The sequence below is a fragment of the Phoca vitulina genome, unplaced genomic scaffold, assembly GCF_004348235.1.
Source record: "Phoca vitulina isolate PV1807 unplaced genomic scaffold, GSC_HSeal_1.0 scaffold2, whole genome shotgun sequence".
Lineage (NCBI taxonomy): Eukaryota > Metazoa > Chordata > Mammalia > Carnivora > Phocidae > Phoca > Phoca vitulina.
In genome coordinates this window covers 83,017,767-83,089,532 of record NW_022589705.1, presented here as the reverse complement: position 1 = coordinate 83,089,532, position 71,766 = coordinate 83,017,767, and the positions used below count along the sequence as shown (strand labels likewise).

The following is a 71,766-nucleotide window of genomic DNA, read 5'->3' as shown; positions in this document are numbered from 1 at the left end:
CGAAAATCTTCAAAGTGAAAAGACCAGTAAGAGCCGGTGCGCCTCCCTTTGAGGAAAGCCTGGCTGTACGGCTGTGTGTTTTGCGCTTCAGACGAGCGCTGCTCGAGTCCTGCCCGTAGAGGTGGGAGCCCGGTAGGCACACAGCCTGCCAGGGCCTGTGTGATGAGCAGACCCGGGGATCCAGTGGGGCGTCCACCCAGAGCAGCCAAAAAGTGAACCCAGCGTGAAGATTTAAGTCCTGGTCAAGAACTTGGGTCCAGGCAAGGTTGAAAGGAATAGCCAACAGCACGGTGGAGTCAGAAGCTAGGTGGGGATCAGGAGCTCAGGAATACAGCAAGAAGCCCATGGAGGTGCAATGAGTCCAGACAGAGGCTGCTGCAGGGCGGGTGAGGGTGGCAAGCCCGTGCTCCAGGAGCGGGCTGCAGGCCTGAAGGCTCTGACGGCTTAACTCGAAGCCTTGCTTTTCCATCTTAAGAAAGACTGGAGAGCAGCACTTGGGTGGCTCCGTGGCTTAAGCGTAGGACTCTTGATTTCGGCTCAGGTCCTGATCTCAGGGTCGTGGAATCAAGCCCCGAATCAGGCTCTGCGCTCAGCGCGGAGTCCACTTGGGATTATCTCTCTCTCTCTCTCTCCCTTTACCCCTCTCGCATCCCGCTCACTAGCTTTCTCTCTCTAAAATAAATGAATAAATCTTAAAAAAAAAAAATACTGGCAAAGGGGGTTGTGTAAAAACTGGCAAATAAGGTCTGCAGTTTAGTTCTTAGTATGTTTCATTGGGAGGAGGCTGGGTGCAGGGTCCATGTGAACTCTGTACTATTTTTGTGAGTCTAATACTATCTCAAAATAAAAAGAAAAAAAAAAAAGATGGAGATAAAAGGGGTATAGGAGGAGAAAGAGAAGATAATCTGTCCCCCCAAATGACTTTTATTCCACTCTTCTAACATGTACCCTGCTGGTCATCAGGCTCCTGACCACTTTGGTTTCCTGCAGGGAAGAGAGCTTATTAGCCAAATCATAGACAGACTGGCAAGAAGGTGATTTGAAAGCAGCTCACCCGTATTTGCTATTTTCTGCCTTTCCAGGTGCAGTGTTTTACCTGGACTTCATTGGGGAGGACGCACTGCACATCTGCATGTTTGCACTGGGGTGAGTCCCTGCTTTCCGGCCCTGCTACTGCTCCTGCCTCTCAGGCAGTCTTCTAGAGCCCAGGGGGCAGCCAGAATTCAGAGCTTTGTCCCCCAGAGATGAATGAGCATTTTACTCCCCAAAGGGCTTTATCTCCTTCCCCCTTCTTCTCTTTTGGGCTTTAATCTCCTTGTCATTTCTAAAATATCCCACTTTGACACATGAAAAGACTCTCAGGCTCACCCCAGATCACAGAAATGCATTTTGAAGCCACATGAGGTTGCCATCATTTTGCAAAAACTCACAGGATTGGTAGTATCCATGTTGGCAAGAGGATGAGGAGACCAGCTCCCGCCACACCGAAAGGATCTGTGATGCCAGAGGACAGTTTAGCAATGTCAGTAAAAATTATAAATGAGCAATGTTTGATGCAGCCTTCCAAATGGGACACAAAGACACATGTATGAGGCTGTTTATTAATTTAAAAATTAATTGTAGGGGTGCCTGGGTGGCTCAGTCGTTAAGCGTCTGCCTTTTCGGCTCAGGTCGTGATCCCAGGGTCCTGGGATTAAGTCTCGCACCGGGCTCAAGTAAATAATTGGAAGTAGCATAAACGCCCAGCAGTAGAATATCGGTTAAAGAAATTATGGTATATCCATATAATAAAGTACCGTGCTGCCATTTTGAAAAATTGAGGCCAGTCTGTAGAGACTGGCATAGAACCATGTCTAGGATACATTAAATGGAAAAAGTTACATTTTTAAAATGTATAGTCTACCCTATGATCTAGCAGTTCCACATCTAGATATATACCCAAAAGAAATGAGTACATATATTGACAAAATGACTTGTACCTGAATATTTGTAGTAGCTTTATTCATCATATGCTCAAATTGGTTACAACCCAAATGTCTTTTGACAGGAGAGTGAAAAACAAATGATGTAGTATATTCAGACAATGGATTCAATATAATAATTAAAAATAATGAACTACTAATACATACAATAAAGTGAATGAACCTTAAAAATATTTACAAGTGAGGGCGCCTGGGTGGCTCAGTCGTTAAGCGTCTGCCTTCGGCTCAGGTCATGATCCCAGGGTCCTGGGATCGAGTCCCATATCGGGTTCCCTGCTCAGCTGGGAGTCTGCTTCTCCCTCTCCCACTCCCCCTGCTTGTGTTCCTGCTCTCGCTATGTCTCTCTCTGTCAAAAAAATAAATAAAAAAAAAAATCTTTAAAAAAAAAAAAAAATTTACAAGTGAAAGAAACCAGACAGAGTACACACTGTATGATTTAACTTATAAGAAGTTCAAGAACAGGATGCAGTGCCTGGGTGGCTCAGTTGGTTAAGCGTCCGACTCTTAGTTTTGGCTGAGGTGATCTCAGGGTCCTGGGATCGAGCCCCACGTCGGGCTCCGTGCTCAGCATGGAGTCTGCTTAAGATTCTCTCCCTCTCCCTCTGCCCCTCCTCTCTCTCTCTCTCAGATAAATAGATAGATCTTTTTTTTTTTTTTTTTTAAAGATTTTATTTATTTGACAGAGAGAGACACAGCGAGAGAGGGAACACAAGCAGGGGGAGCGGGAGAGGGATAAGCAGGCTTCCCGCTGAGCAGAGAGCCCGATGTGGGGCTCGATCCCAGGACCCTGGGATCACGACCTGAGCCGAAGGCAGACGCTTAACGACTGAGCCACCCAGGCGCCCAAATAGATAGATCTTTAAAAAATAAAATAAAATAAAAAAGAAGTCAAGAACAGGCAAATCAAGTATTGGATGATAGTGGTCAGTGGTTTCCTCCCAGTTAGCATGGATTGGGAGGGGCACAAGGAAACTTTCTGGGGTGGAGGGATGGAAATGTCTTCTCTGCTGACCTGTGTGGTGATCACAAGAGTGTACACACAGGTAAAATTCTTCAAGCACCACATTTAGGGTTTGTGCATTTTACTGCATGTGAATTACACCTCGGTTTTTAGAAAGCGTGCTTATTTAAGCTCTAGGGAAAAGAAAAGAAAAGAAAGACTCTAGAAGAATATACCCCTACCTGGAGGAGTGGGACTAAAGGGAGTTTAGGAATTTTCTAACTTTTTCTTTCTCTCCTCCTGTATTGATTGAATTTAGGCCATAAAGAACTTTTATTAAAAAATATATTTATATATTTTTAAAGATTTTATTTATTTATTTGAGAGAGAAAGAATGAGACAGAGAGAACATGAGAGGGAGGAGGGTTAGAGGGAGAAGCAGACTCCCCGCTGAGCGATGAGCCCGATGCGGGACTCAATCACAGGACTCCAGGATCATGACCTGAGCTGAAGGCAGTCGCTTAACCAACTGAGCCACCCAGGTGCCCAAAAAATATATATTTTTTAAGGTGAAGTTCTAAGGTGAAGTTCTAAGATACAGGCTAAATGGAAGTAAAGAGCCGTGGGAGTTTTGCCCAGGAGAGTCTAATTTATTCTGATTAATGCAGTGCCGCATGGAAACCGTGTGAGGCTGTTCCTTATCTCTTTTCTGCTCCCTGCCCATCTCAGGCCCGGCAGCCTCCCGGCACTGCTCAGCAGCAAGCCCCCCTCTGCAGCCTGCAACCCTCTTTTTCTCTTTTTCCCATTACCCGGGTTGGAAAGTGAGCCCTCCTGCCCTCACTCTGGCCTTTTTTCTCTCCCTCCCTTATCCCTGTTCCTCAGGTGCCTCATTGCATTCTTGGGCGTCTTCTTAATCACACGTAACCGGAAGAAGGCCATTCCATTTGAGCCCTATATTTCTATGGATGCCATGCCAGGTAACGTTAAAACCCCATGTGTCCCCCTGGCCAGCCCATCCGTATAGAATGACTGCTACTTCCTGTTCAAAAAGAGACACCTAGCTGCTGGGTTTGGTACAAGGAAGGTGTGCTGTGCCGTTATGGTGTGACCGTCTCTCTCTCTCTCTCCCTCCCTCTCTTTTTTTTTTTTAAATTTCGCTGTGCCAAATAGGAGGCGGTGATTGAGGCACCTCCGTTGGTTTTGAGCCCATCTTGCCAGTCCCCATGTCTATTTTGGGATCTCTTAAAGACCGTCCTGATTCACACTGGACATAATTATGATCTATACGTCAGGCTTCATGCCTGCAAAAGGAAAAAAATCCATGCATCGAGTTGGAATGGAATGACCGGAGAGGGGAAGGAAAATAGGATGGATGAAATTCAGAGACTATCGCCTCACTTCTTAGATGCCACAAGAGAGTGGATTGTTCTGGAAAGCCTAATTTCCCAAGGAGCTGGGGGTTCACACTGAGAAGCACAGGCTCAAATGCCTTTAGTCCGTGATGGTAACAAAGGTGTGAATCCGCAGAGCATTGCACAGAAGGGAGCGGGGGGAGTTCGTGGAGAACCAGAGAGTGCCTGCCCAGCCTAAAGGGACCCAGATTAGGAAAGTTAATCCAGGTTTGCTGACCTAAATTCTATAGGCTGCCAGTGACCACTAGCTTCCACTCTTTAAGGCAAAATTAATTTTTATTTTAGATCTAAAGATGGAACTCTCTCTAGAACATAATCCCCACCCTTCATTAGGACACCCTAATGAGCAAACTATAACCCCACTGACGGCATACAGTACTGCTTATTGACGTCCTCTGGGATGCGGGTGTGCTCTCAGAGCCAACTGAGGTGCCCCTACTTTAAATGGCCCCAAGGTTTCTGTGTCTACTTTTATATTATTTCCTCATCCCTTGCTATCAAGCTGTCGTCTGTCATTCATGCTCTTACCAGCCCACCTGTGTATAGCAATTCCGGGTCAAACGTCTCATTTGACCCAACTCGTTTGAACTGTGTATAAAATTAGAATAAACAAGCTCTGAGTCGGGGCCTTAAGCTTTCTCCTAGGAGTTAAGTGCATGAGCTTTAGTGCATGGACTTTTAAAACATCTAATCTGGCTGCTCAGATGCCTTTTTTGCTTACTTCCTTGTTTCTCGGCTGTGTCCCGGATAGATGAGGGCGCTGGATAGCTGAATTCCAGATAGGTGAGGTGTCAACTCTGTGTGTGCAAGTATGTATATGTATCTGTGTGTTTGTGTGTTTACAAACTGTGTATGTGTATATATCTGCATAAGTATTTGTATATGCATACATACAGATGTACGTGCCAGTGGAAAATAGAAGGTAACCTAAGGTAACCTTCGATACCTACATTCTGTGGTCTGTTTGTGGATGTGGCTCTCGGCTTCGTCTTTGTACCTTGTGACCGGTGGGAAGTCAGATCTTGACAAAAGGAGACCCCGCCCAACTGCTGTGGCACGTCAGGACACTTGGGAGTAGACGTGTTCTGTACAATGAAAAGCGTGGGCTTGGAGTTCAGGTGGCCTGGATTCAAATCCCAGCTCTACCACCCACCCGCAGCGTGACCTTGGGCATGTCCTTGGACCTCCCAAGGCCTCTGACCCTCACCTGTAAATTGGGATTCCTTCTTGTGGGATAATATGTTAAAGGCCCCTTGCACAGTGTTTGGGACTTGGTAGATGCCTGGTTAAATTTGGTTTCACGTCCCTTTTGCTTTAAAAAAAAAAATCTTCGAAAATTTCAAACACTTGTTTGACCTGACGCCAGGTAGAACATGAAAAATAAAACTGCTTAAAAAGAAGGGGGCGCTTGGCTGGCTCAGTCGGAAGAACATGGGACTCTTGATCTCGGGGTCATGAGTTCAAGCCCCACATTAGGTGTAGAGATTACTTAAATAGATTTTTTTTTTTAAACTTTAGAAATCAATTAATTAACTAATTAAAATTAAAAAATAAAACTGCTTCAATAGAGTGTCTTTCCTAGCTACTTGGTTTCCCTGGTCAGCACTAGAACCTTGCTTTTGGTCCATCTAGATTGATAGCTTCACAACAGACCGGTAGCTACAGTTCAAGAGGCATTCAATTTCCAAAAAATGCACTGCATGTCACAATATAGAGAGGGTTTAAATAATTCTAGCACCTGAAAGACTTCTAAAAAATGAAAAACGAAAAAGCCCTGAGAGCTGGGAGCTGGCCTGGCACTCACATCTGGACCTCGGTGCTCCCTGGCTGAAAAGAAACAGCTCCCTGGCACATCAGCCTCAGACAGGGGCACTCCGACCATGATAGATCTCCTCAACTGTAAGTAGAAACCCAGCAGCAACACGTGCCCAGAAGCAACAGGCAGAATCACACCTCCCCTCTCTGCGGATCCGCGATGTTCAGCGTTAAAGGTCAGAACTCTCCCTCTGAGTGTCACGATGCATGTGCCACCACCACATGTCCATGACACGAAGGTCACCCTCTTCTCTCAAGGGGATAATGATCCTGATTTAATTCAGCAGGAAAGTATTGGCATCTACCACGTTCAAAGCACAGTGCTGGTTCTGCTCCCCGTGGGGCCCAAACACACGTTCCCACCTCATTCTTCGCCAACCCATGCTTCTCCCGACAGTGGCTGGTCTGTGTGCACATTTCCTGAGGATTCATCCCTTGTCGCTTGGCAACCATAATATTGCTAGCATATATTTATGGGTGTTCTTTTTTTCAATCGAAAGCATTCAGGAGACGGGCAGGGCACGTGATTAGCGCCCGAGCGCTGTAATTAGGCTGTGGTGGGGTAGAGGAAGATGCAGTCTCCTTTGGCCCCCTTGCCCCATAATGATTTGGAGAAAATGGATTTCATTTCAGGTATGCAAAACATGCATGACAAAGGAATGACGGTTCAGCCTGACCTCAAAGCTTCTTTTTCCTATGGGGCCCTGGAAAACAACGACAACGTTTCTGAGATCTACACTCCTGCCACACTGCCAGTCATGCAAGAGGAACACAGCTCCGGGGGTGCCTCTGGGGTTCCCTACCGAGTCCTGGAACACACCAAGAAGGAATGAGCCCACCTTGAAGGAGACTCTCCTTCCCTCCATTTATAACTCTCAAGCCGGGCCGACAGTGGTTCAACCCTGAATTCTAAAGTTTGCCTTTCAAGTCTTATTTTTCTAAACAGAGAACTCTCTAGAAGGGGATCTCGAAGAGCCTTTGTCTCTGGCAAAGAATCCATTATCTTGGTCTCGGAGATTTCAGATGACCGGGGTTGGGGGGATAGAAGCAGTATTCTCTGGGCGGGGGGGGGGGGGGGGGGGCGGCTGCGGAGTTCAGACTCTGCCTGGTTCTGCCCAGCCAGCTTGGGAAAGCCGTCCTCATCCCTGACGATGACAACTGAGCTTCCTCCGGCAGTGACCAACGGTTGCCACATTCCTCGGAGCTGAAGCAAGGCAGAGATTCTGCTCTCACTTTCCACATCCAGTGAAAGGCTAGAGACCTCTGAATCTAATCTTCCCTTGCCTGATCCTCCCCATCTCACTCCTATTTCCAGTAACATCTCAGTTGTCATCACAAGGCATAGTAGGCCAGCCCCGGGAACACCCTAGCATTCACCTGTGGGAAAGGCACTTCTGCCTTCCAGTTGTCTGTGTCCTTCCAGTGAATACATGTCTGGTGTGTTTATATTAGATCTCCTCTGAAAACTAATTTGGTTTGGTTCTGTGAACTATGTAATGGCTTTTCTCCCCACCCCCACCCCCCCCCCGAAGGAACTGAGAAGTTAAGAGTAAGAGGGAAATAAGGACAGGAGCAGGGGTAATGATACGTTAGCCCATAAAGGAAGAAAAATCCCTTTTCATCTTACAAAAGGTGATTGCACCACTTTTAAAAGGATAGGCAGAAAATCGGGCTGTTTCATGTGTGTGTTCCTGCACACCAGTGCCCTCTAGGAAGCTTGGGGGTGCTTACTGCAGAGACAGCCTCCATCATTCTCCCTCCGTCAAACCAAACTTAAATTATTGGCTCATTTCCTTGGAGTTGACCTCGACTCTTCGGGTCGTCATTCCCATGTGCATATGTCTGGGAAAGTGGGCATTCTTGGCAAGAGGTTGCTGCTTTGTTCAGGCTACATACGTGACTGTCCTCCCCCAAGACTGATTATAGACTTCTGAGAATGGCAAGTAAGGGTTTGCAAACTTGAGCATAAGGATCCCCTAGGGAGTGTGTTAAAAATGCAGATTCCTACACCCCAAGCACAGATCCTCTGTGGGAATGACAGGGAGGAGCAAGAGTCCGCATTCTTGACTGGCAGCAAGGTCATTCGGATGCAGGCAATCCAAGGATCACACACCTTGAAAGCCTAATAACTGGGCTGCGAAAACCTCCAGGGGCCGACACACCCCTGCTGGAAAGTTGCAATTACCCTAACTTGTTTCCTGTCTAGGGTTCATGTAGCGGGTCAAATAATTCCCATAGGATCCGTGGCATTTATCCATCCCGTGATTCCTGCTTAGAACTACGCTTAATGTTTCCCTAGGCACTCTTTATCTAATAGGCGAGATAACAGTGTTAATAGACCAGTGTTGATAGATCATTAACCTTTATGGATTGTGCTTAATACCGATTTACTACCTTGACTTCGAAAACTGGCATCTGTTCTTGTGATAACCACTTCGGTATTGTGTCTTACGTGCCTAAGAAGGCAGCAGACAATGACCTTTTTTCTTCAGGATACATTCAACAATATTTGTGACACATTCGCTGTGTGTTAGTAAGCATTTGGATGGGGGCGCCTGGGTGGCTCAGTTGGTTAAGAGTCTGCCTTCGGCGCAGTCCCATGTCAGGCTCCCTGCTCAGGGGGGAGTCTGCTTCTCCCTCTCCTTCTGCCGCTCCCCACCCCCAACTTGTGTGCGTGCTCTCTCAAATGATGGGTAAAATCTTTTTAAAAAATAAATATAATGGGCGCCTGGGTGGCTCAGTTGGTTAAGCGACTGCCTTCGGCTCAGGTCATGGTCCTGGAGTCCCTGGATCGAGTCCCGCATTGGGCTCCCTGCTCGGCGGGGAGTCTGCTTCTCCCTCTGACCCTAACCCCTCTCATGTGCTCTCTCTCATTCTCTCTCTCTCAGATCAATAAAAAATAAATATAAATAAGCATTTGGCCGGTGAAGGCTACAAAGAGCAGCAGTGGTCTCTGCCCTGCAGACCCGCAGAGGAAGACACGTACCCGGGAAACCACAGCAGGTGGGCCATGAGAGGTGCATAGAGCAACCATGGGCCACGGAAAAAGGACGGTTAGGGGAGCCCTGCTAAAGCTCAGGCCCTAACCCAGAACAGGGTATTCAGAATTGAAGATGATTTTGGGGCACCTGGCTGGCTCAGTCGGTAGGGCATGGGACTCTTAACCTCAGGGTCATGAGTTCAAGCCCCATATGTGGTGTAGATTTTACTTAAAATAAAAATGTTTTTTAATTAAAAAATAAAAAGAATTGGAGATGATTTGGACTTCACCCATCAATGGGGGCAAATCTGATTTGAGCAAAGCATAGAAAGTAGGGTGACCACACACACCCCCAGTCAGAGGGGCTAGCATTTGCAAAGGCACGGAGATAGGGAGTAGGTGTTGGCAAAGAAAGGAGAGGTAGAGAGGGTGATGAGAAATGAGCCTGGAAAGATAAGCAGTGAACGCCGAATCACCAAATCACAGAGGCCTTGAATGCCTGCTGGAGGAGCTCAAGGTGTGTCTTAGAGAGCGTGGGAGCCATTGATGATTCCTAAGGAAGAGAATGGCAGGATCAACACTGATTGGAAAGGGGGCTTTATGCAGAGTATAGAGAATCTGAAGGGATAATAAAAGTCACTTTTCAAGGTCAGGCTGTAGGCCCACCAGAACAAAACACAAAAGGGGAATTAAAATCTGGTTTTGCTGCTATTCAGATTTTCCAAGTCATTTTTCTAAGGTGGGCGGGGATGAGGTATGAGGGCAGAGTGGATAAATGGAAGATGAACAAGGAAGCCGTTTCAATGTGTCAGACCCAGGTGATCATTTTGGGGTTTTATGGGCTCCCAACCTCACTCTGCACCTTCCCTTTTTTGGTCATGCACCTTTTAGTCTCAAGCCAGGCAAGGATGAGACGAGTGGATAAAAGTGCATTATAGTTTCAGGTCAGCTGGCTGTCGTGGTTTCAGTGCCACCAGCCCCTGCCTCTGGGCCCTGGGCCGCCTCTGCCTTCAGGTTGGGGGCGATGGCATTGTGCTATGAAGCTGAGCCACAGGAAGTATGAGCAGAGAGCACTGGACAGTTTCCTGAGTAGAAGCCAGGGGTAGGCACCTGGGTACTCTGGAAGAACAGCTGATGTGGAGCCTTGGGCTCCAGAGTTCTGAATCTGTCTTGGGCTATCTTCTCCCACCCTTTGTCCCCAAGTGTAAATGGACTGTTTGCTGGTGGCACTTGCTATTAGGACTGGGGGGGGGGGGGGGGGGCAATCAACTTTCTACTCTTTTTTTCTCTTGTTTCTGACATCCCCCAAGCCCTCTTGAATGCTCCAAGCCACATTAAGTAGCATGCCTCTCTGTCCTTCTTAGCAGCCAGTACCTAAAGCAAGGTCACCAAACTTGGGTTTAAACTTCCCGTTGTTCCCTGGTCTTCCTCTCCCCACTCCAGTCTGTCCCCCTTTCCTAAAGACTGGGACTCTGGGTTCTCTAATCAGACATTAGAACCAGTGAACCAGGCTCAGTTGGTTAAGCGACTGCCTTCGGCTCAGGTCATGATCCTGGAGTCCCAGGATCGAGTCCCGCATCGGGCTCCCTGCTCGGCAGGGAGTCTGCTTCTCCCTCGGACCCTCCTCCCTCTCATGCTCTCTGTCTCTCATTCTCTCTCTCAAATAAATAAATAAAATCTTAAAAAAAAAAAAAAAAAAAAGAACCAGTGAACCAGTTCAAAGACTGGTGCCTGTGGGCTTTGATGAGAGCTCAGCCCCTCCCCCAGACCCCTCCCCTTGAAGCTGCCGGTCTGATGAGGCCATTGCATTAAGCTTCAGGTCACATGGGGTTTTTGCGGTGTGGAATTGATTGCTGGGTAGGGAAGGGAGGACCGATGTTTCCACCGATTTTTTGGTGGAAACCAGCCAGCTTGATGGTACTGTGTGTATAGAAGACATCCATCAGGGTAGTGTTAGAGACCCTCCACCCCACACTCTCGTGAATTCCAAATCTGGTCCAACAGTGGTTGTTAGGCAAAAAAATGGACTGCGTGTTTCTCTGAGAAGCTGCATAAATGAACTCGCCTTAGAATATACTCTATGTGGATGCTTATATTTTGTTAACTCCATGACTGATATAGCATGTCTTATTTTCAAAAAATGTGTGTGTTAGGTGCAAATAATATTATGAAGTGGTATTTAATTAAAAAAAAAATCCATGTGATACCTGTTTAGTTCGAGTCTTATGTTTGGCTAATACTTTCTAAAGTTGTCTGGAATAGTGCTCTCCAATAGAACTTTGAGCAGTGCTGGACCAAGAGACCAGTGTAATGAGAGAAGATTCTCGTCGCGGGGGAAGAACATTGCCGGCTGCCTTCTCCTGTTGACGCTGAAATGTGAATCCTCAACAGAGAATTAAGATTAATTCTCTTAATCTTGAGAATTAAGTGCACGAATAGAAACATTCATGCACTTAATTCTCAAGATTACTTTATAAGTTAAAAAAAGGACAAAAACAAGAAAACCACAAAGCCCATCTTTAACTCTCCAAAAGCCGGTTTGTCATGAAAACAACAGGACCAGAAATCTATCTTAGCAGCTGTCCCTCACACTCTGTGTGATCTGTGTAAGCATCCCAGAATGATTCCGGCAACTAGGTAGCTGTCTTATCCTTTTACCAAAATGTCACCTTCTATCGAAATGTTCAAGTCACTGATACTTCCCTTCACATGAATGACACTAAGTGTCTGCATGTGTTTATACACATTTGTGTTTCCTTTTCTGTGAACTGTCCACAGTCTTGGCCCACATTCTATGGCTCTGTGAGTCTCTGACTTGAACATGCAATTTGTATTTTGCATTAACCCCTTCTTTGTGATGTGAACTGCAAATATTCCCCAAACTTTGTTACTTACTTTTTGATTTGCTTATAGTATTTTTTTTTTGCTATGAGAAAATCTTTTTATGTATTTTATTTTATATATAATCCAATTATTTCTATAAAATATGTTCTTTTAGGGGCACCTGAGTGGTGCAGTCGGTTAAGCGTCTGACTCTTGGTTTCAGCTCAGGTTGTGATCTCAGTTTTGTGGGCTCGAGCCCCACGTAGGGCTCTGTGCTCAGCGGGGAGTCTGCTTGGGATTATCTCCCTCCTTCTGTCCCATCCCTCCCACTCCTCTCTCTAAAAAAACCTTTAAAAAATTTTTTTTAAATGTTCCTTTATATATAAGTATTTTATAAACATAATTGAATTGAGATGCCATTTCTGTAATATTTTAAATTTCTGTATTGTTCTGGACTCTCCACTCTGTTCCACTGAACCGTCTGCCTATCCATTCACCACTAATATACTGTTTAAATTATTGACGGTTTTAACTGAGGCTATGCCTCAATATCTAGGGGGGCAAGCCTCCACTTGTTGTTCTTATTCAGACTTCTTATTTTGTCAAATAAGGACATTGAAAAGAAAAAATACCCTACTGTACTATTATTTCATTAAAACAGGACGTTGACACCAAAATGGTTAAGAAGGGCAAAATCTCACAATAAAGGATAATCCTTTAAGTTGAATAATTTAGGTTTATGAAAAATGTAGGAGAGTGTCATTATTTGCCTCATTTTGCCACAGGCCCATAAGATGACACCGGCATTGGGGAACCAGACTTGGTTTGATTGTGACTCAAATGTGGGATTACACATGTCAGGAAAGGGGGGTGCACAGAGGGGTTCGCTGGCCAGTTAGCTGCAGGCGCGGGACTAGAACCCAGGTCTTCGGATCTCCAGCCTCTCCCTCTTCCACTGCACCACTAAGCCTACGCTCTACGTCCATTTACTGAGCTTGTCCTCTAACCACATCGTTTCGGTCCCCTCCCACAACAGCTCTGCAAGGAAGCTGCTCAGTCCTTGTTTGACAAACACCGAAACCGAGGCTCAAAGAAGTTCAGCAATTTGCTCAGGGCCACTTGGTGTGTATGGGGCAGAGCCTGGATTCAAACCCAGATATAACGGACTCCAGGGTTTCTCTGGATATTTTAAATCCAGTCCTTGATATATCAATAGACAATAATTCTTTTACTTCTCAATCTTTATTCATTGTTTAGCACAGAATGTAACTGTCTCTAAGTCTGGGGTAGCATAAGAGCATCGGCTTGTCCATCTTCCCGGTTGCCTGGGATACGCCATCTTTCTTTCCCTTGGTGCACTTAGTACCTAATTTCTTTTTTTTTTTTAAAGATTTTTTTTTAATCTATTTATTCATGAGAGACAGAGAGAGAGAGAAGCAGAGGGAGAAGCAGGCTCCCAAGGAGCAGGGAGCCCGAAGCGGGACTCGATCCCAGGACCCTGGGATCATGACCCGAGCTGAAGGCAGACGCTTAACCATCTGAGCCACCCAGGCGCCCATAATTTTTTTTTTTTTAAAGATTTTATTTATTTATTTGACAGAGACAGAGATAGCGAGAGCAGGAACACAAGCAGTGGGAGTGGGAGAGGGAGAGGCAGGCTTCCCCCTGAGGAGGGAGCCCGATGTGGGACTCGATCCCAGTACCCTGGGATCATGACCTGAGCCGAAGGCAGACGCTTAACGACTGAGCCACCCAGGCGCCCCGGCGCCCATAATTTCTTAGGAAGCTATTGAATCAATCAGGGTCCAGTCAGGAGACAGAAACCACACCCATTACTGGAACAGAGAATTTAATAGAAAGAATTGGTAACTAACTAACTGAAAGGTATGGAGAGGATAATAAGGCGTCATAGAGGCAGCAAACGTAAGAAGCAGCTCCCATCCCAGGGCTGAGGGAAGATGAGGAAGACGTTGGAATTATTAAAACTTAGACGTTCTGTCTAAAGGAGGGGCCCGGTGAAGCCGAACCTCAGAGGTGCTGAAACCAAGGCTGGCTGTGTACTCTGGGTTGGAGGAGAGGTCCGATGGAATTGGAACCCGACCCACGAGGCCATAGACAGCCCCAGCTCGCTTCCTCAGAGATAAAAAAAAAAAATCACCCCTCACATTCAGGGGATAGTAGGCCTTGGTTTGGGTAAACAGACCCACACAACTGCAAAGGAAGACCACACCAGCTCTCTATAGTAAGCAACACAGTTCTTTATTCCTAACTGGGGGCTGTCTACCAAGAATCACAAGGCATTTGAGGAAATCTATCATCATGAAAGAAAGACAAATGAGTGAGATGAAACAGAAAACGCAGGATAATGTAGACAACGAGGGCCATGGTCCACAAGGGTTGTCTGAATTATCATCTCGATTTTTATGTATACTTGAAATTTTCATAATAAAAAGTGGGAAAAAATTTTTGGAAAAGTGTTTTTGAGCACTGATTATGTGCTAGGTATCTACATACAGCAATGAACAAAAGAGAGACTCCATGCAAAGGAGTCCGAGCATGAGGCACACAGTAAAGGTGTGAGGATGTTAGAATGCAGGGAGCCATGAGGAAATCCCACAGGGTCAGGACTAAGGAGGAGGTGAGAGAACCAGGGAAGGTGGTGGAAGCATGGAAGGTGGCCCCAGAGCCTGGGCCTAGCGTGACCCGGTGCCCAGGGTGGGCCATGAGGAAAGAAAAGAGTTCAAGAGAAGGCAGAGAGGCCAAGGACTTTTCAATCCAAACTAGGATAGCTGCAGAGCCAGCTCCCCAACTTCCGGGACCCGGCACAAAGTGAAAATGCAGGGACCCCTTGCTCAAAGAGCAGGAAAATTACCATCAAAGGGACAATTTTTTACCATTCATTTTTCATTTCATGCAATACCCATGTTAAATGCAAAGAGAAGAGCACTTCCCTCGTATGGGAATCACTGATATTATACAATTTGTATTTCATAGCTTATACATGAAGATGTAATTTGTTCTTATCAGGGCAGCGGAAACCCTGCACAAAACGAACTCAACTGTTGGTATTTTCATTTGTTGATAGGCACACATCCTATGCCTTTGTGAGTGGGATTAGCGCCCTTACAAGGAGAGGCCGGAGAGCCGGCTCGCTCTCTCCCCACCATGTGAGGGTACAGAAGACAGCCATCACCAGAAAGAGGGCCCTCATCAGGACCCGACCACGCTGGCGCCATGATCACAGGCTTCCAGCCTCCAGAACTGAGAAATCAATGTCTGTTGTTGATAAGCCACCCGGTTTATGGTATTTTATTATAGCAACCAGAACCGATTAAGACAGCAAGTCATTAACTATTTTCTCTCAGCTCCAAACCTGCCCTTCGAGGGGATGGCATTGGGATGCTGGGGCTGGAACTCGGCAAGCCACCCTTCCGCCGGGCCAGCTGCTCCCTGGTCACTTGTGAGGGGGACGGTGAGGCTGCAGGAGGAAGGGGCTCACTCCTTCCTGTCTACTTCCTGTCCCCGTGCACATCTCCCAGCGACACTCCCTCGCCTCGGAGAGCAGCAGTGGAGTGTAGTTTTGAGTTCTTTCCAACCCTGGCACAACCAGCTTCGTGGCCCCCACTCCTCAGAGACGTCAGCATGCACTCCCCAAGGTCGGGGGCCCCTCCTCTTGCTTTTTCTCAACAGCTTTATTGACATAATTCACACACCATGCAACGCGCTCTTTAAAGTATATAACTCAATGGTTTTTAGTATATCCACAAATACGTGTAATTGTCACCACAGTCCCTTTGAGAACATTTTCATCTCCTTGAAAAGAAACAAACAGGCGTCGGCGAGGATGTGGAGAAGTGGGAACCCTCGTGCACTGGCCGGGGGAACGTAAAATGGCGCAGCCCCTGTGGCAAAGAGTGAGGTGAGTTCTCACAAAACTAAAACTAGATTACCGTATGATCCAGAAAGGCCACTTCTGGGCATGTACACAAAAGAACTGAAAGCAGGGACTCATCTGTGAACACACCCATGTTCAGAGCAGCCTTCTTCACGAGAGCCTAAAGATGGAAGCAGCTCAAGCTGCCCATCAGCGGATGAATGGATAGACAAGATGTGGCGTACGCATGGGCAGATTATTCAGCCTTAAAAGGAAGGACATACTGACACGTGCTAGCACATGGCCAAACCTTGAGGACAGTATGCTGAGTGAATAAGCCAGACACAAGAGGACAAATCCTGTGTGATTCCGCTAATACGAGGAGCCGCTAATCCACCTTCTATCCTTATAGACTTGCCCCTTCCGGACTTTCACATGAACGGAACCATACAATGTATGGACTTACATGACCGCCTTCTTCCACTCAGCATAATGTTTCCATGGTTCATTCAAGTTGTGGCATGTATCAGTACTTCATTCCTTTTTATGGCTGAATATCCTCTTACCCTGTAAGTTTTAATAAGTACAACCTCTTCCCTTGGTTCCTTTCGTCCTGGGAATGGTAGCTGCTTCCCTGCAGTTGCTAACACCACGATCCCTTTGAGTTCCTTTTACCTGTTAGGTGACTAGTTAATAACCTTCTATCTAGATAATAATTCTTTCTATTTTTTAAGATTTTATTTACTTATTTGAGAGAGAGAAAGAGCACAAGCAGGGGGAGGGGTAGAGGGAGAAGCAGACTCCCTGCTGAGCAGGGAGCCTGACTAGGGGCTCGATCCCAGGATCCTGGGATCATGACCTGAGCCGAAGGCAGACGCTTAACTGACTGAGCCACCCTGGCGCCCCAGCAATTCTTTATATTAAATTCTTTTTGTTCAAATCACTGTTGTGATTTCTGTTCCCTGATCAAACCCTGACTGATAGTCAAGAAAAATTAAAATAATTCGAATCCCCCGTTCGTTTATACGAACATATTTTTAATGTTCCATTTTTTTCTTTCCTCCATGTGCACCCCAGCCATACTTCTTTCCTAATTATGGTCATCTAGCTCTTAGTGGAGCTTTTAGTCTCCACAACCCATCTGCAGCTCAAATTAATCAGGAAATATCTCCACTTAGCAAATTCAAGGGTCGAAACATTTAAAGGGCGGCTCCTTCCAGTGTGGCATGGCACAGTGGTTCTTGAGCTGATCTGCAGTTAATTCAGCAGCCGCTGGGTCCGTAGGCGGATGGAGCTGAGTCTTTGTCATTCAGAGCAACACAGCAAGAGCAAATCTTAACGAAGCATCCAGGCTTCAGAACACACTGAAAGACTTGTTCCCATACCCAGTACTCAAAATTATTCACACGTCATTTTTTTTTAAACGACACATTTCTCTTTATAAAAAATGTAATAGTTATCGATTGTCTCCATTTCTATTAAGATTTGATCGTTTCCCAGGAGCTTTCAATAAACAGTTCGTTTGAGCCTCCAAACCATTTTAAGAGGGAGGTACACTGTTACTTATATGTAGCTGAAGAGGAAAGCGTGTGAGATTTGCTCGAGGTTCAACAACTAGTCAGGAGCACAAGCCGATGTGACTGCAGTTGTCCAGAGACTTTTCAGTAAAATGCCTGCAGTCCTGAGAATGGCACTCTTGGATCCTGCTGCAGTTTGAGGGGTGTGGGAAGGGGGAGACAGGAAGGAGGCGGTATAAATTGGTAAAACTTTTCTGAAAAGTATTTGAAAATATCCATACCCTGACATTCCCTTCCAGATAATAAAACTACAATGATCAAAACAGTTTCTATTAATAGCTGGATCCATGAAACAGAAGAAATAACCAGAAATATATATGTACTGTGCTTTTATATATACTAAGTTGTATATATACAAGCAGTGGATTAAATGGATTCTTTAATCATTAACGTTGGAATCATTGAAAAAAGAATTTAAGGGGCGGCTGGCTGGTTCAGTAAGTAGAGCATGTGACCCTTGATATCGGGGTTGTGAGTTCAAGCCCCATGCTGGGTGTAGAGATTACTTAAAGATTAAAAAGAATCTATTAAAAAAAGAATTTAAGTTAGAGTCTTACCTCATATTTTTATACATTTCACTTGAACTAAAATGGTAAATACAAAAAATAGAAATCATCCCCCAAAATGAAGGTCACTATTAGTTAGATGTCAGTAAGAGGGAAAGCAAGGAAAGAAATTGTGAGGGTAAAAGATAGATACATTTGGGGCACCTGGGTGGCTCCGTCGGTTAAATGTCTGCCTTCAGCTCAGGTCATGATCCCGGGGTCCTGGGATCGAGCCCCACATCAGGCTCCCTGCTCAGCATGGAGTGTGCTTCTTCCTCTCCCTCTGCTGCTCCCCCTGCTTGTGTTCTCTCTCTCTGTCAAATAAATAAGACTTAAAAAAAAAAGATAGATACATTTACCTTCAAACAAAAATTTTAAAATGTCTGTATATCGAGAGGAAGAAGAAGGAGGAGGAGAAGAAGGAGAAGGAGAGGAGAAGAAAGAAAAAATTCAAAAGGAAAAACACAAACTAAGAAAAATGCCAACAGGGGCACCCGGGTGGCACATGCAGTTAAGCATCCAACTTTTGGTTTCGGCTCAGGTCATGATCTCAGGGTCGTCAGATCGAGTCCTGCGTCAGGCTCTGGGATCAGCTCAGAGTCAGCTTGAGACTCTCCCTCTGCCCCTCCTCCTAACCTCTCTCTCTCTCTCAAATAAATAAATCTTAAAAAAAAAAAAAAAAAAAAAGGAAAATGTCAACAAGTATGATCATCACAGGGTTACTATCTTCAGTACATAAGATGTTCTTACAATTGATCATTCAATGTTGAAAGCTCGTAATTACACATGAAAAAACGTTCATCCTCTCCAGGAATCAAGATGTTGTGGGGTTGTTTCTGTTGACCAAATAGGAAAGGCCTTTAAAAGTAAATACAAAACCTAATATTATTAAGGATGTGGTAAAATGTACACTGAGGATGTGGGAGTATATGATTTGTACAACTTTCTGAAATGCATTTTGTCAATTTCCAAGAAGAGTTTTATAAATGTTCTTTGTAAAGAACATTCCACTATATTTTGCTACCTGCTTTTTTTCACTGCTATATTCCCAGTGCCCTGAACAGTGCCTAGTAACCTCTTCTGGGAATCTATGCTAAGGAAATCATCATAAATGTAACAATATATTTATATATATTTGTTGGAGGCACCTGGGTGGCTCAGTTGGTCCAGCAGCTGACTCTTGATTTCAGCTCAGGTCATGATCTCAGGGTCCTGGGATCAAGCTCCCCATCAGCCTCTGTGCTCAGAAGGGAGTCTGCTTATGATTCTCTCTCTCCCTCTCCCTCTGCCCGCCCCCCCAACACATAGGCACACACTCATGCTCTCCTTCTCTCAAATAAATAAATAAATCGTTTTTAAAAAGGTACTTGTTGTTGGGTGCCTGGGTGGCTCAGATGGTTAAGCGTCTGCCTTCGGCTCAGGTCATGATCCCAGGGTCCTGGGATCGAGTCCCGCATCGGGCTCCCTGCTCCTTGGGAGCCTGCTTCTCCCTCTGCCTCTCTCTGTCTCTGTCTCTCATGAATAAATAAATAAAATCTTAACAAAAAAAAAAGGTACTTGTTAATTATAGAAGAGAAAATTCTAAAGAAATCTTGATTCCAACAATGAACGATTAGATGAATAATGGAATACACACAATGCAATATCATGTAGCCATCAAAAAAACATACTTCAAAATAGTATTTTAAAACACAAAGGAACACTTGCAATATAATTGAAGTAAAATAAATGGGAGATCCAAATTGAATGATTCCAATTATATACCTAATCTTACTAAAAAGATTGGAAGGAGGGGGCGCCTGGGTGGTTCAGGTGATTAAGCGACTGCCTTCGGCTCAGGTCATGATCCTGGAGTCCCGGGATCTGGTCTGCATCGGGCTCCCTGCTCAGTGGGGAGTCTGCTTCTCCCTCTGACCTTCCCCCTCTCATGTGCTCTCTTTCTCTCTCATTCTCACTCTCTCAAATAAATAAATAAATAAAATCTTTAAAAAAAAAGATTGGAAGGAAATATACCAAAATACTGAATAGTGGCTATCGCTAGACCATGAGGTTGTAAGTGATTTCTTATTTATCCTTTGTTTTCAAATTATCTGTACGGGGCAGGAGTAATTTTATAATGGGAAAACTAAAAATATAAAAAATCTACACGATGCATCTCCCAACCAATGTTGAATGTGGTGCTGGTAAGAAGGTCCACTCCTCCAGTGAGCTATTGGATCATGTTGCAACTCTCCTGTTGGGGGCATGACTGATTTTCCAGGAGTGGGAGACAAATGAGGATGTTTGAGGGAAGCAGGTTAATTTAAGGCTCTTCAGTAAAAGGTACCATCTGTGAGACAAATCCCATAGGAGATCTAGAGTGTGAGGCAGATTAGGAATTTAAATATCTAGTAAGCCCAGATGCACATTAATGAGCCTGAGAGGTGGGAGGGAGAGGAGAGAGAGAGAGAGAGAGACCAAATGAATTGGCAGGGGGGCTTCTATCTTCAGTCTTCTTCCTTTCTCTCTACATGTTCTCTCACAATCATTAGCACTCTGTTTCCTCCCTCCCTCCCTTCCTCTCTTCCACATTTATTGAGCACTTACTATGTATCAGAAACCAGAAATTGTTATAGGAGCTAAGGATATATCAGTGAACAGACTAGACGGTGGGATGACTTACAGGGTATATCAGTGGGGATTAGGTTTAGCTGCAATAGTAAAGTAAAGTAAAGGCAGTCTAGATATAGGCAACCTGGGGCTGGCGTGGCAGCTCTAGTATCACAAGGGATTCAGGCTCCTTATCTTTTTGATCCACCATCCCAGCATTCGATCTTCAGGGTTACCTCCTGATCCAAAATGGCTGCTGGGGCTCCAGCCATCACATTCACATCGCAGGCTAGAAGAAAGAGAAATGGTAGAAGGGCAAAAGGGTGCCTCTTCCCAGCTAATTCAGCTTCTTTTTGCTCATATCTCTTTGGGCAAAATTAAGTCATACATGCCTGCAAGGGAGGCAAAATATTGCTGCCTTGAATAAAATTTACTTATAAACTGATTATAAACCAATAGTGTGTCCTGAGCATCTGTAATGTGTCTGGCACTTTATAAAACAACCCTGCAGGTTGCAGATACCAAAGCAGGTATCATCAATGCCATTTGACACACGAGAAAAGTAAGCTTCAGTAGGTTTAATGAGCTTGCTCAAAGGTCACACAACTAGTTAATGGTGGAGCTGACCCCCTAAATCCCGGGCTCTTTCTGCTATATTTTGCTACCTTCCCATCAGCAACTAAAAAAGGTAGAAGAAATTTCCTGAGGCTTGTCATTATCCATATTTAAAGACAGGCCACTTTTTTCTATTTAAAATTTATTGAGGGACGCCTGGGTGGCTCAGTCAGTTAAGCATCTGCCCTTGGCTCAGGTCATGATCCCAGGATCCTGGGATCGTGTCCTGCATCGGGCTCCTTGCTAAGTGGGGAACCTGCTTCTCCCTCTGCCTGATGCTCCCCCTGCTTGTTCTCTCTCTCTCTCTCTCTCTCAAAAATAAATAAAATCTTAAAAAAAAATGCATTGATGCCATGCAGCCAATGAAAAGAGTCGGGGTAGATCTGTATAAAAGCAGGGCCTTGGTCTGTTCTGTTAACTGCTATATTTCCAGTGCCCCGAACAGTGCCTGGCAAATAGCAGATATCCAATAAATACGTGTTGAATGTATAATGTGGAAAGAAATTTCCCATAAGCCCCAAATGTGCTCTCATGCCTTTTCTACTCAATCCCACCCCTCAGAAGTAGTCACTATTCTGATTGTATCACCAGAGATGAGTTTTGCCTTCTCTTGAACTTCATACGAATGGAATCACATCCACAACTCTTTGGTGTCTGGTTTCTTTTGCTCAATGATTTTTTTTGAGATGTATTCATGTTGCTATGTGTATCAGTAGTTCATTTCTTTTTATGACTGTACTATTTCATTGTTTGAATATACCATAGTTTCTCCATTCTTCTTCTTTTTTTTTTTTTAAGATTTTATTTATTTATTTGACAGAGAGAGATAGCAAGAGAGGGAACACAAGCAGGGGGAGTGGGAGAGGGAGAAGCAGGCTTTCCGCCAAGCAGGGAGCCCGATGCGGGGCTCAATCCAAGGACCCTGGGATCATGACCTGAGCCGAAGGCAGACGCTTAACGACTGAGCCACCCAGGCGCCCCATCTCCATTCTTCTTTTGACAGATATTTGGAATATTTCCAGTTTGAGGATATTATGAATAAAGATATTAAGAGCAGTGTGTGTGTATATCTATGCTTACATTTCTCTTGAGTGTATAACTAGGAGTAGAATTTCTGGGTCATAGGATAGGTGTACATTTAGATTGATAAACTGGCAAACAATTTCCAAAAATGGTTGTATCCTATTTTCCACCAGCAATGCATGAGTGTGAGAAAGAGATCTTTGACTACTTCTATTACTTCCATAATGACTTCTTAAAGTATTGACTTTTAAATCTAATCAAACAAGAATCACAAAATCTGAAATGAAATCGCCTATCTGGAAATTCCCCTGAAAGGCAGGCGTTGAGCTGCTGAGGATCCATAGCATCATCTGACAGGTTCTATTTGCATTTTCCAGGACAGCAAAATGCTTATCAACCTTGGCACAGCTTTCAATGAATTGAGCCACAAGGGGTCATTTTCTCTTTCTTTTTTTTTCTGCCTATAACTCAGACCTCAGGAGAAGAAGGGAGTGTTAGAAATGTGAAACTGTGTAAACCTTGCTGGACACAAAATGGGAAAGAGGAAAGATGTGGACGATTCCATTCTTGTTCTCGAGTTGCTCACAACCTAGCTGATGGATACGACGTGGCAACCCTCTGCCTACCATGTAAAGACCTGACGCTGTTCTGGATTCTGTCCTTTGCTCTTTCTGTGCTCTACTCCACTTGCTCTTCTCATCTCATCTGAGCCCATGATTTCAACTACCCATCACACCTCCCTCCCAAATCACCACGCCCAGTGGGACCTCACCATGGGCTCCAGACCTATGTCTTCCAACTGCTTCCATCCTCAACTCCTCTCGAATGCTCATACTTACATATGATTCATCAGCAAATTTTGTTAACTTTGCCTTTAGAATACAGTCGGCAGGGGGGCGCCTGGGTGGCTCAGTCGGTTAAGCGTCTGCCTTCAGCTCAGGTCATGATCCCAGGGTCCGGGGATCAAGCCTCACATCGGGCTCCCTGCTCACTGGGGAGTCTGCTTCTCCCTCTCCCTCTGCCCCTCCCCCCATCTGTGTGCTCGCTCTCTCTCTCTCTTAAATAAATAAAATCTTTAAAAAAATAAGAATACAGTCAGGATCATACCATTTTTCACCACATGCTTCCCTGTGACCCTGGTTGAAGGCACTATCATCCCTGGTCTGCATTCCTGCCATAGCTCTACCAAACCACTCTGTATTCGTTTCCCTTCCTTTTAGTAGTAGACACTTGAATGACCTTTGGTGAATGTAACCATCAGGGTTCCAGGAAAAGATTAATCAGAGGCGCATTTGGTAAAAGTTACTCACAAGTGTGTGGCCAGGGCTGAGGGAACCAAGAAGGGATGGAAGAGGTATGGTACCCTGCGGCTGCCAGTGGAGGGGAGCCATGACCACCTCTAGGCTAAGAGAAGAAAGACCTTAGCAAAACTAGAGGAGAGATCTGTAGGACACTTCACAGAAGCCTCAGTAGATGTATGCAGCCAACCTGCAGGAACCTGAGAGGGAAGGGGCCTGTAGAGTAAAACCCTCATTTCATCTTCTTCCACCCGCTCTGATCTCCTAACGTCTTCTATTGGAAAAATTCAACTGGAAGCCAGAGGAGACTGGACCCGCTGAAGCCATCTACGCAGGTCGGCCTCCTGAAATACAAATCAGGAAGGAAAAGGGCAGAGAGTGCATCACCTAAAGGGACCAACAGAAAATACCCTCACACAGGAAGCCACCTCTCCTCAGTTCTCAGCCTGTGAGATTTGAGAGCGGCCGACCTCACTGCATCGCAGCTCCAGAGGTGAGAGCATGCGCCCCCAGGCCTGGGCGGTCAGAATATCCCAGGCCCCTTCTCAAGAGGGTGGTTTATTGATGCACCAGTAACCCAAATCTGAACAAGAGGCAGTGCCAGGACTTTTGTTGACAGCCACGAGGAAAATAAACTCTCTTTCTGTTGGTAAGGACGTGATGTGAAGTTGTAAGCAGCCATTCTGCCATCTCATGGAGAAAGGCAGCCTGAGCGTGAAAAATCAACACAAAGGAAAACAGTCAGGAAGTGGTGAATAAAGACTGAATCCGGGAGTACCTGGTGGGCTCAGTCGGTGGAGGAGGCGACTCTTTTTTTTTTTTTTTTTAAATTTTTTTTATTGTTATGTTAATCCCCATACATTACATCATTAGTTTTAGATATAGTGTTCCATGATTCATTGTTTGTGCATAACACCCAGTGCTCCATGCAGAACGTGCCCTCCTCAATACCCATCACCAGGCTAACCCATCCTCCCAACCCCCTCCCCTCTAGAACCCTCAGTTTGTTTTTCAGAGTCCATCGTCTCTCATGGTTCTTCTCCCCCTCCGATTTCCCCCCCTTCATTCTTCCCCTCCTGCTACATTCTTCTTCTTCTTTTTTTCTTTCTTAACATATATTGCATTATTTGTTTCAGAGGTACAGATCTGAGATTCAACAGTCCTGCACAATTCACAGCGCTTACCAGAACACATACCCTCCCCAGTGTCCATCACCCAGTCACCCCATCCCTCCCACCCCACCCCCCACTCCAGCAACCCTCACTTTGTTTCCTGAGATTAAGAATTCCTCATATCAGTGAGGTCATATGATACATGTCTTTCTCTGTTTGACTTATTTTGCTCAGCATAATACCCTCCAGTTCCATCCACGTCGTTGCAAATGGCAAGATCTTATTCCTTTTGATGGCTGCATAATATTCCATTGTATATATATACCACATCTTCTTTATCCATTCATCTGTTGATGGACATCTTGGCTCTTTCCACAGTTTGGCTATTGTGGACATTGCTGCTATAAACATCGGGGTGCACGTAGCCTTTCGGGTCCCTACTTTTGTATCTTTGGGGTAAATACCCAGTAGTGCAATTGCTGGATCATATGGTAGCTCTATTTTCAACTTTTTGAGGAACCTCCATACTGTTTTCCAGAGTGGCTGCACCAGCTTGCATTCCCACCAACAGTGTAGGAGGGTTCCCCTTTCTCCGCATCCCCGCCAACATCTGTCATTTCCTGACTTGTTAATTTTAGCCATTCTGACTGGTGTGAGGTGGTATCTCATTGAGGTTTTGATTTGGATTTCCCTGATGCCAAGCGATATTGAACACTTTTTCATGTGTCTGTTGGCCATTTGGATGTCTTCTTTGGAGAAATGTCTGTTCATGTCTTCTGCCCATTTCTTGATTGGATTCTTTGTTCTTTTGGTGTTGAGTTTGATGAGTTCTTTATAGATTTTGGATACTAGCCCTTTATCTGATATGTCATTTGCAAATATCTTCTCCCATTCTGTCAGTTGTCTTTTGGTTTTGTTGACTGTTTCCTTTGCTTTGCAAAAGCTTTTTATCTTGATGAAGTCCCAATAGTTCATTTTTGCCCTTGCTTCCCTTGCCTTTGGCGATGTTTCTAGGAAGAAGTTGCTGCGGCTGAGGTCGAAGAGGTTGCTGCCTGTGTTCTCCTTTAGGATTTTGATGGACTCCTGTCTCACATTGAGGTCTTTCAACCATTTGGAGTCTATTTTTGTGTGTGGTGTAAGGAAATGGTCCAGTTTCATTCTTCTGCATGTGGCTGTCCAATTTTCCCAACACCATTTGTTGAAGAGACTGTCTTTTTTCCATTGGACATTCTTTCCTGCTTTGTCGAAGATTAGTTGACCATAGAGTTGAGGGTCCATTTCTGGGCTCTCTATTCTGTTCCATTGATCTATGTGCCTGTTTTTGTGCCAGTACCATACTGTCTTGATGATGACAGCTTTGTAGTAGAGCTGGAAGTCTGGAATTGTGATGCCGCCAGCTTTGCTTTTCTTTTTCAACATTCCTCTGGCTATGCGGGGTCTTTTCTGGTTCCATACAAATTTTAGGATTATTTGTTCCATTTCTTTGAAGAAAGTGGATGGTATTTTGATGGGGATTGCATTGAATGTGTAGATTGCTCTAGGTAGGATTGACATCTTCACAATATTTGTTCTTCCAATCCATGAGCATGGAACGTTTTTCCATTTCTTTGTGTCTTCCTCAATTTCTTTCATGAGTATTTTATAGTTTTCTGAGTACAGATCCTTTGCCTCTTTGGTTAGATTTATTCCTAGGTATCTTATGGTTTTGGGTGCAATTGTAAATGGGATCGACTCCTTAACTTCTCTTTCTTCTGACTTGTTGTTGGTGTATAGGAATGCCACTGACTTCTGTGCATTGATTTTATATCCTGCCACTTGACTGAATTCCTGTATGAGTTCTAGCAGTTTTGGGGTGGAGTCTTTGGGATTTTCCACATAAAGTATCATATCATCTGCAAAGAGTGAGAGTTTGACTTCTTCTTTGCCAATTTGGATGCCTTTGATTTCTTTTTGTTGTCTGATTGCTGTGGCTAGGACTTCCAATACTATGTTGAATAGCAGTGGTGATAGTGGACATCCCTGCCGCGTTCCTGACCTTAGGGGGAAAGCTCTCAGTTTTTCCCCATTGAGAATGATATTCGCTGTAGGTTTTTCATAGATGGCTTTTATGATATTGAGGTATGTACCCTCTATCCCTATACTCTGAAGAGTTTTGATCAAGAAAGGATGCTGTACTTTGTCAAATGCTTTTTCTGCATCTATTGAGAGGATCATGTGATTCTTGTTTTTTCTTTTGTTAATGTATTGTATCACGTTGATTGATTTGCGGATGTTGAACCAACCTTGCAGCCCAGGGATAAATCCCACTTGGTCATGGTGAATAATGGAGCAGGCGACTCTTGATCTTGGGGTTGTGAGTTCAAGCCTCATGTTGGATGTAGAGATGACTTAAAAATAAAATCTAAAAAAAAAAAAAAAAAAAAGACTAAGTTCTGATGTCATAGTTTTAAGCCCCCAGATCCAGTCTGCCTGGAACCCATACCTTTTCTGTTACATGAAGCAATGAATTCCATTTGCTGCTTAGCCCAGCTGGGTTTACTACATGCAAAAAAAAACCCCTCTTGAATAATACTTAATACTGATCCCCAAAGACCAACACAAAGGTATACTTATATGTCTCTAAATATGCTGTAGTTACTATGAAGTGCCCTTGCCCATATTCTCCACCTGGAAAAATCCTACTCAAACACTGTCTTATCTGCATGTCTTTCCCTCCATTTTCCCAGCAGAATTGCTCACTTCTTCCTCTGTTTTGTCAGCACTTTGTAAATGCTCTATTAGTGCATGTATAAAACTGTCTCACAGTTACTTGTTTGCTCATCTGTCTCCTCTATCTGTGAGCTCCTGATAGGGTAGATCTGTGTGGACATTACCCTGAACAGCCCAGGGCCCAGCCTAATACCTCAAGGAGAACTCTGGGTTAAACAAGGCAACACGGTCTTTTTACATAAGGGCCTCTCAGAACCATTTCTGTGTTGACAAGCATCATGGATCCTCAAGCAGTGGTACAGAATGCAGCAGTTCCCAGACTCATTTGACCTAAAAACTCAATTTTTTGCCCAAGTTGCTGGGTCAGAGTCACCTAGAGAAGAAAAAATTCTTGCAGTTCTTCGGGTGTCTTTGATGAAAAAAGTGGCTCTCAATAAATATTTGTGAAATGGATAAAAGGGAAGATCTTGGTTAGGTCAAGGTCCCCAGCAGGGGCAGCAGGGTTGGAAGCAGCAGAAACAACAGAAGCAATGAGCAGTAAGCAGGAAGGGTGATCTCTCTGATGGCGGAGGGTCAGTCGTTAGGGTGATTGGGACCATAATCCAACCTCGTCTCCTTAGTGTAAATCTAACAGCCATTAGATGTATTCCAGACACTTTAATCCTTCTTCCACCCCATGCCCAGGGTGCTGAGTGCCTGACAACACTGCCTCCTGGATTTTGACCTTCAATTTGCTTTACCTTGCCTCTGAGGGGGCTAGGGGTGGGTGATCAGAACTGATTTTCTTCCAATTGCACCCTTAAGACAAAGTCCTTTCCTGTTTTCTGCCTCTGTTTCCCTCTCGGTGAGCTAAGGGAAGAGACACAGGCTCACTTCCAAGCTTGGCTCAGTTGCCTTGTAAAAAGAAAAAAGAACAAGAAAATATAATAATAACAGCCAAAGAGCCCCAGGCCTACCATTGTAACTTCGGACAACTCACTGACTAGCTTAGGTGCTTGCTCTATTTGTAAAATGAACATAATTATGTCCCCCTGTCTCCCGGGGCTTCTGAGAGCAGCAAACAAGAGTGTGCGTGAGAAGTATTTTGTAAATGGAAAGTAAAGCACTAAAAATGTAAATATTATTAACACTGTACATAATGTTAACACGTACGGGGGAGGAAGAAGAGGGAGGGGAAAGAGGCGGGGGGGGGGGGGGGGGGGGGGGGGGGGAGAGTAGTGGGGGGGGGGGAGGAGGCTGCGGCAGCGGCGGCGGAATCCCACCGCGGTGAAGAGACCAGGCTGCGGAGCTGCACACTCGGTCTGCCGACGGCTCAGCTACGCGCTAGCCGCTGCCTCTCCTCGGGCAATTCAGCACGTCTATAAAAGCTGGCTAATAATATCCGGTTCGCCGGTCACCGTGAGGTTAAACGGGGTAAAGCTCGCCAAGCCCGCGGCGCACTGTACATAGTAACTGGCGCTCAGTAAATGTCCCTAATACTCCCACTAACTACTCTTGTGGCCGACACATGGAGCTAACCTGAGAAGGAGATAAACTATTTGTGGCCACGGTGGGAGATGAGAAGGGCGCCAAAGGTCCCGTCGTCGGGTACCTAAAGCCCCGCTCCAGCGCAGCAGCCACAGCGCCCCACGGCCCGGGAACCAGCAAGCCCAGCGGTCCCCGCCAAGTGCGCGCGCGCGGCCCGCTCCGCCCCGCCCCCAAGGCCGCGCGCGAGGGGCGGGGCCGCTTCCTGCTGGCGTCCGGGCACGGCGCGGCCCCGCCGGCCGCCGACCTCGGGCGCCTGCGCCGCGCGCGCTCCGCCGAGGGAGGGGGAGGGGGCGGGGCGGGGACGCGCGCGCGCGACTCCGGCAGCCCGGCTGGGCCCTGACGCCGCTCCCGCCCACGGCGAGGCTGCGGCTCCGGCGAGCGTCGAGGGCGTGGCGGCGAGGCTGCGGGCGGCCCGAGCCGCGCGAACTGTGCCCCGGTCGCCGCCAGCCGCCCGCCGCGTCTCCCCGGGCCCCGCTCTTCGCGGCGCCCCGGCTCCCGCGTAGCCCGTCGGGCCGCCCCGGCCTCGCCCCTGCCCGCCTTCCCTCCTTCCTGCAGCGGCCAAGCGCGCAGGTGAGTCCCCTTCGCAGCGTGGGGCCGGCGCGCGGCTTCTCCCAGCCGGGTCTGCAAGCAGCACTGGGGAGCGTGGGGGGCGCGGGGTGCGGAAAGTTAAAGAAAAAGATAGAAACGGAGCGCAGATACCCGAGAGAGGTGGGCGTTCCAGTGCCCGAGACCCTAGAGATGCTGCGCGTCCAGGGTCCTGTCCCTCGCGCGCCCTGCGTCTTCTCCGGCAGCTCTGGGGTGGTGCCTTGGAGAACAAAACCAAGAAAATTGTTCTCTCCTGTCCACCACCAGTTTTCTCGCAACAGTTTGACTCTTGGAATAGCTGACGGGCCCAGCTTTACTGAAGGCAGGAAAGGTGCAGTCGGGAAAACAGGGACGGCCAGGAGTTCGAAGCCCCTCTCCACCCGCTTGCCCCTTGATAATGCACGATTAGCCATCGCTTTACTTAACTCGCTAACTTCGTGAAACTTGTCTGTCTGCTTCCATCTGCTGTCTGGACCGGTAGAGTGATAGTGGTCTGTTTTCAGATTGCTTCACTCCAGCTTCGGTGCAAAATCTGATCATCGCCCTCAGGGATTAGGAGTCTAGTGTCGGCAGCAGGTCAGACCCGTTTCAGTGACAAACCAGGGTTCGTTAAAGTGTTGTTTTAGTGTAGTGCTCAAAGCCAGAAATACTCTCTCCCCTGTACTGAAAATCACCTAGCACACCACGTTTATTTGCACTTTTCATAGAATTCTCTGCATTTCATGGAAGTCTCTGATGTACTATTTGGTGAGAGAAGCAACTGACGTATTTCTAGCTATTGCTGCATATGATTCAAAATAATCTAAGACTATTTCATTAGCTCTGGTTAAGTTTATTTAATTATAAAAAATACAACATTGAGACTCAGGGTATAGATTTTTGTGCCTCACACCAATTTGTACTTTTTGACAGGGACTTTTTGTTGGTATTGAGGAATTTTTGATGGAGGAAGAAAGGCTTGAGGACTGTGCCCCTTCTTCAGTCATACCGTCAGCTTTACATTTAACTGCCACGGCAAACCTTTTCTTTCCTGGCGTGGGAAGAGATTTCATTGCTATTAGGGAAAACAGGATTTTTTCCCCATTATTTAAGTGTAACATCTGTAAAGCTTTTAAACATGTGGGATGTCAGGGGTTACAAATGAAAACACATTTTGTATGGTGCCAGAGGATTTGTTGGTTGAAAAGACTTAAGCAAAACATCATGATAAATAGTGTGATTTGGAAATCCATTAGGCTGAAGCCTGTGAAATAAGGGAAGCTCCAAAGTTTCAATACCATTTGTTATTTAGACCCCCCAAAAATCCCCAGAAGGTGGGGGTCAGACAGTGGATCTCCACTCTCCCTGTAGAATGTAGAGGTTCTAGTGAGGGAAAATGCATTACGTACAGCAAAACAAATAGCATCAGTCTTTTATATCTCTACCTTAATAGGTCTTTAAAACCTATTATTTTCATTTGTTCCCACAGTTGATTTTTGTTGTTGTTGTTTGTTTCTGTTCTCTCTCTCTCACTACGAAATACCACTATTCCTGGTGGAGCACTGAAGCTCAATAATTATAATAGGACCAATTCTAAATTATCTGTGAAAAGAGGCCATAGGTCACTGAAACATAAAAAATACAAAAATCTAATTTTCACCTACTTTAGTTTTGCATCAAAAAAAATTTTTTTTTTTGGCCACGACTACTAAAAAGCAGTAAAAGTCTACCTATAAATAGTAAATAAGGAGGGAATAGAAGTTGGAGACTTACATGATAGCCATTCAGGGCCCCCATATTGACAATTCTGAGGGTTTCTTTGAAAAAAGAAATTTAGTCTAAATTCTAATTTAGAAGGTTTTAAAAGGAATTTAGTAGTTCAACAACATCTGTGAGTATTGTCCTTATTTTATATATGAGAGAACAAATAAAAAGCCAAATGACTTACTGCAAGGTTATTCAGCAGGGCACATGTAGAGCTGGAAAGGGGGCACCTGTTTGTTTCCAGTATTGTTCAGTAGCATTTTGAATACATCAAAAAATAATAAAGTGCATCTAGCTAAGGCATTTTAAAAGTTCACCAAGTTGAGAAGTGTACTATTTTGAAAAATTATTAAAAAAAAAAAATCCTGGAGGAGGAGGAATTTACCTTTTCTTGATCAAAACTTAAAATGCAAAGGTCAAATGCACATGCCTTACATTTTGCCTTGATGGATTACTTTTGTCACAATGCTCGTAGTAGAGCGGATGGTCATGCTACTTGGAGTTTTCCACTCATTTGATATTTCCATGAAGAAACAATTTGCCAGAAGCCGGCCACAGCTACATATGCCCTGAGATGACGCTAAACCCCGATTAGCACAGACCTTTGCTTACAGAAGCTGGAGGATATTGGTTCAGCCCTTTCTGTTAAACCAGTCAGGATTTCCCTGGGTTAGTAAACTTCAGGACCAACAGTATAGAAACAGTGTACTTTTGCAACCTTTTTCTTTGTCTTAATAAAACCAAGCTACTTGTTAAATACCAGCAGAGTCACTTTATAAAATGATTTCTGTACAGATGTGCTAAGATTGTCATTTCCACTGGTTGATTTTGATCATCTCTCTCTCTGTTCAAATCTAACTGCATTTATGATGTCAGAAAATTATGAACTGGTTGATGATGTTGACTTAAGCTATATCCAAAAAAATGTCCTGGCTTGCGTTCAGCAAGAGAACCATCATCTGAAAGATAATATCTCTAATATTGTGTGCACTGAATTACAACATAAAATTCCGTGAAGCCAATAAAAAAGGAACTGTGGCCTTTTTTTTTTCCAGCTAGCTCTCTGTTTTTAAATCTTTAAATGTGTTCTTCCTGGAGCCAAATTACTACTGCCAGTGATTGCTCTGAGCTGGTTTCATTGTCCCATCTGCCACTGAACAGTTTTCATGAAATGATACAAAGCATTCATTTTATTTCTTGTAGCCTTTTTGTTGCTTGGAATTAGATAATATGGTTATGTATTTTTTTCATTTTATTGTTTTAATATCTGTTCCACTGATGGTTCTGATATTATTGGCATCCTTTCAACCCAGCAATGCCTTGATGTAGATTGTGCATATGTAAAAATAATTGTTGAGGACTAACTATATGCAAAGCATTGTTCTGAGCACTTTGCGTTTAATCTTTCTGGCATCCTTATTGGTTAAGGGTTATTATTTTATAATTCTATTTTACAGTTGAGGAAATGGGAAGGGAAGCAAAATAATTTGCCTAATATAGAGTACTGGGGGAGCTTAAATCTAGAGTTTAAATCTAGAAAATTGATTGTGGAGCCTGAATCTTCCTGAGATATACTTAAAGCCTGTTCAGACTTGTTTGTGGTTACTGTGATATTTCATCAATCCATCCTTTTATTTTTTTAATTATTACTATTTTTTTTTTTTTGAGAGGGAGGGGCAAAGAGAGAGGGAGAGAAAGAATCTTAAGCAGTCTCCACACCTAACACAGAGCTGATGCAGGGCTCGATCTCATGACCCTGAGATCATGCCTCCAGCTGAATCTAGGGTCAGGTGCTTAACCAACTGAGTCACCCAGACACCCCAAAATCCAATCTTTTAAAATGTAGCAAATATACAATAATGTGTATGTGAAGAAAATGTAGCAATACTATAAAGATTATTGAAATATCTTGGGACAAAAGGCAAATTATTTAACAATAATCTAAAAAATTTGAAGAGAAAATAACCATAAGGACATTATTGGGATAACTGACAAAATTTGAATATAGATGCTGATTTAGGTAACAGTATTATATCAGTGTTAAATTTCCTGGTTTTGATAATTGTACTGTGGATTGTGTAAGAAAATGATCTTGTTCTCACACAGTGAAATACTTGGGAGTAAAGACAACACAGTTGTCTTACTCTCAGTGGTTCAGGGGGAAAAGTATATGTTTAGAAATAGAATGATTTTGGGGCGCCTGGGTGGCTCAGTCGTTGGGCTACTGCCTTCGGCTCAGGTCATGGTCCCAGGGTCCTGGGATCGAGCCCCGCATCAGGCTCCCTGCTCGGCGGGAAGCCTGCTTCTCCCTCTCCCACTCCCCCTGCTTGTGTTCCCTCTCTCGCTGTGTCTCTCTCTGTCAAATAAATAAATAAAATCTTAAAAAAAAAAAGAAATAGAATGATTTTTAAAATGGGCAAAAATGTAATTAATTGGTAACTCTGGGTAAAGAGTATACAGGAATTCCTTGTACTATTCTTACTTTTCTGTTTGAAATTTTGTCAAAAGAAAGTCACCCCAAAGTGAAGGTAGAAAACAGGAAATGAAGGTATAACATTCTAAGAATCTTTTTTTTTTTAAGTCAAGTGAGGGATTGTTTCCTATGCTCTGATTTTGTTTTTTTTCCTTTTTAGGGGTTGGAGGAAGGATCTTGAAAGAACAAATCTTATCAAAGATAGCTTGATTTTCTCATATTTCCAAATCTACCCATTCAGAACTCCCCAACTTTCCAGCCTCCAAAATACCAGGCACAGTATTTTCCTCACCTCTTTAATGGATTGGGAGTGGGGCGAGATTAAAAACATTAGAGCCTCTAAGAGATAAGATATAAAGACAGTCTACTTTTAGTGATATTGAAAGTTAAATTGGGTTGGTTGTATCATTTCCCTGCCTAAAAGCCATCATCGGCATGCTGACATTGACTGGTTTTTATATCGGGACTCCGTAACTATACTTTCAAGGAGCTTGGCCCATGCCACTCTTTCTAACTTTGTCTAATGCCACTCCACCAAATACAGTACCCTCTGGCCACATCAGATCTTTGTGCACACTGATCCGTCCTGCCTTTGTCTATGAACTCTTGGCTTTGCCTGGAATGCACCCCATCATTTTTCTCCTGAAATTCTGTTCATCTTAAGTCTTTCCGTAACATCCATGGGGAAACTGTCTCTAATCTCACGCAAAATTAAATTTTTCTTTGTCTGCATATCAGTGGGGTAAACAGTGCTGCTTTCCTTCAGCAGTTATTAATTTAGCATATGCTGTGAGCCAGAAACTGTACCAGGGCCTGGGGATTCAAAGGCACTCCTGGTCTGGTAGCTTGGAGTGCTTCGTAAACAAATAGTCATGGATAAGTATATAACAGAGAAATGAACAAAGTGCTCTGAGAGCTATGAACTCTAAGTGACAATTTAGTCTTGAAGAAAAGATTACAGTGAAAACCCCAGTGAGATACCCCCCCCCCCCCGCCAGGCCCCTTTCCCGATTGGAGACTTCCAGCACAATAATCTAATTAGTGGCATAACGTTTAAAATAACGATAGTACCTGTGGGCTACCCAGGTAGATATGTGTAATAGCTAAAAATACAAGTCTGGAAGTCAGGAGAGAGAGGTTGAGTCTGGATATATGAATCCTACAGATCAGTGATTTTTCAGTGTGCGGAGGCAGGAAAGAGCTAGAGGCAGATCAGAATTTCTTGGGCTCATGTACTTTTTCCAAGCTCTCCCCTCCCCTTCATTGCCCCAAATTCTGCTCTTGCTCTGGTGACATCCTTCCCAGCTTACAATTCGTTGTGGAAAGTAAGAGGCAGTATGGTGTGTGTGAAGCATGGGGTAAGCGGGAAACACAGCGGAGAAGCCCTGGTGGTTAAGTGGTTAAATGCTCGAGTGTGGGTGAAATCGCCCAAGAAGAATAAGATGAGGAGGAAGGAAGGGGATGAAACCTCAGAGAGAGGAAGTTGTAGAGGGTGGGTGGAGAAAGAGACAGGTGGCGAGGAGGGAGAGCAGGAAGGACGGGGACCGAAGGCAGAGGTTGCAGGCTGAATGATGGGTGGGCGCAGTGCCTCTGAGGCCGGTTTCAGCCCAACGGCAGTGGCAGAAGCCCAGTGGCACCGAATTTTCCGGTGACTGCAGTTGAGGAACAGAACACAGCAGAACAGGTTACTTTTTCCAGGGAATTGGTAGGAAAGGTGAAGGAGAGGCAGGCGGAGAGGTAGATGGAGGGGAAGGTAGAATCCACAAGGAAAGGTGTTCTTTTTTTTTTAAGATTGAGTGGGTGGGGGTGGGAATCTTGAAGAGGTGTGGTTACCCAGGAAAAGGAACAGAAGGAGAAATTGAAAGTATAGGAGCTAATTCATGGAATGAGATCCTTTAGGAGTGGTTAGCATTGTGGAGGAGAAGAAATTCTGCTTTGGTGGTAGCTCCTTGAGGTTAAGAACTATTTCTTACTCGTCTAATATCCCTAATAATACCTGGCATGCAGTGGGCATTCAGAAAACGTTTATTAAAATGAGTAAGGATTTTACTTTTGGGGATTAGTCTTTCCTGATGGGTGTAGTTGAATAATGGAAAGGAAAAAAAAAAAAACAACTCTGCTGTTTTTAGCCTATCATTAACATCTGTTACGTACACTGTATGAGCCATATATTTACAGCATTGTGTTCTTTGAAATAACATGGAAAATCACAAATGAAGTAGTATAGCTAGTAATAATCACGATCACTTAATTTTTCTGTGCCTGATTCGTATTTCTTAAATTCCATTTCAGCATCTTGAAAGGTGTTATGCTCAAGGCACTGTGCTTAGAGTTCATCAGAGGAGACAGACATGCACATAAAGTCCATATAAGACAGACTGTGTTCCATTATTTAACAGAGGGACACTATCGGCTCCATGCCTTGATTAATTTTTAAACGCTCAGAAAAAGGACATCTCTTTGATTGTTGTCTGTGTCAGATTTTGACTTTAAAAAAATCTTTTTTGTTTAATTTATTTATTCGGGGTGGGGGAGGGGAGAGGAAGAGAGAGAATCTTAAGCAGGCTCCACACCCAGCACAGAGCCTGACACGGGGTTCCATCTCACCACCCTGAGATCCTGACCTGGGCTGAAACCAAGAGTCAGACCCTTAACCGACTGAACCACCCAGGTGCCCTAAATATTTCTAGTATTAACAAAGACCCACTTTGTATAGAACTTCTGGTTCTGTGGAACTTAATTCTTTGGGAGTATATTCAAAAAGAACAGATTGGTTAAGAAAGGTGAAGTCGTGTCATTGCAGACAGATTTCACGGTGCAGATGGTGCATGGATTGTGTGGGTTTTAAAACGCTGCCAGTTTCCGTGTTGTAGACCGAAAACCCAAAACAAATATGTGAAGGCAGTTCTGGTTCACATTTGCTTTCCTACTGCTTGTAAACTAGCATACAGATTCATGCTAGCTCATTTTGTATTGCCCCCCTTTTTTTTTCTCAATTTCCCTAGAAAACTTTTTGCCTTTTTTTTGTCATACATCATTGCCAGTGAAATATATTACATAAAATATGCTAAGCAAATCAAATTAGAATATATAGATGTTATTTATGAGGACTGTAATGAATTGATTTAAACTCTGGTTAATCTTTCCTGAATAAAATTGCTTCCATTGATGAACTGCTGTCTTGAGAATTGACTGAAACAGTATTTGGCCTTCAAAGTCTTATCTTTATGCTGTTTTCTTTCTTTCTTTCTTTCTTTCTTTTTTTTTTAACACCAGATGCCTGGTAGACACCTTAGGACTTTAAAAACAGAAAAGACCTGCTTCTAGGGGATAATGCTGAGGGACACTATGAAATCTTGGAATGATAGCCAGTCAGATCTCTGTAGCAGTGACCAAGAAGAGGAAGAAGAGATGGTTTTTGGTGAAAATGAAGATGATTTGGAGGAGATGATGGATTTCAGCGATCTGCCTACCTCACTTTTTGCTTGCAGTGTCCATGAAGCTGTGTTCGAGGTGCAAGAGCAGAAGGTAGGCTCATATCCTGCCTTCCCCTGCATTTGGTATTGGTTCAATGTTTGTGGCTACGGGGAAACAGTGGATTGCTGCTGCCCGTTTGCAGAGTTCGTTCCTGGCCCATGACAAGTACAAAAAGCGCGCATCAAGCTTTAAACATTGCTGCAGCATTTTAATTGTATTTTATGAGAGTACTGGTCTGCAACACATAGGAAGTATTTCAAAACCAGTCCTTTCCCACAAATATTTTGAGAAGCACCAGTTTATAGTGAACTCTGAACCAGGTCTTATGAAGTCCTGATTCATTCATTCATTCAGGTCTTATTAAGTCCTGATTTATTCAATCATTCATTCATTCATTCATTTTTGGAGCCTGTGATTAAGGAAAAGCTAGTGATTTTTATCCTGGCTTCCTATTACTTGGAAGTAAATTCACGCAAGCCAGAAGTATTTTAAGCTTTTTTCTGAGTCTAATGACATAATTAGGACTATTTATCAATTCACTGTAACAGAATTGTTAACATTTCTTGTATTACTTTCTACAGTTTGGGGGAAAATGATTGAGTTTATTTTTTAAAGTCTGCTCTCCTTTAGTTCATTCATTATTTACCTGGAAAGAGAGGTTTTGTGTGTGGCTTTTTTTTTTTTTTTTCCCCATCATGACCTCACAAAAGCCTATAGGTCTTAGTCGTACCAAAGTAAAATATTCTTGTCATTGGTAGAAATTTTGCATGTGCAGAGACTTTTTCTCAACATACCAAACCTAATTTTCTGTCTGTGCACCCAAAGTGTTTTCCTTCCAGTGGCTTTCTTGGGGAAAACTTGATGTGGTTTGACTCACTACATACTGAGTGCCTCGAGTGTGTAAGGCACTGTGTCACTTGCTTCCAGGGATAGAGTAGGAATGAAACAGCTTCTGCCTCAGGCCATTTACAGTCCTGCCGTGGAGATGATAAGTAATTCGGAATAAGATGGAACACTAGGGCCTTTAGCGGCACTTGAAAGTACACTGAGGTATCCGAGGACAGGAGGACAGCCAGCTGGAGTGAAAGATCTTACGGGGAGACGGCATTGGAGAAGAACGGTGAGCCGGGTAGGAGGTTAGCAGGGAATGGAAGGGGACTTCTGGCCAGAGGGACCAGAACGAGCCAACGAGCTGACTCCCGAGAGTGTGGTCACTTCAGGGAGGAGCTCTTGTGGCTGGTGCACAGGTGAAGCGGAGCCAAAGTGAAGTTAAATCCAGCTGGAAAGGTGAGCGTGGGGCATCCTGCGGAGCTTAAGGAGCTGCCCTTCTTCGGGAAATAGTCTTCTGAGCAAAGGGGTGACGATCAGAAGTACGTATTAGGAAGGTCCGCGGACAACATGTGAAGAGCAGAGCGAGGGGGAGAGATGACCGCCGCCAGTTCTGTACCTTTCAGGTTTGTTTTCATTGGCAAGTGTTTTCTTTCTCGAGGTCAGCCATGATGCCGACCTTTTGAAATCGTCCTTCCTAGTTTTCTCAAAATTTTTAAGAGCTCTACATTTTCGTATAATAATTACATTAACCTTGCTGTTTATTTGTGATCCATGAAAAACCACACGTACTACTAATTTATCTTAAAATTATATTCCTAAGGATTCTTTCTCAAAAAACCTCACAATGGTATCTGTTCCAACTTCTTTTTTCTTTTCTTTTTTTTTTTTTTTTAAGTGTAGCCTAGGAAGTTTTCTTTAACTTGCCAAAGTGGTGCGTTCTCGGTTTTCATTTTAAAAACCATTTGGGATTATATCTAACCTAAATTAAATTGGAAATCATATCAGCAGAAATTCCACTGGCAGTTCAGTCAGTGGACTTCATGTTATACATAATTCTTAGTCGTGGTAAATTTTATATAAAAGCCTTAATGGTAATATCTGAAACTGCAGAATATTTATTTTATAACTGGAAGTTTGTACCTTTTGGCCACCTTCACGCATTTTGCCACCCCATTCCCCCTGCCTCTGGCAACCACCAATCTGTTCTCTGTATCTATGAGTTCATTTTGTTTGTTTTGTTTTTTAAATCCCCCATCAAAAGGAGATCATATGGTAATTGCCTTTTTCTGTCCGACTTATTTCACTTAACATAATGCCCTCAAGGTCCATCCATGTTGTCCTAAATGGCAAGATTTGATTTTTTTTAAACGGCGGAATAACATTCCATTGTGTGTGCATGTTGTGTATGTATGTATGTATATACATGCACACACGCAACACACACTACATTTTCTTTATCCGCTCATCCATTGATGGGCACTTAGGCTGTTTCCCTGTCTTTGCTATTGTAAGTAATGCTGCAGTAAACATGGGGGTGCAGGTATCTTTTCAAGTCAGTGTTTTTGTTTTCTTGGGATAAATACCCAGAAGTGGAATTGCTGGATCATATGGTAGTTCTGTTTTTAATTTTTTGAGGAGCCTCCATACCATTTTGCACTGTGACTACACCAGTTTACATTCCCACCAGTAGTGCACAAGGGTTCCCTTTTCTCTACATCCTCGCCTACGCTTATCCCCTCTCTTTTCGACAGTAGCCCCTCTAATAGGTGTGAGGGTGATACCTTATTGTGGTTTTATCTGCATTTCCCTGATGATTTTTTTTTTTTTTAAAGATTTTATTTATTTATTTGAGACAGAGAAAATGAGAGAGAGAGCACATGAGAAGGGGGAGGGTCAGAGGGAGAAGCAGCGGGACTCGATCCAGGGACTCCAGGATCATGACCTGAGCTGAAGGCAGTCGCTTAACCAACTGAGCCACCCAGGCGCCCCTGCATTTCCCTGATGATTAATGATGTTGAGCATCTTTTGGTCTGCCTGTTGGCCATTTGTATGTCTTCTTTGGAAAAATGTCTATTCAGGGGGCGCCTGGGTGGCTCAGCCGGTTAAGCATCTGCCTTCAGCTCAGGTCATGATCCCAGGGTCCTGGGATCCAGTCCTGTGTCAGGCTCCCTGCTCCACGGAGAGCCTGCTTCTCCCTCTCCCTCCGCCTGCTGCTCTGCCTATCTGTACTCTCTCTGTGTCAAATAAATAAAATCTTCAAAAAGAAAAAAAAAAATGTCTATTCAGATCTCCTGCCCATTTTCAAATCAGATTGTGTGGGTTTTTTCTATTTAGTTTATGAGTTCTTTATATATTTTGGATATTAGCTCCTTACCAGAAGTATGCCTTGCAACTACTTTCTCTTATTCAGTAGGTTGCCTTTTTATTTTGTTGGTTTCCTCTGCTGTGCAGAAGTGTTTTAGTTTAATGTAGTCACGCTTATTTTTGCTTTTGTTCCTTTTGGTTTTGGTGTCAGATTAAAAAAATCATTGCCAAGACCTGTGACAAAGAGCTTATCACGTAATTTTTCTTCTAGGATTTTTTATAGTTTCAGGTCTTACATCAAGTCTTTAATCCGTTTTGAGTGAGTTTTTGTGTATGGTGTAAGATAATGGTTGAGTTTCATTCTTTGTGTGTAGCTGTCCAGTTTTCCCAGCACCATTTATTGAAGAGACTGTCCTTTTCCCATTGTATACTCTTGGCTCCTTTGTTGGAAATTAATTGACCATGTATGTGTGGGTTTAATCCATGCTCTCTATTCTGTCTCATTGATCTGTGTGTCTGATTTTATGCCAGTACCATAGTGTTTTAATTATTGTAGCTTTGTAATATGGTTTAAAATCAGGGAGTGTGATCCTCCAGATTTGTTCTTTCTCAAGATGGCTCTGGCCATTCAGGGATTTTTGTAGTTCTGTACAAATTTTAGGATTCTTTGTTCTATTTCTTTGAAAAATGCCACTGGAATTTTAATAGCAATTACATTGACTTTATAGATTGCTTTGGGTAGTATGGACATTTTAACAATAATGATTCTTCCAGTCCATGAGCATGAATATCTTTCCATTTATTTATAAATTCTTCAATATCTTTCATTTGTGTCTAGTAGTTTTCAATATACAAATCTTTTACCTGTTTGGTTAAATTTATTCGTACGTATTTTATGCTTTTTGATGCAAATGTAAATGGGATTGTTTTCTTAATTTCCATTTCTGGCAGTTTGTTATAAATATAAGAAATACAACAGGTTTTTGTGTATTGATTTTGTATCCTGCAACTTTACTGAATTTATTAGTTGTTGTCTTTTTTTTTTTAATTAGTTTTAGCAGGATTTTTTGGAAGTCTTTAGGGTTTTCTATGACCTGTATATCATGTCATCTGCAAATAGTGACAGTTTTACTTCTTTTCCAATTTGGATGTCTTTTATGTCTTTTTCTAGGCTAATTGCTCTGGCTAGGACTTCCAATACTATGTTGAATAAAAGTAGTGAGTGTGGTCATTTTTGTCTTGTTCCTGATCTTAGAGGAAAGGCTTTCACCTTTTCATCATTGAGTGTGATATTAGCTGTGGGCTTGTGGTATATCCTTTATTATGTTAAGATACATTCCCTTAATACAGAGCTACAGTAACCAAAACATTGTGGTACTTATATGTCAATTATATTTCAATATAAATTTTTAAAAACCATGTGGTTCTTGGGGCGCCTGGGTGGCTCAGTCGTTAAGCGTCTGCCTTCAGCTCAGGTCATGATCCCAGGGTCCTGGGATCGAGCCCCACATCGGGCTCCCTGCTCCGCGGGAAGCCTGCTTCTCTCTCTCCCACTCCCCCTGCTTGTGTTCCCTCTCTCACTGTGTCTCTCTCTGTCAAATAAATAAATAAAATCTTTAAAAACAAACAAACAAAACCATGTGGTTCTGGCATAAAGACAAATATATTGACCAGTGCGATAGAATATAGAGCCCAGAATGAACCCTGGCCCATACGGTCAAATGATTTTCAACAAGGGTGCCAAAACAATTCAATGCGGAAAGGACAGTCTTTTCAACAAAAGGTGCTGGTAAAACTTGATATCCAGAAGCAAAAGAGTGAAGTTGGACCCTTATCTTACACCTTATAAGAAAACAGAGGGAAAGCTTCTTGACATTGGATTTGGCAGTGATTTCTTGGATGTGACACCCAAAGCACAGGCAACAATAGAAAAAATAAGTTGGATTTTATCAGAATTTAAAATGTATACATCAGAGGACACCATCAATGAAAGGGCAACCTACAGAATGGCAGGAAATATTTTCAAGTCATATTATCTGGTAAAGGATTAATACCCAGAATCTATAAAGAAATCCTAAAACTCCACAACAAAAACCAAACAACGCAGTTGAAAAATGGGCAAAAGACTTGAATAGGCATTTCCCCAAAGATATACAAATAGCCAGTAAGCACATGAAAAGATGTTCACCATCACTAATTATTAGGGCAATTCAAATCATAATCACAATGAGATGCCACCTCACACCCATTAGGATGGCTGCTATCATAAAAACAGAGAAAGTGTTGACAAGGATGTGGAGAAATTGAAAACCTTTGTGCATTGTTGGTGAGAATGTTAAATGGTACAGCTGCTGTGGAAAACAGTGTAGCAGTTCCTCAAAAAATTAAGCATGGAATTAGCATACGATCCAGCAATCTGCTTTTGGAGATAAACACAAAGAACTGAAAGCAGGGACTCGAGCAGGTATTTGTGCACCAGTGTTCACAGCGGCATCCTTCACAACAGCCAAAAGGCAGAAACAACCCAAAGGTCCATCGATGCATAAATGAATAAATAAAATGTGGTATATACATACAATGGAATATTATACACCCTTAAAAGTGAATGAAATTCTGATACATGCTATAATATGCATGACCCTTGAAAGACATACTGAGTGAAACAAGAGACACAAGAGGACAAATATTGTATGATTCCACTTGTATGAGATACGGCAGTCTGGCTCGTAGAGACAGAAAGTAGAATGGTGGTTGCCAGGACCAGAGGGAATGGGGGATGGGGAGTTATAGTTTAGTGGGTCCATAGGTTCACTTTGGGATGATGACAAAGTTCTGAAGATGGATAGTGGTGTTCCACAACAGTGTGAATATACTTAATGCCACTGAATTGTACACTTAAAAACGGTTAAAATGGCAAATTCTGTGTTTTGTATATTTTACCGTAATAAAAATATGTAAAAAGAAAAGTAAAAAAAAATTTTTTTCTTGAGTTTAACATTCTTTTAATACGCTTTTACATATACATGCGTATATTATGTGCATATACACACACACACACACGTGTGTGTGATCTGTATGTATTGGACACCTCCCTTGCCCCACTTCACATCCTCTTGGCCCACCTTTTCACTCCAGCTGTCGCTAGAGCAGCCCCCTGTGCGTGGGTGGAACCTCGCAACCTCTGCCACACCATGGATAGCATTTCGTCCCAGCGTTTCTCTGCCGCTTGCGTGAGGTGCCTCAGCCATCCCAGTGCCTGTGCAGAAAGGGAAATGGGAGGGAGTTCGCATCCCACAGGGCAACCCTTGGCCAGTGGGGGATTAAAGCCCGTGAATGAACCCCCCTTCTTCTGCCACGGAAGCCAGCTCTGAGGGGTCTTCTCACCGCCTTCTCGGGGCTCCCGGCCAGATCACACCCTGGCTGGCCACCGAGGTGACCGGGTCGATAACAGAACCTGGACAGGAGGAGGACTGGCTTTCCGTCCTTCCCTGTTTCACGGTTTCCACTCTGTCCCATGCAGTCACTTCCCCAAACAAGCTCCCTGTGTGCGACCTTGCCTTGGCCCCCGCTCACCCAAGGCGTCCAGGTGAGACACAGGTGAATGACTTCCAAGTTTGGTTATTTCTCTTGTGTGAAGGCACCATCCCAAGCTCTTAAACAAAGGGCAATTTTTAGGTCACTTGAAAGGGATAAAGACTAACATGAAGAAAACCCATGTACCCATCCAATTTAGCTAATAAAATTGTACTAATATAATTGAACCCCTTCTGTCTCCTCCCACAGATAACCATTATCCTGAACTCAGTGCTTATGATTTCCCATGCAATTTCAACTTTTTTATTAAGTCTAACCATATGAAATTGCTGTATTTATAGGTCAGATGGTCAAATATTGGTATTTCTTCTGGTTCAACTTAACTGTGTATGTATATATATATATACTATGGTTGACCCTTGAACAATGCTGGGGTTAAGAGCACTGACCGTCCATGGAGTTGAAAACTTTGGATTCCCCCAAAATTTAATGACCAATAGCCTGCTGTTGACCAAAAGCCTTCTCAATAACATAAATAGTCGTTATTTATACTTTTTATACTATTTATACTCTGTGTGTTATATGTATTATATACTGTATTCTTACAATAAAGTAAGCTAGAAAAAATTATTAAAATCACAAGAAAGATAAAATACACGTACAGGACTATACTGCATAAAAAAAAATCCACGTATAAGTGGACCCACACTTCAAACCCATGTTATTCAAGGGTCAACTGTATTTTTAAAATCTTCTATTTGCAATTGATATGATTGTCCATTTGGAAAGGAATTGACATAGAAACTGTCAGAACTAATAACTGAGTTCAGAAAGATTGTAGGATATGGGGTCAATATACAAAATCAACTGTACCGTCTATGCTAGCAGTAAACATCTGGAAACAAATTTAAAAAACATTACCATTTATAGTAGCACCACGAAATATTGAAGTATAAATCTAAGAAAACGTGCAGGATCTGTATGCTTAAAACTCTAGTGAAATACGTCATTTTACATTATTTTAAATTTTATATAAATGGCATATAGTATGAATTCTTTTTTTCCCCTCAACATTTTATCTGTAAGATTAATCCATGTTGAAATATGTATTGTTTCGCTTGCTGTCTAATGTCCCATTCTATAAATTTACCCCTTCTTATGGGGGTAATTTGTTTACCCCTTCTTATGTTGGACATTTAGGTTATTTTTGATAGGTTGCTGTTGCAATGTTAATGTGATGTTAAATGTTCTGTGTATGTCCTATATATGTGGGGGTGCAAGGGGGTTCCTCAGGGTATATAACTAGGACTGATATTGCTGGCTCATAAGGTTGCATTTCTTCAATCCTAGCAAATACTGTCCAATGGTCTCTAAAGTTGCTGTACCTGTTTGCATTCCTGCCAGCCATGTAAGACTTCCTATTGCACCACAGCATCACCGATACATTCTTTTTTTTTTTTTTTTGGTAAGTCAAAGGCGCACTTTTTTTTTATTATGTTAATCACCATACATTACATCATTAGTTTCTATTTTCAGAATTTAAGATTTTTGCCAGTCTGGTCATTCACATTTCTACTACTTTTTAGTGAATTTCTGGATAAACTATGAACAGATGCTTCTCAAACTCACTGCTTAGTGGAGGACCAGGTTTTTCCTCCAAACTATCACAGACCGATTAATGTCACAGCAATGTAAACTTGCCAAAATGTTTCTAGACACTTCTTCTCAACTTCTCTAGTGAGCCTTATCGTGGACTAGTAGCAAGTTCATGGACTCGCGCTGGGTCCTCAGACCACACACGACAGTATATTATAACACTTAGGGATTTTCAAATATCTCAGGAGCTTTTGAAATGTTGCTATCTCCACTTACCTTCAGTTATATTTCTGGTTTCCATCGTGAATACATTATCTCAAAACCTAGAGTTAAAAAGGACTTTGAATCATTTCATTAGGTAATCTAGGCATCCTGATTATCGGCAATATTCAGATGTCACCGAATTACAAGGGGCTTCGCTGTCATGGTCTTAGACATCATGGGTTTACAGATGCCGCATTCTGGCTTGGTGCACAGACGCAGTGTCTGTTGAGCGCTGTACCAGCCACGGTTATTACAGGCCCTCGGGAGACCACGGTGAACAAGGTGCCAGCCCTTGTGGAGCATAGGGAGAGGAAAATTAACACGCAAGCAAGTGAGTAAGCCATTCCGATAGAATATGTACTGTGAAGAAAATAAAACAGTGGAGGGATAGGGAGTGACTTGATGGGTGGTCATTCTTAACGAGAGTGGTCAGGGCAGACCTGTCTGCAGAAGTGGCATTTGAGCTGAGACCTGAGAAACCTGAATGATGAGAAAGAACCAGTATAATACTGAGTCATCCTTGGCTCCCTATAATGTAATTGAAATTTATCCTACCATCATTCAGATAACTTTAATGTGTCCATAGAGTCAAAATGCCTTCTATCCTGCATCAGAGATTTTTTTTTTCCCCCCAATAATCTCATTTCAGTTGGGAAAGATCTGCCATTCCCCACATCAAGGCAGGACTCAAGGCTCTTAGATTCTAAGAAACAGCTGCATTACCCATGTGTGGATGTTCCTCATCTGTCCAGAGCAGGGCTCCCGTGGGTGCAGAGAACTCAGGAGTGAGCCAGCTCGGGAATGGGCACGTGTGTCACCACCACACTGCCTGGCCCAGAGCCCAGCTTTTGAGCTGGCTGCTCATTAAGTCTGTGCGGAGTAAGACTGGGAGCATCATCTGCGGGGTCAGGATACCAGTACTCCCTACATTTATGTTGAAGCTTCATAAACTAATTTCGGTAACCACGTCCTTTCTATTTTCCTAATCTGATTGACATTCCATTTTTACAAGTTTTATAGATGAGATAAGGGCAGCAGAACATGTCTAACGTATGTATGTGTATGTATGTGTGTATATATATAAATAAGTAGATACACGATTAAAATATATTGGGAGTACACATCAAAATATCTTTACTGGTTTGGGAGTACAAAGAACTTTTTTTTTCCTGAACCGTTTTGAGGTTCAGTTGCCAACAATGATGGCCATCACCCCAATACTACAATATGTGTTTCCTGCAAACAAGGGCCTTCTCCTAGCAGAAAACACAAAATTCAGGAAATTAACACTGGTATATTACACCCTTCTCATCCTCAGGCCCCCATTCAAGATTTGCCAGTTGTCTCAATAATGTCCTTTATATAAAAAAATCCAGTTCCTTTTGAAGCATTGCATTTAGATGTCAGACGCCTTTAGTCTCCTTCAGTCTGGGAGGATTTCTAGTCTCCCCTGGTCTTTCTTGGTATTCACACTCAAAGATTATAGGCGTGTTATTTTATTGCACGTCTCTCAATTTGGGCTTGTGGGATGTTTGCTCGGGATTAGATTCAGGTTGTGCGTCTTTGGCAGGAATGTCACAGAAGTGATGCTCTTGTCACGACGCCCCGTCAGGTGGTGACATTTGACCTACTCCCAACAAAATTCACTTGGAGCCCTGACTGAGGTGGTGTCTGCCAGGTGTGGCCACTGTCCGGTTACTCTCTTTCTCCTTGTAATTAATAATTATTTTGTGGGAGGTATTTGTAAATGTCCTATTTCCCCATCAGAGTTTTAACATAATCATTTACTTATACCCGTACAATTCATGATTTCCGATCTTCTTCCTTGGTCATTACCTGTGAACTGTCATGACTGTGATTTGTCCCTGGTTCAGCCAGTGGTGGCCCCTTCAAGATGGCTTCTGTGTCTCTTTGACATGTGCGCATCATTCTTTGAGTACACCTTAAACTCTCCAACACAACAAGATATTCCAGAATTATCTTGTACCTTGCCTGTCCCAGCCCTAGATCCAGCATTTCCCCAAGGAGCCCTGACTCCTTCCAGTGGAGAACTATTTAGAAACCAGGATATGCGTGCGAGTTAACTATCACCATCCCTGGGCATCTCGGTGGACATAGCCAGGTAATATCTAGATACATGCATATGTGTGTTACCAGTTATACTTCCGGCTCCAGTCTAGCACTAAAGAATTCATTTCTAGTTTTCTCCCGTTCCAAGTTTTTAACTCCTATTTGACAGAAAACTAGCTTCCATTATCTTATTATTTACTTACGCAGTCACTCTCTCTGCATATAATGGCCACCATCCACCGTCTTTCCCATGTGGACGCCCTCCTTACGCTCCCTGTGTTCCAATGCCCTGCACCCAAACCCCCCACGTGAAAGTCCTCTGCACCCCACCCAGGTTCTGATAGTCCCACGGCGTCATCCTCACCCTGCTTGGGATCCAGTATGCTGTGCTGGGCCACCCTCCTACACAGACACATCCTGACCCCACTGGGGCACCACGACCCTACACTGGATTGCCTCCCTGCGCAGACCTCCCTCCTTACCCTTCTCCCTTCACTTGGGCTTCGACACCCTGTCAGCCTGTCCCTTTGCTGAGATACCTTCCCTCTTCCCCTGCTCTGGGCAGTCTTCCCACACGGGCACCCCCCTCAGCTCCCTAAGCTCCCACGCCCTGCGCTGGGCTGCCCCTCATGGGCACACTGTCCTAACCCTGTTGGGTTCTGGCGCCCAACCTGCCTCCCAGATGGCCTGCCTCCCAGATGGCCACCTTCTTCACCCCACTGGGACTCTGACACCCTGCTCAGACCACTGCAGGTCCCTGCTCCCCATCAGCATGGACGTGCCTACTTTACTTGGCTAAAAGCTTCTAGACTAAATGTTCATCAAGAAGAAGGCTACCTTTTTCTTTTTAAAGAACAAATAACACACATAAGTTCCTTCCCATGGCTGTTTGCGACATTCTTTCAAGTTTACATTGTCTTTGGAAACATGGGTCTCTAACTTTCAAAATGATCTTCACCCTCTAATGTCCTTGAAGAAAACACCACCAGGAAACAAACTTGTACCCTGGAACAAATCACAGTCAGTATGTGGTCCTTGTTGTAGTCTCAGCACCTAGGGTAGGATCAGCCTTATTGAATGAGTGAGTGTGGATGAACAGCGAGGAAGAGTCTAGATGGAGGTCACATGGGCAAGCCTAAGGATGGAACATTCTTGATCTTTGTGCATAACTGACCTCGATTAAAGAGAATCCTATCTTTCTGCTTCACATTTTCCTTCTATACTTTAATAAGTTCATATCAGCCATATCCTTTTGTCCTAAATGGCTTTTCATTCCCCTGTGCTAGCTTGGCACCATGAATACATGCATAGCAAAGCATTTTCAAGGCCATCCCCAAACAGTTAATTTTAAGAAGTAGCAAACAAAGCAAAAAGATTAAATTAATAAAGATTAAAAGCCAGGGAAATGAAAACTATGTATTTTTTCAATATAGAGAATTCTGCTATAACTACAAAAAAAAAAAAATTTCCTGCCATCCTCGCCCTCAACTCAAGTCCCATGTTCATAGCAGAATAACCCAAGTTCCTCAGTGTCATAACAGAGAAGCAGCGGTCTCTGCTACTCCGAAGCAGGGTCAGGGTCAGGCTCCGAAGATCCCGAGAAGACGGACACTGATGTCATTAATCAGTGGTGCACTGTGTCCCCCCCGCACAGCTAGGTCTCCTGGGAGGGCATGTCCCCAGGTGACTGCTCCAGCAGTGTGGGGCATCTGAATCACTAAAGGACTCTCAGGAAGGGCGGATTCCACCCTTCCGGCAGCAGCCTTCACAGTACGGGCCATCCGGTTCATGCCGTGTCATTGCCGTGCATTCACCTCTTTCTTGGGGAATCCACATCATACAGAAGAGCAGCTATTTTTTGTGACCACATAATAGCAAGTGGGCTGGTGGCAAAGCCCTGCCCTATTTCCGTCAGCAGCAGTAATAGTACCCACTGTTGTCCTTCTAAGAGCTGTGAGTATTCACTCTGTCCTCCACAATAACCCAGTGAAGTGGGTATTTTTATTGTCCTCAATGAACGGGTAAGGAAACTAGGCACAGCAGACGTAAGCAACCTGCCCAAGGTCACACAGCCACATAACAGAGCCAGTAGTCAAATCCAGGCAGTCTAGCTCTAGAGCTCCCTGTTACTTCAGAAGATAAATGGTTGGTAGAAGCCGTCACACCTTCTTGAAGTTTTCTGTCCAGGTTGTGGATTCCTCCTGAGGTCTTCCTTTTGTGGTCTCATGTTTGAAGAAGGGAACAGTCTCTATTAACTGGATGAAGAGAGGAATATTTTACCCATGATAAAAAGCTAATGAGCAGAGAGCTTCTGTTGCTCAGGAATGGATGGTATCTACCTGGGTCCTCCTCTCAGACAGAGGAAGGTTTGGTATGTTCATCAAAGCTAGTGCTCTATCACCAAAGTCACAGGAAAGAGACCACCATGGTGATGAGCCGTCAGAGCACCCGTAGCCTGGCCCGCGCCGTTCTCCTGACTCCGAGAAGCTTGAGGCTGGATATGAAGTTCAAGCCGAGCCTGGGCTTCCCTAATCTTTCCTACTTCATCGATGGGGAGACCAGGAAAGAGGAAGTGAAGATTCAACTGGACATCCTGGAGAGCAGAGTCATGGGTTTCCTTGTGCGTTAATGTATGATCCTGACCTTGACCACTGAAGCCTGGGTACTTTGAAGAGCAGTCTGGATGCCTGACCCCGTTTCCCTTGTGCCTGGGGAAATTCACATGGTTTTCCAGAGAAGAACTCACTTGTGTGATTTTTCTCATCTCTGGTGTCTCGGGTCAAAACAATGTTTAAGCCCCAGCATCTGGACGAGCTTACAAACCTGAAATGTTTCATGGGCCATCTTGAGCCTTTGGATTAGGTAATGCCCGGCGGTAACCGGACTGCCTCTGCAAGATGCCCAATAGCACAGTGCTCGGTGGGGCAGGAGAGGACGTGCTGAGCAGGACAGAATTGTCTGCTTTTCTCCTTTATCTGCTCGCTCCACAGGTTTGTTCCATCTGCCCTTTCCTCCAGGGGGCCTTGCAGTCTGCTCCTCTGTCTTCTCTGCTCCTTTCAATAAACAGCCAACCTTTAGGCTAAAGAGAAAAGGCCATCACTGCTGCTGGGGGACTGTCAAGATCTGGGATCTCATTAGACATAGGGCCCCTGCCTGCCATCTAACCAGCTTCACTGTTAAGGCCACAATTAGGTGTGATAGTGTGGTTGTGGATCTCATTCTCCTCCTAGGGACAAACTATTTTCTAGGTGTTTGGAGGCTGGTGATTGGCCACCTACCTGCTTGAACGTGGCCTCTGCATCGGGCACACATCTTCTGGAAAGGCACAGTCACACACCCGCATCTTTCTCAACTAGCCATGGAAGAAAAAAGAAGTTTCTAGAACCAGGATGACTACCGGTGACTAAGGATGCGCTGTCCCAAGTGAAGATGGAAATAGTAGCCTTGCTGTGCTCCTGGCCAGGTCGGGGGCTGACACTGGTGTGCAAGGCTCTGGCCCTGACAGGCTGCACTCAGCAGTGGTGAGGGCTCAGGGGCCACCTCCACAGCTGGTCCACAGCTCACGCCAGTAGCCGCCTCCTCCCGTCCCCCATCTTGTGTTCCCTCTTCTTCTTTTGTTTTTATTTTTTTAACATTTAAAAAAATTTTATTTATTTATTTGACAGAGAGAGACACAGCAAGAGAGGAAACAAGCAGGGGGAGTGGGAGAGGGAGAAGCAGGCCTCCCGTGGAGCAGGGAGCCCGATGCGGGGCTCAATCCCAGGACCCTGGGATCATGACCTGAGGCAAAGGCAGATGCTTAATGACTGAGCCACCCAGGTGCCCCTCTTCTTTTGTTTTTAATTTGGTGATACTTGGCCTGCAGTAAAAGGTACAGATCTTAACTGTGCAGTTTGGTGAGTTTTGACAGTCTCTACCCATGTAGTCGACACTCCCCCATCAAGAATATTTCCATCCCCACCCTAGTACCAGTTTGTAATTTGTTACCATCAAAAATGATTTATCATTGGTTTGACTACTTTTCTTGTACATGGTATAAGGTTATCATAGATTCGGGGGGAAAATCCTAGCCCTCTAAGAACTTATGTTCCAATAAGGCAGAGTATGTATCTGTAAACATATAAACCATTAAAACCTAAAAATCAATACTGAACAGATAGTCTCCCATATTTTCTTGAATTTTAATTTAGTTTCATGCCTCTTTCTGATCTGGAAAGGTACTGAGGCAACATGAATGCTATGAGCGAACAGTTATAGAAGGTTTTTACATTTTCTGTGTGTTCTGCTCCCCTCTGGCACTTCTGAATGTAGGGCCCAGAACTATTATAAGTACTCAGATGATCAAAGTTTTAAATTCACCATGCCCAGGAGTTTGGGGGCTTTCTTCCTGGTAGTCAGCAGTGATGTTGAGGAGAACCAAAGGCACTTGCCTTTCCCCAGGTGGAAATGGAGGCGTCGTCTCTGACATCTGTGAACCTGCTGGAGAGATGGAATTTTCTATTTCGGATTTACAGACAGAGAATGTGAAAAATCTTTTGCCGTAGGACTCCAAAGATAATTTCACAGCTGAGTGGATTGAAGCATTGCTGCTTCTCAACAGTGAAAGTGTTCTTAACGTGCAGACATGGTGGGTTCTTCAGGCTCTTATGTCCAAGGCAAAGGGGTGCAGCAAAATCATTTTCATAATTTATTCCTCAGTGAAATTGATAAGCCTCGCCTTCGCTGCTTTGGGATGGGGGATGGAGGATAGGGCAGTGGTGTTTCCAGAAAGGTCCAGAAATATACACCTAGCTGCTGCTCTCACCTCCCTGAAACCAACCTTCCCATAAGTCCTTTTCTACTCTTCTCTCCTCATGACTTTAGTCAGCTTGTTACCCAGCTGCAAAGTACTTTTCTGGAATTCCTAAGAAAGCTGTTGGTTACATGTCGTCTTTACATATTTTAGATGCAAAGTATTTGTAGTCCTTTTTACTGCTGACTAATTGCATGTGTGATTTCAGCATACGAAGGCAACTTCTGGTCTATATTTTGTGGAAAACCTCTATAACAGGAAAAGCCTTGGGGATTGATTTTTAGGCACTATTAACTGTCTTATTCCTATAGATGTACTGCCCGAAGGGATACTAAGAGACTGCTAGAAAAAGAGAGTGGTCCATGGCGATTTGGATTTTCTGGGATCTTCCTTTTCTTGTCAGAAGCAAATGTGCAAGCATCACCCTTTAACAGGATGGTGTTCGTTTTAATATTGCTCAAGAATTCAGAAACATATAAAAGTGAATTATCTCTAAAACAATTTTAAGGAGAAAAGTAATAATTTTGTTTCAAATGAATTGTTTCTCGCCAGTTATTTTAAGCGCATGTCGATAGATTATGACCTCTCTGCAGTCGTGGGAACCCTTGTAGTGCTCACACTGGGTTGTCAGGGGCAGCCTCAGGAATCCACCTGTTGGTACCTGTGGGTTCACAGGAGGGTGGAGCTACCAGCCAAGGGCTCTCACGTTGTTCCTCACAAGGAAACAGTGATCATTTTGCCTCCACGTTAATTCGTATTCTGTACTGCGCCTCACGGCGAGAAGTCACACATTTCTCAAACTGTGTTATGCTCCGTGAAAATGGGAGAGAAAGAGAAGGATCTAACAAAACTTAGAAGAAGCTTACTGATTGGCTTTTGCATGGCTTCGTTTTTGTATAATTCTGAATCCATTCACAGATATTTGAATTTAGAAGACAGAGACCCATAGAACCCATGGCTATCACCTGCTTGTTACATTCAGTTACAGTATATTTCTGGAGTGAGAAAAAAAATGTTTTGAAAGGAAATAGGATGTAATTAGCAAGTAGCTGTTTAATTTGTGAGATAGTGTGTTATTGTAACTACAAAAAATTCATTGTTGTGGGAATTAGGAATAAATACATGGTCCTTTTACCCTCAGCAAGGGAAATTGTTTAATGTACAGATTGACAGAATACAAATATAAACCATGCTTAACTCGGTCTTCCCTACTTTCCATTTCCACTGCCTTCAGTATTGATCGATCCTTCCTTCCTTCCTTCCTTCCTTCCTTCCTTCCTTCCTTCCTTCCTTCCTAGGCTCCATGCTGGGCCTACTCATGAACACAGGGCTTGAACTCATGACCCTGAGATCATGACCTGAGTGGAGATCAAGAGTCGGATGCTTAGCTGACTGAGCCACCCAGGTGCCACATTTCTTAACTATCTCACGTGGGAATTTTAATACTCACTTAGTATTCAAAATGTGAGCATCCACCAAGAATTAAATGAAATGTAATTTCACAAAATCTCAATTCTAATTTTTTTAAAAAGTGACAAAGCCAACCATCTTTGAAATGGACGCTGAGGAAACTCTGAAATGTGCCTAGAAGTGTTAGTAATTATTAGTATTTAATATATTTACCTGTGCACATTTATTTTTAAGAACCGACGTGCTATGTGAAAGTCCTTACTATATCTATAATACGTATTTGTCCATATTACTCTAATATGTAGAGATAATATAATAAATAAAAACAGGCTTGATCTTAAAGTTCACCTTCCTTTGAAGCAGCTTGTGATAAGTTGGAAGTCCAGCACTTAGCGTAAAGGTCTGACATGCAGTTGGTTGCTTAATATATATTTTTTAAATGAATGAGCAAAAATAATATAATTTTTAAGCAGATGATGTTTTCTGAATTATAAGGGATATTTGAACATTAAAAGAATATATAATTGATCACAAATCATTTTATATTTTGTCAAACTGAGAAGTGTTGCAAAGTGGCAGGAAAATATTCAAAGTGAGAAAAGTTAACAGATGATTTTTACTTCAGTATCAACAAATAGTTGAAGGATCTTCACAGAAACCAAAAACAAAGCTAATTTCCAGGTTCCTTTATTATGTTACTATTGGCAAGCTGAAGGAGTATTTCTTAAGGTATTGAGAATTTTCTTAGGTCTGTTTTGTTACATTTCATTTATTAAACTTTTGCATAAAAGTGACCAGTAAAGAGAATTTAATGTTGCTATTCTGGTAATTGAAATTAGCTTTTCTCATTATTCTAATTTATTAACAAATGGGAATAGGACCATTTTTTTTTCTCAGCCTCATAAAATGACTCCCTCTTTCCTGCTCTATTTTATCCCCAAACATTTAGGATACACACACACACACACACACACACACACACACAATTTTACTTTTTCCCAAACAATGATATTTTTGTGGAATGACATATTACCAAATGAACCTTGAGAAAAAAGATCTCATTGTTTTGCCTTTGTAAAAGATGGACTGTGGCTGGAGGATATAATGCATCTTTAGAGAAGGTGCTAAATGCACATTAGCATCTTTCATAGAAATTTTATCCAGAGGGGTAAGTAGAAAAAAATGAGAAAAATCAGTTGAAAAGAAGGTAAAAAAGGAGAGACAATGAACACAGAAAATCTGAGAGAAGTAGATAAAGCAAGATGGTAGACATCCAAAAATATCAGTAATCACAACAATGGAATAAGTCCTCCAATTAAAAGCTAGTGATGTCAAAAGGGCATATTTATATAAAATGTTCCACTGAAGCTAGATCTCAGGGAACTCTGCCATTCCAGACAGAGCTGGGATATACAATTCTAGAAAATACAATCTAATGTAGAGTGATAGAAAAATGGTAGTGGTTGCTGGTGGGGAGGGGGGCGCCTGATACATAAACATCGTTTGTGCTGAGGAAAGACTTAAGTGTGAAGGGTAAAACCATAATACTTTGAGAAAGCAACCCAGGAGAACATCAATATGATCTCAGAGTATAGAAGGATTTCTTAAGACACAGAAAACACAGAAGGAAGAAAGTGATAAATTCAGTAATATTCAGATTTAAAACTTCTATTTCTCGAGAAAAAGGAAAAACCCCACAATGAAAAGAGCTGGGAAAAAATATTTAATGGCCATTTAATTGACAAAGAACTAGTATCTCTATGGAACTTACATGACTCAATAAAAAATGACAACCCAGTAGAAAAATGGACAAAAGATACAGGCATATCACATTTAGAGGAGTCCCAAATGGCCAATAAGCATGAAAAGAGGCTTAATCTTGGGACACCTGGGTGGCTCAGTTGGTTAAGCGCCTGCCTTCAGCTCAGGTCATGATGCCAGGGTCCTGGGATCGAGCCCCACATTGGGCTCCCTGCTCAGCCTGCTTCTCCCTCTGTCCCTCCCCCTGCTCGTGCGCTCTCTCTCTCTCCCTCTCTCTCAAATAAATAAAATCTTAAAGAAAAAAAAAAAGAGGCTCAACCTCATTATTTAGAGAAATGTGAGTGATAGCCAAACTTAAGAGCCCATTTCATAGTCTCTATCTCCCATTGATAAAAAGTCTGTTATCAAGCGTTGGCAAAGATAGGAAGCAACTAGAACATGTATCTGCTGGTAGAGAGTAAACTGGTACAAACGCTTTGGGAAACTATTGGTCATTATCTCCTAAAGTTAAAGATGTGCCAACTCTAAGGCCCAGGAATTCCATTTACAGGTATGTCCAGTCAGAGAAACTCATGCACTTGGTTACCAAGAGCTGTGCGCAAGAATGTTCATAGCACCGCTGTAGTAGAAAATACGAGGCGGTCCAGATTCCAACGGCACTAGATAAATCGCAGTATGGCCGTACAGTGGAAAGTCTCTAGCAGCAGGAAGGAATGACTTACTGCAACAAGGAAGAATCTTAGGAACAAAATGTAAGGAAAAAAGCTTACAAAAAGTTAACAGAAGAATACATGCAATGTGATTAAGTCTTTAGGGATACAAATAAATGTAAAACTCTACAGAAAAGCAAGGGAATAATAAGCACAAAATCCAGAAATGGTTGCTTTGAAGGAAGATAGAGATGGGATGGGAAAAACAAGTCTGGTACACTGGGGCCTTGAAAATGGTACAGTGTTCTTGTTCTGTGATTGGGCATGTTTCTATCTCTGTTTATATCTTACATTTATTTCACAATACTTTACATTTATTCATTTTATAATTTAAACCTATACCATGCTTAATAACGTTAATTACTTTTAAAGTAAGTGCAAGTTGCAGAATTTAGCATATGACAACGGTTACCTGTTCATGTACCACCTGCAAGAAAAGTACCCTTTTTTGGAAAAATGGTAAATCATGAGTTCCATCCCATTACTTATGTTTAATGATTTAAATTTCCTTTGGCTAAAGGTTTTCTTTCTCCCCCCCGCCCCACCTCCCCTGCCCTGCTGCTCCTCAATTTTTAGGAGAGATTTGAAGCACTTTTCACTGTCTATGACGACCAAGCGACATTTCAGTTGTTTAAAAGCTTTAGAAGAGTCAGAATAAATTTCAGCAAACCCGAAGCAGCAGCAAGAGCACGAATAGAACTCAACGAAACGGACTTCAACGGGAAGAAGCTGAAGCTGTATTTTGCCCAGGTACCTCGTGATGCTGTTCTCTCAACCTCTTTTCCTCCATCCCGAAATACTATCAATCCTCCATTTTCCTGATGAGTATATCAGCAGTCTTTGAAATAAACAATCCTAATCAGGAAGTGATATAAAAATATTTTTCCTTTATTTTACAGATAAATAAATATTAAGGATATTTGCCCCCCCCCCACTTTGTTTTACTTATGCTAAACATGAAAGGAATTCATCTTTCTGGCAGCTTTTCTCAACTGGGGTTCCATGAGGGTGAAGTCCTCACACCTTAAGATCAGTGAATTGACTTTCCTCCTGTGCGTCTAGAATCTGGCATTCGGGATGTGACAGCCTTGGGAGAATTGAGAAAATAGTTGCTGAAGTCGTCTCTGTGTTCTGGAATTCAGGAGACACCCCACTGAAAATAGCTGCCAGCCTGGGGCTGACCAGGGAGGTGGCGTGGCACTGCGGAGAGGTTGGGCCAGACTTTGCAATTGCAGAGGAACCTGTTGGTTACCGAGAATCAGCTATGCTTATTATTCTCATCCTGCCTGGGTAGCACTTGCAAACCAATTTCTCCTCAGAAGAACTGAGGACATAAAGACATTAGACTTCTACTCATTTATTAAGTGCGCCAACAAAGTGTTTTGGTCTTAGCTTTCAAACTTAAAAAAAGGGATTTGTTTGTTGTCTCATGCTCCAAATGAAAATGTAAATGAAAGTTGTCAGGATGTTTCTTGGTGGAGCTATGGAGACGATATAACCTAATCTCTTCTAAAACTGGAATTCAGAAAAAGACATAGATAAGTACAATCGGAAGTCAGGTTTGTTACCATTCATTGTTTGTTCGTCTCCTTAGCGGTTCATGTTGTCATTCGGTGGTCATTTATTGGGCACCCGGGGCGCGTGGGCTCTGTGCCATGCACCGTGCGCTTGGCCGTGAACCACACAGACCCAGCTGCCACCGCTGGGAGTTACAGGCTGCCGAGGAGAAATCTTTCCTTTTCTCCAAAGAAGTGTAACGGTTAGCCTCACGATGAAAATGAAGAAACAGTCCAGTCACAGGCTGGTTTTGAGCATCTCCTTGCCCGCAGGTACAGATGTCCAGTGAAACCCGGGACAAGTCGTATTTACTGCCCCCGCAGCCGGTCAAACAGTTCCTCATCTCCCCTCCCGCCTCGCCGCCTGTGGGCTGGAAGCAGGGGGAAGACGGAATGCCTGTTATAAACTATGACTTACTCTGTGCGGTTTCCAAACTGGGACCAGGTAACAAACTCTTTCCTAATTTTTTTTCCCAAGAAACTTTTGTATTAAAGACCATATTCCACGATCTGCGTTCTAGCCAACCAGTGGCAACATGATCAGAGTGGAGGATAAAGTCACACAAACCTGGGTTCCAACTCTAGTGTTTGCTAACTTTTAAGTCATCTCTACACCCAATGTGGGGATCGAACCCACAACCCTGAGACCAAGAGTCGCACGCTCCACAGACTGAGCCAGCCAGGTACCCTGCTAACTTTGTGATCTTGAGCAAGTTACTTAGCTTCAGTTTCTGAGCCCATTTTCTCATCTAAAATAGCGATCATAATAGCTACCTTTCAGTGTGGTTAATAAGGATTAAATGATATATACTTGATACTCAATAAACATAACCTCAATTCTAACTGCTGCACATCCTCCTAGTACATAACAGGCCCTCAGTGAATGTTAGTTACCTTCTCCCCCGTCCCATCAAAGTACCAGACAGACTTCTACGTTGAATACTTCTTTCAAGGAATTAATGGCAATACTATTATTATTCCTTCCAAATTCTTCTCTTACTGTTCATTTCTTCTTTTTCTTCTCTTTGATTTCTTTCATCCCTTTAAAATAATCTAGGAAATGAGTGCCTGGCTGGTTCACACGAGTTGTCCACCTACAGTAATGTTACGTCTCTTAGAAAGGGATACAAGAGGCATTTTGAAGGGAGGTGGCTTGGTGGTGTTTTTAGACATTAGAGCAGGGTGCATGTGTGAGGTCCTGTAATAAAGAGGTTGCTGCCTGGAACCTTACAGGTGTCTCCCGAGGGAAAACTGAAACCATTCTGAAGTTAAACAGGTTCACTCATACTGTCCATAGAACAGTCATTAGCATTTCCATTTTAACTCCCGAGACCTCAGTCCTCCCCACCAGCTAATTTCTTCAAAGGGCAAAACTGTATAAGAACCTTAAAGGCGAAAGCGAGGTAAAGTGCTCTGACATGGGATCTAAAAGCCAATAATTGGCAATTAAAATAAGAGTAGAACAAAGTTTCAAGAGACAAACTCCTCTTTCTGCTGCTTACCTCCCCAGGAGAGAAATACGAGCTCCATGCTGGAACGGAGTCAACGCCGAGCGTGGTGGTTCATGTCTGCGAAAGTGAAACTGAAGAGGAAGAAGAAACAAAAAACCCCAAACAGAAAATTACCCAGACGAGGCGCCCCGAGCCTCCAGCCGCAGCACTGAGTGAGCCCCAGACCTTCGATGGGGCACTGTGAGGCCTCTGGCTGGTGCCAGGCAGCTGCCCCCCGGGGGCTCCGCACTGGAGGTCCCTGCCCCTTCTGGCGCACCGCGGCTCGGCGTGTGGGGGTGAGGCTGGGGGCGTGTATGTGGGGGGTGGTGACGCTGGGGGCGTGTGTGGGTGAGGCTGGGGGCATGTGTGTGTGTGTGTGTGGGTGAGGCTGGGGGCGCGTTATGGGGGGTGAGGCTGGGGGCATGTGTGTGTGTGGGGGAGGCGGGGGGCGGGGGGGGGGGTGAGGCTGGGGGCTTGTGTAGGGGGGTGAGGCTGGGGGCGTGTGTGGGGGGGGAGGGTGGGGGGGTGTGGGTGGGGGTGAGGTTGGGGGTTTGTGTGTGGGAGGTGAGGCTGGGGGCGTGTGGGGGTGGTGAGGCTGGGGGCGCATGGGGGGGGGGGGGGCTGGGGGTGTGTGTGGATGAGGCTGTGTGTTGCCACCACACCCGGCTGCGGACATGGAGATAGAGAGTAGCAGCTGATTTTACCTGTTCAAAATTTTAACAGCTATTCTGAACAGCACTTTAAACGAAAGGATCAGCCCCCAACATATTGCAACTCTTGACCATTTTTAAGCAGTAGCAAATTAGGAGATTTGTCTGATTCCTGGCTCCCTCCAGCACTGTTCATTTCCCTGACTCCATGTAGCATGGCCCCCCCAAAACTAAAGCTATAGTCCCCCGAGTGCAGTACCATTTCTATGAACTCAAAAATAGTCTCACGATTATTAATAATCTAATGTGGGTATTTGGTAATGGTATAATAGCTTCCAGCTAATCTATTGATCAAAGGTGGTTATTCCACATACATGAAATTTTTGGCACGAGAAGAGATCTGAAATCTAGAATAACTCATAGAGAATCATTTTTCTCCAGTCGTTTTTTTCTTTAGCTTTGGGGAGGAAAAGCCAAATTCACTTTGACCATTGGACTCAAGTGGCACAAATCTGTGTGCATGTTACTCTCTTCCCTGTTACTCTTGCTTGAAAGAGGAAAGTGCCGTACGGACCACTGTCCCTGATGCGTCGTCCCTCCCAGAGAACTGCTACTTTGGAAGCGGGACATGCCACCCATAAGTTTGACTGATTATGACCTCAGGGGGCCATGGCGGTCTGCCGTCTGTGACCGTGTGCTAAGCCCGTGGCATCCCCAACTGTCCTCAGCCACCGGTTGAGTTTTTTAATGTTATACATGTGTGTGTCATTCAGAGACTGCAAATTAGAAAAGGTAATGATAAGATTTTCAGAAGACCATTTTTTTAAATTGTCTCCTTAAACATTTTCCAGTTTGCTCTGAAAGAAAAGGCACACATATTCTTTTTCTATGAATCAGGGAAAGATGGGGGACATCAAGATCATTCCATTCGTCAGACTTTGTTTTTGGTGCAACATTTTACCCTGGCTGACAGTTGGCATTTTCCCCTAAAACAGAACTGTTTCTTACTGGTGTTTCAGGAGTGGGTAGTTGAAGCTCCTAAAGCAGAAACAAGCATCTTTTTACCTTTCTGTGGTCTGCTCAGACTTGGCAGTCCCTTTATAGAAAAGTCTCATAACGAAGAAAACTTTGCTTTGGTCACCGTCCTGTCTTCTCTGTATGTCACGTGTCTGGAGCTCCCTGGTATGTGTGCGAAGGGGCTGCACACAGGAGTTTGGACTGATAAACCGATGCGGCCGCCACTACCCAGAAGGAAGAATACAGAAATTCACGCCATGGTGTCCGTACATTTTTGGTAGCATGTTTCGTGGTTTAGAGGTTCTTATTATGGTAGGTTTTATTTCTGAGGACTTAAACCATGTTGCCAAAAAAAAGTTTTATATTTTTTCTTGCCCTCAAATACTCTGAGATGATAAGCTGTCCTATTTATATATGTCTACCCGGGCTCATTCTCAATATAAATTCAGTTGAGATTTGTGATTCCATAAGCAGTTTATTAAATTCAGATCATCATTTGGCAGTTTAACTGACAGCCACTTAATAAATTTACTTTGCACTCCCAAATTCACCATTTTGCCAGTGTTTGATCTTCTCTGGCTGCAGTAACTTATCATTTGCAGAATGGACCTTGTTAAGTCAGGAAATGTATGTATTTTCAACAGTTGAGAATTTTAAAATTTCCTTTTAGGTAATATTTATTAACTAATTTTCTAAGTGATCAAAATCCATAATGTTTTGTTATTTGGCTTGGCTTTCATGGTCTTCTTTCCAATTAAAGAATAGTCTATTCCTAACTTACATAACCTGTTTTTAAAGTCAAGCAGTGCAAATATTTCTTTTCTCTGTATTTATTGTTTTGAGAGTATTGAATAAGTTGAAGAAAAACTTAAACCAAAATAAATATATATTAAATACAAAATATACATTATTTAATATGTACACATATTAAAGTTTTCTGAATGGAGAACATTAATATTTTCATTCTTTCCATAAGGTAAACTCTAAAAGAAAAAGTATTAAATGCCCATTAACTTTTAAATATGGTGAAATCAACCAGGATCTCAACAAGTATTAGGGTCTCTGTCCTTTCTTGGCTATTTTATATCCAGCTCATGTAACCATCTTGTAAGAGATGAGTCTCGTGTACTTTTTTAAAGTTCCTTTTAATAAGTTTAGGTACATTTTCTTTTTGGAAATTGAGTTATTACTTAGATTTAACTCTGATAGTATAGTAGCCTTGCTCTCTTTAGAAATCGTAGCTTCATCTCAGGAATCAAATTCATTAGAGCATCGTGAGGAAAGAAGATGATGCTTTGTGTTAGGAAAAAAGCATTTGTGAAGGATAAGAAAATCCTAACACTTTATAATAAGGATAGTCAACAGAACCTGCAGTGCAGTGGTGCATTGGCTCCTGTGTTCTAGGCTCTTTCGACATACCTGCCTGACGAAACTGGAAATAAACCCATTTAAAAAGTGCGCTCGTGTGAGCATCAACTAGTTGAAGGTGCTAAGAGACAGAATCAGTAAAAACAGTTCCATTGCCTTGGGGAGCTGAACATCAGGAGGAGAGCAAACTCATCTTACATTTTGCTTCTTCATACTTTATACACTAAACCTAGCCACAGAATTGAGAGCCCAGGAAGTTTTACATTCACCATAAAGGCTTAAATAGAACATGGTGTGTTCGAATCAGAGCTGCCAGGACACAGGGCAGGATCAGCACCGTCCTTCTTCTAGAATACGGGCCTTTTGTTTCCCACTCACAGCCACTCTATCTCTTCAGAACGTTGTGACAGAAAGCGAAGACCTTAGATTTCCTCAGAATCTCAGTCATAGTGCCAAAGGCGACTTTGGGAATGACGTAGTCTACTCCTCGTGTGACACAGATGAGAAAACAGAGATGACACGTCTTATTTCGAAGGCCACGGGGACTAGATTGGCATTCCCAACTCCCGCGCCGGGCGTTTTCTCCTTTATAGACAGACAAAAAAGGGGAAAAGAATTCTATCTCCCCTGAAGGGATACAGTGAATTAGAGACATCTGGTGAAGGCAGTGACTCAGTCTTGTGAATGAAACCGATGTTCCGCGTTTTGTGTTTTTGTTAGCGTTTTACTGTTGGGATTGGAATCTACTTAAATAATGTTATTTTGGTAGCCAGCGGTCGTGTTGACATTTTATGTGGGCTTTCATAGGTTTTAGTAGTAATGAGATCAAATTACAAATAGTAATACTTGAGATGTGATTCTAATGAAGCAGCATGAGATCTCCCTGGATTTGGAAATAGCTTGCAGTGGAATGACACCGTCACTCAGTGCTTGTAAAATGGAGCTCTGGTAAAGACTGAAGACTGACTTATATAGGCTCTTCTACAGACCATAGCTTTATTCTTAAAGGGGAAGATCTCAGACATAATTAAGCAGTGGAAAATGTATGAAATTCTTTGGTGCATCAGAGTTCCCTGTCTGTGGGTAGCTCTCTTTGCTCTGGAGTCCTAGACTTTGGTCAGCCTTCCTTTGCCCACTCACTGTGCTCCTTTTCTACACACGTGCATTTACATCCTCCTGTACAAAAGCAAATTATTTATAAATGTGACAGAATAATGGAACAAAAGATGAGGGAATTAGTTGCCTCCTAGCTGGGGAGGGAAGTCCATTGTTAAAGAAGCTCACTTTTTAAAAAGTTAAGTAAACGTAAAGAATAAGGTTTATGAACCCCGTTCAACAACTTAGTAAATACTCATTTATTTTATAACCTCCCCTTGGGGAATGGGTCCGCCAGATGCCATTGTTGTTTCTACCCAGGAATCAGGGGAAAATGTTAGTAACTTGAAGGGCGTTGTTATTAATACCAAATACACAAGCAACAAAGCAACAGAAGATTGTAATAACTGCTAGGTTTTACTGGCCAAAAAGATTATAAAAATGGTCATTTTCAAAATAGACGTTTCCAGCCAAGGTTAAGAAGAACTGATGTGGGGCTGAGTCAAAGTGTCTCCGTCCATTTAAGTAAAAGCGTAAGGACCTTTTACTAAATTAGGCATGCGTGGTCTATCTTGTGAACTGTGTTTCCTTTTGAAGCAAAACCATGTCCCGCAGACTCCTGGGAGTTCCTGCATAGCTTTGACTGAATGTTCATTCTCGTCACGTGGAAGATCTCTATCTATGCAGAGAATACGTGTTTTTCTGTACTGTTTTCTATGTAGTCCCCAGTCTTCCTAACCCACACTAGGGACTGAGGAGAGTCAAGGTGGCTAATGCTGTTGCTACCATCCTCTTCCCGCTCCTTCTCCCCTGAGGTGGGGGCCCCAGAGGGGAGCCGTCTACGTTTCTGCTGTATCGTGCATGTCCTCCAACTTGAAGAAAAGTTTTTCACTCATTTCACTTCTCTCTTCATTGAACTCCAGGAGGTGAATTTATAATTTTATCTGAACATGTTTGTGATCTTGTGTTATATTCTGGGGAACATTACTTTTCTGGTATTATAAATTGTAGTGAATATTCATTGTACTTTGAAAACCTGGTCAGTAATTTATATATATATATGTATTCTGTATTTTAGTGTGCCTGATGTGACAATCCATAGTTTGTAGTAGTTTGTTATTTGTCAACTTTGGCTCTCCTGTATTTTTAGGATATTTAAATGCTCCTTGTCCTCTCAAAGTGACAAAAGCAGAATGTAATGTTTTTTGGAATCCTTGTGATTACTTGTAACAAGTTTTGTTTTTAAAGCTAATAAAAATAAAATTAGGGGTTTTTAAAAAATCAATCCGTTGAATTGAGTTCTTTGTAGTATTTTTGATAAATATCATTTACATTTAGGTAATAGCACAAAAAAGACAGAAAAGTGAACTGCGATGTTTGTTCCTTTAACTAGAGTCCAGTTGAGCGTTAATACGGACCGGCGTCAGACCTGGAGGTGGTGACTCACTGCCGACTCTGGAAATAGCCACGATGGTTTGAGTTTTTTATCAAGAAAAGTCTCTACCCTGGTTTATCCTCAGTTAAAAATGATTCATTCCAGGAGTGCCTGGGTGGCTCAATCGGTTAAGCGGCTGCCTTCGGCTCAGGTCATGATCCCAGGGTCCTGGGATCAAGCCCCGCGTCGGGCTTCCTGCTCAGCGGAGAGCCTGCTTCTCCCTCTCCCTCTGCCTGCGGCTCTGCCTACTTGTGCTCTCTCTCTCTGTGTCAAATAAATAAATAAAATCTTAAAAAAAAAAAAATGATTCATTCCAGGTAAAGGCTTATGTTCTCTCTTGGTTTAAAAAAATCTCCAAATCCAAATATCAAAGCTAAAAATGACTGTAAAGTTTATCTAGTGTAGTGATTTTTTTTTTAATATATACCTATTTTCAAGTCATAGAACTCTATTCTTTGTTCAGTGAAATCTTACATAAAGTTTAATGTACTTTACCAACAAGAAGGTAAGCAGCTGTTCCCTTTGAAGGGGGTAAGGGAGAAGTGGGAACCCAAAGGGTATCCTCCAACCCCCAGCCCCTGTGAGAGCTCAGCAGCACAGTTCCAAGCACCCTCCACATCCCCACACGCAGCTTTACAAGTAAATGGTCCAGGAGGCATTGTGAAATTCACACATCTGGATGGTAGCTAACCAGGGACTAGAAACCTAGTTTCCCGCCTCCATCCCAGGTGGACCCTGCTCCACTACTCTGTTAAACTTTAATTTTTCAGGAGAAAAGTATTAGGATTCAAAGGTTCTTAGAATCGTCAGTGTTTTTGTTTCAGTAACACTAAAGCAGAGCAATTGGGGACATTTCTCCTTTAACAGATGCTTTTCCAAGATGTGTTCCTTGGCGCTGCCTCCAGGGGGAGCTGGGCTCCCAGTCACTGGGGCCTTGCGCCCCGCGTCAAGCCCAGTTGCATTCCTGGTGCAGAATGGTCTTGGCATGAGATTGCACTTCAGCAGAGGATTCCTGGGCTGAAACAGCAAGTTGTAGAACCACTGCACATAACCTGAGGATAAAGTGATTTTTTAAATGAAGAATAGAAAATACAAGAATAAAGGTTTAAGTAATTTGCCTCATAAAAATAGGCTGACTTAAACGTTAAATTCAACAGTGTATGTGTCAGAGGCCAATTATCACCAAGACACATGTTGAACTGGATAGCAGGACTGAACAGAAATTCCCTCTGCCTTCTCTGAACACATCACAATATGGTTCGAATCTAGAAGGAGAAAGGATTAAAATTCTTATACACATGGGCAACATCTCAAATCTTGCCAAACTTCCCCCAGTCTTCGGAGACATAGAAGGTGTAAATATAAGTAATTTGTAGGGTAGGTATTTTGATAGTAATGTTATTTGGGAAAAGCTTGTGGTCAAAATGTTTGGAAAAGTTGAACAGTTTCTATTGCAGTGCTCCTAGGACCTTTTTAATTTGTGCATTCTGCGGCTCCAAACGGATATACTGTGTTTATCAAATCTAATTAGCTATGGAGCCCTTTTGTCCAGAAGCATTTTATTGTACTGCTCCTCGAGGAATTTAGAGAAACATTCTACTAAAATCTTGGGGCCCGATTAAAGGATAGGTCTGTGAATTAAAATTTCTTTATTTCTCTAACCAAGAGAACTGTAAGATTGGGCATCAGAGGAGCCTTCCTGATTTAATGAATGGGAAAACCAAGTTGATAAAACTATTAGAATCTATAAAAGCTCAGCAAAGTTGCCAAACACAAGAATAATTTAGAAAAATCAGTAGCATTTCCTTATACCATCAATGACCAAAATACAAGAAGCAATAAGCTAACACTCATAATTGCAACAAAACATCAGCATAAACAAACTTTCAAATTCTAATAAGGACTTGGATAATTTAAGTACACACTTTTAAATAGGATAACTTCATATTTTAGGAATGTCAAAGTTTTTCCAAATTATAAATGCATTGGAATCTGTCAATATTCTGGCTATATTTTTATAACACACTCATTAAACTTATTCTAAAACTTGGATGGAAGAATAAAGAAATAAGTAGTTAAGAAACCTTAGAAAGAAAAAAGATGGAGGACTTGTCCTGCCAAATACTAAGACAACCTACAAACTTACATGAGTTTAATGCAAGAAAAATCAAAATTTTTAAAAAAAGAGTAGAGACCCCTGTGTCTACATGAGAAAGTTAATGTACAATAAAGAGCCATCATAAATAAATAGAGAAAGCCTACACTGTCTAGCCGATGGTGTTGGGAAAATGGGCTTAGTATATGTAAGTCAATGAAACCTGGTTCCCCATCAAACAGTGCATACAGAGATGGATTCCAAGATGGGTTAAAGACTGGAATATGAAATGTAAAACTATAGGGTTAATAGAATGGTTTGTAGGAGAATACCTTTGTGACCTAGAGGAAGAGAAAGACTTGATAAACCTTTAAAAAGCATAGACTATATGGTAATAATTTGATACATCAAAATGAACAATTTAGAGTCAATAAAGACTGCCATGGACAATGTTGACAAACAACAGGGAGAAGATATTTTGCAATCTTAATATGGGATAAAAAACTATAATATGGGGCGCCTGGGGGGCTCAGTCGTTAAGCGTCTGCCTTCGGCTCAGGTCATGATCCCAGCATCCTGGGATCGAGCCCCCATTGGGCTCCCTGCTCGGCGGGAAGCCTGCTGCTCCCTCTCCCACTCCCCCTGCTTGTGTTCCCTCTCTCGCTGTCTCTCTCTCTGTCAAATAAATAAAAATTTTAAAATCTTTAAAAAAAATAAATAAAAAACCTATAATATACGAGGTAGTTTGGCAAATCCAAAGGAAAAGCAGCCCAATAGGAAAATGGGTTTAAGGATATGAACAGCAATTGACAGAAAAGTAAAGTTACCCTGCGAGAGACATTCAAGCCCAGTAATCTGATTAGTGTAATTAATGCAACAAGATGCCACTTTATACCTATTAGACTCTCAAAAATGGAAAAAGCAAATAGTGCCCAGTATAGCCAAAAGGTGGGGATATAGGACACCTGATGTAACACAGTGGGAATGTAGACTGGTTTAGTTACTATCCGGCAGTACTTAATCATATCAGTAAGAACGAAATCTCTGACTCAGCAGCTCTGCTCCTGGAGTGTGTGTATATATATCCCAAGGATATCCCAAAGGTATTCTCAGACAGGTCCATCAGGAGACATGATGAGAATGTTTATTGCACCATTATTTAAGGAAGCAAGCTGGTGTCCCCTCCTGGGAAACTGACAGTATGGAGAACTATGCAACAGAGTAGCCATATACCCAGCTACATGGATGGATCTTAAAAATAGACCCAAGTGACAAAAGTAATCAGTGAGATGTGTGTAACACTTGCGTTACATAAAATACATAGACAGCAGTGCATTGTGCAAGAATATACAAATAAAAAGATATACATTACACACATATATACATACATAAGAGGCATCTTATATGGATCAATGATGATGGTGTGCTGTGAACTGAGAAGTCTGATTTACTATTAGACTTTATATAACCTTTCTATAGTCATTAAAAAACTATCCATACCAGCCAAGCTGAGAACCGGGGAGATGGCCGAGACTGACCCCAAGACCGTGCAGGATCTCGCCTCGGTGGTGCAGACACTCCGACAGATGCAAGAAAAATTTCGGACCATGTCCGACCGGATCATCGGAAGAATTGATGACATGAGCAGTCGCATTGACGACCTGGAGAAAAACATTGCCGACCTCATGACACAGAGCTGGAGGGTGAAAACAAGATCCCTGCCACACCAAAGGGTTGAAGCAGGCGGCTAATTCCCCCTGAAGTCCAGAACACCATTTTTACAAGCTGAGAGAAGACCGAATGGCTTTCTGAAACGACTGCTGTGTGTAGACGGGTTTTCTACCCTAAGGTGTGTGTTCTTCTCACCACGTACTATACAGTTACTCTGTAGGGTGATTCTCCCCACCAGTTTCTTGAACGTGGTAACTCCACATCTTGGACCTTGGTCCGTCGTGCTGTTAAATATTAAACACTAAAACTTCGGCAGTTCCTGCATAAAATTGTCACATTTAAAAAAAAAAAAACTATCGGTATCTCATTCTCTTTCCTCCCCTGATTCTACATTAAGTTTAGTTTATTTTTTTTTATTTTTTTTTTTTGAGATTTTTTATTTATTTATTTGACAGAGACAAAGCGAGAGAAGGAACACAAGCAGGGGGAGTGGGAGAGGGAGAAGCAGGCTTCCCGCTGAGCAGGGAGCCCGATGTGGGGCTCGATCCCAGGACCCTGGGATCATGACCTGAGTGGAAGGCAGACGCTTAACCATCTGAGCCACCCAGGCGCCCTTAAGTTTAGTTTAAAATTGTGTGTTATTTCTCTCTCTTATTGCTCTAGAAGAGAATATTTTGCTGTGACTTATTTAGGTGAAATCCAGATTTTATTGGAGATGTTTATGCCTTTTCGGATAAATATTTCAGAAAAATACCAGGTGCCACCTGTTCTGTTACTATATGTGTATATATAAGTGGTTTCTCCAACTAAGTTATGTAGATTCTTTATTAAATGTACTGCCATGTGGAGGGGAAAAATACACCTATCACTCACTCTTCTCTGAGCTACAAATTAATAAGCATTGCATGTCGTTCGACTCTAGATTCACCATTTCCTTTTGCTTCAAAGAAGTAATCAAGTTCATTCTTGGCCTGGTGCTATCTTCCTTCAATGTGTTTTCAAATAATTGAGATCTTTAATGGGAAATTATACAATCTTCTGTCCCAGAAGATTTTACCAGGCCGCTTGGCCCCAAATGAGGTAATCAGACCAAAAATGATTTTTTGGAAGTTGCCTGAGTGAATCCTGTGAATAAAAGGCCTTTTAGGGGCAAATTTACTCATTTCCTATCATTTATTTCCTTGATACCTTTGGTCACTTCCTAGACTATTCATTAGAAATTTCTGGCAACTGTTGGAAAGTCTGGAATGGAGATTTCTTCTCCTTTACAAACGAGAAGCAGCCCCTGGGCGTTGATTTAGCTGTTCCACCTTCTCCCAATATCAAAGACTTGGCTGCTTTTTGTTCTGAGATTTACTTATCAGGCACCCAGAGGATTAGGTGGAAATGACCCGGTCACCCAAGGGTGTTGAGGTCACAGAACTGTAGTTGGAGACTGCTCCCAGGATGGGCGGGTTAGAGGGTTGTGTGGGTGAGCATCTTACCCTTCTCTCTATCCCTCTCTACAGGGTGAACTGAATTCATCACAGAGCAAAGGGAACCCTGCCTGTGGCAGCCTGCGTGGTTCAAGTCACATTCTCTGCTTCTGTGGCATTTATACAGCTCCCGGGGCTCCCTGACTCCCTTATGGTGAAAGCCTGGGACGCGGAGGGTCGAGCCAAGTTTGGGCATCTTAACGCTGACCAGCCACACTTGCCAAGTGCTTCCTTACTTCTTGTGTCATTTATTCTTTTTCTTTTTTTTGTAATTTTTTCCCCCAGTTTTATTGAGAAATAACTGACATGGGTCATTTTTTCTGAACAGTCAACCTGTGAGGCCGGTCCCGTCCTCAGCTGGTGCCAGGAAAGCCGCATTTGTAGAGTCAGCCTCCAGTGAAAGTTCTTTTAGTTGATTGGTTTGTATCTTTTACTTCTTGACTCCTTTTTTGTTTTGTTTTGTTTTATAGCCAAAATATAATCAGGAAATATGTAATGATGAAATATCTTGCTTTCCCTGAAACAAGACTCGAATTAGGGAGATTATCTTTCATCCTGTTTAGATTCCATAAATCCCTGCATTTTCCTGGTTGCTCCAGGGAGTCCGCCACCTAGGAAATACCCGCTGATGGAGTCAGGCTGATACTAAAGCTGAAAAGAACCACAGGGTGTCGATGTTTGGAGGACATTCTTATCCAGGAAAAAAAGACATTTGTACTTTGGTCCTGGTTATGGGTAACTTAAGATAATTCTGGTTTGCTTATAGCTCAGGCCCTTCTACAGGATGGCAAACCTTTAAAAAAAATTTTTTTTAAGAGATTAGGATTCCAATAATAAAGAGAAAAACATGAAAAGTACAATAAAGCTAGCTTTAGATGACAAAATAGGTATCATCGTATTTCATTTATTAAAAAAACAAGCCATGTTTTGCACACATAGGAAAGATTGGAGGGCTATACATTGAAATTTTTTTTTTTAGATTTATTTATTTTTAGAGGGAGAGAGAGCGAGCGAGCACGTGGGGGGGGGGAGGGGCAGAGGGAAAGAGAATCTCAAGCAGACTCTGCCCTGAGCATGGGGCCCCACACGGGGCTCGATCTCATGACCCTGAGATCACCACCTGAGCCAAAAGCGAGAGTCGGATGCCTAACTGCACCATCCAGGTGCCCCACATTGAAATTTTTTTTTTTTAAAGATTTTATTTATTAATTTGAGAGAGAGAGCACATGAGAGGAGGGAGGGTCAGAGGGAGGAGCAGACTCCCTGCTGAGCAGGGAGCCCGATGCGGGACTCGATCCCGGGACTCCAGGATCATGACCTGAGCCGAAGGCAGTCGCTTAACCAACTGCACCACCCAGGTGCCCCACATTGAAATATTTTTAATAGTTCTGTCTGAATAAGGGAATTATGGATAATCTTTATCTTCTTTTGGTTTATATCTGTTTTTTAGAGTGGATAGGTAGGTAATAAGATTTTTAAAAGGCGTTTATAGGGGAAGCAGGAAGTGGTAAGGGGATATATGGAAACGATACTTTCTACTCAT

The 71,766-nt window shown here is 43.1% G+C and overlaps 2 protein-coding genes and 1 pseudogene across 4 annotated transcripts in view; all 3 read left to right on the top strand.

The window, feature by feature from the left end:
• Positions 1–8,767, top strand: part of NIPAL3 (NIPA like domain containing 3) — a 51,852-nt gene extending 43,085 nt beyond the window's left edge. For 2 of the 3 annotated variants that reach the window (XM_032391202.1, XM_032391213.1), the window contains exons 10-12: positions 1,083–1,146; positions 3,805–3,899; positions 6,783–8,767. In XM_032391202.1, the coding sequence (XP_032247093.1) occupies positions 1,083–1,146; positions 3,805–3,899; positions 6,783–6,982 (359 nt within the window). In that variant the 3' untranslated portion in view covers positions 6,983–8,767. Of the gene's footprint in view, positions 1–1,082; positions 1,147–3,804; positions 3,900–5,085; positions 5,118–6,782 lie in introns of all 3 variants that reach the window. The other variant, XM_032391220.1, reaches the window with a different exon arrangement.
• Positions 8,768–29,309: 20,542 nt separating this feature from the next.
• RCAN3 (RCAN family member 3) lies at positions 29,310–59,748 on the top strand. Its single transcript, XM_032391192.1, has 5 exons — positions 29,310–29,391; positions 36,899–37,150; positions 56,948–57,121; positions 58,201–58,372; positions 59,438–59,748. Exons 2-5 carry the CDS (start codon positions 36,956–36,958, stop codon positions 59,620–59,622), a joined length of 726 nt encoding a protein of 241 aa, XP_032247083.1. The 5' UTR covers positions 29,310–29,391; positions 36,899–36,955; the 3' UTR covers positions 59,623–59,748.
• Positions 59,749–68,600: 8,852 nt separating this feature from the next.
• Positions 68,601–68,815, top strand: LOC116638895 (annotated as a pseudogene).
• Positions 68,816–71,766: the final 2,951 nt, after the last annotated feature.

Excerpts from the sequence above, each read along its gene's own strand:
- RCAN3 (XM_032391192.1), top strand. The coding sequence starts at position 36,956 with ATGCTGAGGGACACTATGAAATCTTGGAATGATAGCCAGTCAGATCTC. Across the intron at positions 57,122-58,200 it reads TGAAGCTGTATTTTGCCCAG|GTACAGATGTCCAGTGAAAC; the intron begins GTACCTCGTGAT and ends CCTTGCCCGCAG. Across the intron at positions 58,373-59,437 it reads GGTTTCCAAACTGGGACCAG|GAGAGAAATACGAGCTCCAT; the intron begins GTAACAAACTCT and ends TTACCTCCCCAG.